Genomic DNA, 65336 nt, shown 5'->3' with positions numbered 1-65336 from the left:
CCTGCACGTCTTCAGACACCATTATGGACGTTCAATTTGCATTTCCCGAAGCCACCCTGAGAGCAACTCTAAAATAAATTAAAAAGAATGGTCAAGCCTGAATGCACACTGAGGTTTCCATGTGCTCAACTCAGCAGATTCAGGTATGACCCCTACAGAGCTTGGACTCTGAACAGCCACTAACATTCTCTACGCTCAATGACCATTTCACACAATGAATTCATCTGTGTAATTGTGCTTAGCTGTCCCAAGATTAACTCCATGTTTGCATGAAGATCAAAATGCTTACTTTAAAAAGTTTGGTTTTCTTCCATTTCTGTCTTATCTGGGGAGGTAGTCATGCTTGGAATTTCCTGGGCTTTTCTTTTTTAAATCTCTTGGAGGGATTGAGAATGTGAGAGCAAGTAGTAGGGGGTGGGGTGTCTTACTGATCTTTTGTTTTCTTTTTTTTTTTGAAACAACAGTTGGCACCCATTCTCCCCTGTGTTGATGTCTTCTTGTCAAATGCAACCCAGAAAATCGGGATCTTAAAGTGGTAATGACATCCTTGCTTGCCTCTACCCCTAAATCCTACACTAGAATTCTGCTTTTCCCAAAAGTTTTCTATTAGGTTAGAGTTTACATGCAGTAAGGAGCACACATCCGAAGTGTACATCCTGATGGACTTTATAGATGCATACACTTCTGCATTTGTCGTACTTGGTAGTGGAATATCTGTTCTGGGCTCTTCCAAGGCTGGCCGCTTCTGAGAGGGGGGCAGAGGCTGACATCTGGAGCGCTGAAAGGGTGGTGGTGTTACTAGAGTCAGAAGGCCTTATTTTCTCCAGGTTCACCTCACTTGCACTCTAGTTGAAGCTCTGGGAGAAACGTTGGCCGACACACTGCACCTTCACTCACAATGGGGATCGACCGGGAAAGGGAGACGTTTGAATGGGGTGGGGTGTTTCCACTTAATCATTACCACTGCTGACATCAATGGAGACCTGCATGGGTACCCACAATAAGTGGAAAGGAGGCCAGACTCTCGGTGAGTATTGTGATGAGGTAGGGAACGCACAGAATACAACACTGAGCGCGGCTTGGATTGCGGCGTCGGTGCACAGTTGTTCTTTTGTGGTTGAAGGGTGCAAACTGCCTTGGCTATTTCAAAACAATGTCAGGAGAGGAATGGTTGTGTTTTCCAGCACCCCAGTGGGTGCCCAGGACACAGGCAGCCTTGAGAACAAATATGTCCTTTCCAGAAATAGGAAGTCAACTATTTACCTATGCAAAGCAATGCTATAAAAGGGCTTTATAAGTTGAGTTGCAGCTCCTGAGCTTTGGACTGACCCCTGGATTTGTCTCAAAAGGCTCCTTCTGGAGGAAGGAAGGTCCTGAAGCTCTGGCTCAAACAACAATTGAAATCAGGTAGAACCTCCCCCCATCTAACAAGCTGACGAGCCCAAGCAAAACACCCTCAAGACAGCTTTGGGACAAAGACAATAGGGCCATTTCAACCTGAGTCAGCATCGCAGCCAGGCTTCAGAATTCATTTTGTGAAGTTTTAAAAAAAAAGTTTTTAAAAGAAGATTCACTTTTAAATCCTATGATTATTGCCTAACCCCTTCCTTGTGCACCCCCAACTCCCCGAACCCTTCTACCTCATCACACCCCTTTGGCAAAGCTACAGCCTTGGTTAGATCTGACTCAGCTCACTTCACGCCTGACCCCGTGTAGCCAAGCCAGGTTCCAGAAAAGCATGCAATCATGCTGGTGGCTCACACTTTAAATTCACAACCTCAGACCTCAAGAGGATCCTCCTTAATGCTGCCAGGCAGTTATGCTATGTATCCCTGGTCAATGTATATTGGCATATCTCCTTCAATCAGTATTTGTTGAATGAATGGATTGAATAAACGAATGTTATTTAGGGTCCTATCGGCACTATAGTTCTGCTTGCCCAAGTTTACAAGTGAATTTTATTTTTAAAACTTTTTTTTTTTTTTAAATGAGCACTGGCCTTGGACCCAGAAGGCTCACATCCCAGTCTTAGCACTGCTGCTTTCTAGCTGGGTGATCTCAAACGAGTTATGTTTCCTCCCTGGCACTCAGCCTTTTCTATAAAATGAGGTGGTTGGACCAGGAACACTAGCAAATGGAGAGTCTCTTTAGATGTAGGTCAGATGAGTGATCTAAGGTCCCTACCTTCTGCTGAAGCTCACGGATCCGTGATTCTTCCTTGAGCCAAGCAAGCCCACAGCTGGGTGTCAGTCAGGAGAGGCGTGGGGTCGCTGGCATCTAAGGGACCCAAAGAGAAAGGCTTGCCAGAAGACCTCTTCTCTTCTTTATTGGTCTCTGATTATAACTTCTGATCCTGCAGCTAGAAAGAGATTCCAGAGTAGGCAAACCTCTCCTGGTTCTGAGCAAACTTAAGGTGGAGTATAGTGGAAAGGTGACACTGGACTGAGATTCGGGTGCCTGGATGCTGTCCCAATCCTGTCTCTGCTCATCAGCCCCTTCCTCCTGTTGGGCCTCTGTTTCCTGGTCTGTATAATGAGTGAATTTAAGTTCACTAAGCTTTTTTCTGTCCTCCACCACTTTCCAGCACCGATGGTATCTTTTTGCCCTTTTTAACCTGTCCGGCTGTTTCAGATTGGAACCAGCAGAGCATCAGCAAGTTTAAGATGGAAACACCAAGGTCTTTTTTTTTTTTTAAGATTTTATTTATTTATTTGAGAGAGAGAGTGAGAGAGAGAGAGAGCACATGAGGGGGGAGGGTCAGAGGGAGAAGCAGACCCCCTGCCGAGCAAGGAGCCCGACATGGGACTCGATCCTGGGACTCCAGGATCATGACCCGAGCCGAAGGCAGTCGCCCAACCAACTGAGCCACCCAGGTGCCCCAAAACACCTTGAACAAAAGCAGAACTTTGGAATGGTAGGAGGAAAGGAAAGGCATCGATGGTAGAAACACCTGCCCTTGAGTCAAAAACCAGCTAGGCGAGTGACCACAGACACAGGAGACACCCCCCTGGTTCTAGAATACTGTACAGCATGTGCCCCCAGTGCGGGGTAGAGTGGACAGTTTGGGTGCTACGTGGGCAAATCATTAAACATGAATCAAAACTTCCAGTGCGAAAATCATGTTCAATTAATTATCTTTCAATCTCTCTGATTCCTTTAAGGGGTCTGTTTGGGCTAGGACATTTTAATAACATTCAGACCTTTGCTAATCTGTCCCTTCTTCCCTGGCAACATTCTTCCCTGGCCCTCCCTTTTTATTAAACAGAGAAGAAATAGGGCTGAGGCTCAGAAAGCTTTGCCAGTCTAGAATTTGGTAATGTTGTTTTGCTTTCTTGCATTTTTTTTTTGTGGATAATTAATGGAAAGGGATACTATGTTTCCACGTAGAGTCGTGAAAAATTTACCTTAAAATACATGTATTTAAGTTAAAAAACTGAGTTGATTTCTATATAAATATTAAGTAATAATGTGTAAGGTAATGCCCTCCTTTATGACAACATGGAGCAGATACTTCCTGGGGTTTGAGAAATACTCGTGGGTGGCAGGTGGGTGGCACCCCCCAACATAAGATTGCTGGGGGAGGGGTTCTCTGGACATTACAATAGTGCTTCATTTAGTTCTAGTAGGTAACTCAGCTTCATGTCTCTCTCTCTCTCTTTTTAAGTAGGCTCCATGCCCAGCATGGAGCCCAATGTAGGGCCCGAACTCATGACCCTGAGATCAAGACCCGAGCTGAGATCAAGTGTCAGATATTTAACGGACTGAGCCACCCAGGTGCCCCTCTTTTTTTGTTTTTAAATAAATGTTTACCTTTTCCCGATCACTACTGTATAAAACTTGGAAAAACATATAAAATAGAATGAAAATGCGTTCATTCATTTATCCATTCATTCTCTGCTCAGAAATAACCACTCCTAATACACTGGTAAATTTTTCTTCCTCAGTGCTGTTATTATCATGTATGTATTTTATTTCTGTAGCCAATTTTATTTCCCTAATATTATAGTATAAATGTATCCCAATATCACTCAAAACTCTTTATATACATTATTTTAAATGGCTGTGAGGTATTTAACATGGGAAAGCCCCGCGGTGGATTTAACCATTCCCCAGCTGTTGGGCCCCCGGATTGTTTCCAGTTTTGGCCATGAAAATGTTGTGATGAGTATCTTTATGCGTTATCAGTTTGTCTGCATTTTGGATGGTTTCCTTATAGTAATTCTGGAAGTGGCATTCCTAGGTGGGAAGATTTTTAAGGCTTTTGGGGTATATTGCCAGACTTTTTTGATGGGGCCTGAAAGTACTTAGATCTGAACCCACGTTCAGTGGGACGCACTCTGGTTTGCGTATGCAAGGTGGGGTTGTTCCTGGAAAGAGCTCTGCCTCTGCCACTTTGGGCAAGTTACCCAACTTCACCACCTCCTGCTGGTACAGGTATGACCAGTCACTCCCCAGGAATCCAGGAGCGAGTGTTCTTCATATCTAGGCTTGTGAGTGCCCATATTTCAGCTGCAAAAGTACACACGTCATTAACTTATGTGTTTCTCCCTTTGTGTAAAGGGATCAACAACAGTTTTCTGGAAAATGACTTGTCGCAACAGCCTAAAATGCTCTTTTGAAGCTGAGCTGGGCAAGGTTTGAATAAACATTGCTGACTTTCAGGAGAAGAGTGTAGACGGCGGCACTCATGCTTGGTGTCCTCTGGGTGGGTGTCCCAGCTGTGCCGGCGGCCAGGTGCTTAGCATCTCACTGAAGCCTCCAGAACAGTTCTCCCCAAAGTGCATTACAGAGAACGCTGGCTCCGCAGGAGGCTAGTACACGTGCCTTGCAAAAAAGTTTCTGTTGCTTGGAAAAGCCTGTGTTGATCAAAGTTATACAGATTCTTTCACAGCTTTCTCAGAGCTTGCTTGATCTAATGTTATTCATGAATCCCCCAGATGGGGACGTGATAGTCAGCATTTGCCAGGCTCACCTGACAGCGAAACCCTTTCTCACACATCTCATCTGATGGGTGTTCCAAAGACCATGCTTTGAGAATCACTGCTAACAACAACTGTGCAAGAGAATGTGTGTCCTTGTAATGTACAAATGAGAAAACTGAGGCTCAGATAAGTTGACCAGGGTGGCCCCGCTGGTGATTCCTGGACTCGGGATTTGAACCCAAGGCCACCTGACCTTAAGCCTGTGTTCTGTTCCACTGTCCCCTGAGGAGCTAGGGTGCAGGGTGCCTCTTAGCTAACCGTTGGGTACATGAAAGTGGAAGGTGAATATGAAATCAAGCTCAGAGCTTGGAAAGAGGATCCCATGCTGTGTGCATTGGTCATGGAGCCCGAGTTCATGGAAACTGATGCAGTCTTAAGAAACTGAGGAAGTGGGAAACCCAGAAAGCTGAAATCGGGCAGTGGGAGACAGAGCGGTTGAATTCCGGGGGCCCTGCTATTAACACTTCATGGATCGCTTTCTTATGGGCTCGGCTGGTTTACGAGGGTGGAGGATTCATCTCTTGTGCCCAGTGTAAAGTGGAGAGTGAGAAAGGAGCATTATTCTGTTGTGCTGTGGTGTGGAAGAGCCCAGAAGACTCTCACCTTACTACCTAGCAGCTCTTGACTGTGTTCATTGCTCCATGCCTCCCCCTTGATTCCTGTCTCCTGCGGGGCCTCTGCTCAGACTGTTCCTGCTGGGGCTCTGCTCTCTAGCAGCGGCAGGCCTACTATGTGCGCATTTTGCTGGCTTCAGAGGTGTGGAAGAGATGAAACCTGGTAACCCAATAGCATAATAGCCAGAGCACTTCCATTCCATGCATTCAACGAAAATTCACACGCCGGCACGGTTCTAGGCTTCCGGCATGTATTAGGAAACCATCCAGACACAAACCCTCTCTCTAGAGGCATAGTCATTCTAGCGGGGGAGGGAGACAATAAACCAGATAAGAAACATGTTAGATAGTGATCAGCAATACGGAAGAAAAGGGGACATGAGCAGGGTGGGGATGGAACAGTGGGGGCTCACATTTTGGATAGGGATGGCCTGGGAGGCCTTACTGAGAAGGGGCTTTTTACCCCCACACAACCTTTTGAGCAGGGAAGGGATCCCACATCTCTAGTAGATGCCTGGCATCACACATTTTTACGTGCCATATGTATTTTTTTCCTTTTCAATGTACAGATGAGTAAAGTGAGGCTCAGAGAAGCCAAGTAATTTTTCCTAGGTCACACAGCCAGTGTATGGAAGAGCCCCCAGGACACTGGAAAGCCCACGCTTTCTCTGCAAACCCACACTTTCTCCCTGAAAGAGTTAGCCAGGCCAGGCACCACTGATTCACTTTATAGGGAAGGAAAACAGACACCCGGAGAGTCTTAGGTAGAGGTCAGGGACGCTGCTAAACATCTCACATGCAGAGAATCGTCTCCACAACAAGGAATTATCCTGCGCCCACAGTCAAAAGCGTCGAGGCTGAGAAACCAGAGGTAGAGGGAGTCTTATACAAGGGAGGTAGCTCATGGCAATGCTCTGCTCACGACCCTCCCAAGCCGCCCATCTCGCTCAGAGTGGGCCCGGAGTCCTCAGGGGCTGGGGGAGGACAAGGCCCTTCTGGCTCTGTTCCTGCTCTCCATTCCACCTCCTGTTCCTTGGAGCCTTGCCCCTACTTGCCATCAAATGTCACCCTCGCGGGGAGGCTTCCCCACCACCTCATCTAAACCTGCAGCTCCAGCGTTCTCCATCATCCTCCCGTGTTATAGGGGTCCCCACCTCACCGACGGCCTGACACACTAAGTTACTGTATTATTTTCTCTTCCCCACAGGGAAGGCATGTTTGTTTTGTTCACTGTTGCACCCCACTGCCTGGTGCTCAAAACACATTTGCCGAACGAGTGAATACATCCACATCACACCGTCCCCGACTTGCTCCTCTCCCTGTGCCTGCGACCTGATTCATGAGGCCACCATCTCATCAGGAAACCAAGGATCATGCTTGAGCCTTCCGTTTCTCCCTCTGATAGCTTTATTAGGTATAATCTGCATAGTGTACAACTCATCTACTTAAAGTGTGCAATTCAGTGGCTTTTCCTAATCAGGTGGGTATCCATCATGTGACCACCATCAATTTTAGAACATTTTCCTTACCTCTCCCCTCAAAAACCCCATAACCCTAAGTCATCAGCTCCTAGTCTCCCCCGCACCCCAGGCCTAGGCAGCCAATGATCTACTTTCTGTCCAATACATGTGCCTATTCTGGATGTGTTGTATAAGTGCAATCAGACAATATGTGGTCTTTTGTGACTTTTTTCAGTTAGCATGTTTTCAAGGCTCCTTCATGTTGCAGTAGGTATTAGTACTTCATTCCTCTTTTTACTGAATGACACTCCATTGCATGAATTTCATCTTATTTACCCATTCATCAGTCGATGGACATTTGGATCGTTTTTGTGTGCATGTATGTTTTCATTTCTCTGGGGTATAGACCTAAGTTGCTGGGACATATGGTAACTCGATGTCCAACCTTTTGAAGAACTACCAGGCTCTCCCTTTTCTCTAAGAGGCCACATCCAACCCTCCACCATGGGCTGGGGTTCTCCTTCTTGCATCTCCAGAAACTGCCCGGCCACTTCTCGCCTGGATGGCCACAGTGCCTCCTACCTGGGATGTCTCTCCAGTGGGTCTCCCTCAGCTGCACATCAGACTCACAGGGAGAAGGAGGTTCAACATCCTAGTGCCCAGGCCACCCCCCAGACCCATTACAGCATCCTCTCTGGGTGGGTGGGGGTGGGGTGGGCCCAGGTGTCAGCCTCTCCACGGCTCCCAGCTGATTACAAGCACAGCCAAGTGTGAGAGCCACAGTATCTCTGTCTAACTCATCCTCCATGCTGCCACCTTAGTGCAAATCTGATGGTGTCACCCACACTCTTCCTGAAAGCCCCTCACGGATCCCTGTGGCCCTCCACAAAATCCCAACTCCCTGGGATGCATGCAGGTTTCTGTGTCCTCCACCCTCCTGCCTCCCTGTCCTGCCACCTCCCCTCCCTGACTCATGTGGCCCCTCGCCCCACCACTCCATGCCTTCAGACACACCGGTCCCCTTCCCCTGGCTGCTCTCTGCTCCCCGCGGAGGGCTGGCTGGGACCCCTCCTCCACACTGACTGTAACCTTGTGTTTACTGGCCAGTCCGTGAGCTCCTCCAGGCCAGGGCCAGTATACAATCTGTCTCTGTATCCTCAAGCTGCAGCTGCCTGACACAGAGTAGGTGGGTTTGTTGGGTGGGTGGGGAAGGGTGATGAGTGAGGGAGAGAATGCCTACTGGTCTCCGGAGGGACGGGAGCCAGGTAGGCAAGCCCACCCGTTGCTGGACTGTCGTCTTCCAAGTCCCAGCACTAATCCTGGGGCGGCCAGCAGGCCCTGCCCCCTGTGCCTCCCGGACCAGTGAGGGTCAGGTACGCGTCCACGCTGGTGGACTGGCCATGCCCGCCCCCCCCCCCAACCATTTCCCCACCTAGCCCCAACATGCTTCATTCCCTAGCTGCGGCCCCGGAACCGGCAGGTGTTGGCAGAAAAGGGGGGACTGCAAGTGACTGTCCTTCTGCAGCTAAAGGCAAAGGGCCCCAACCTAGACGTCAATCATGTAAATCCACTTTCAAAGGGCCTGAGCGGAGTAGAATGACCCTCGTCCCTTCTTCAGCCATAAATCTTCAGGCTGGGGAAGGTAATTGTCCTCCTCTTGAAGCTAAAGAGCACGGCCCATCAACTGTTGGCAGGGCAGAGACTATAACCGGCGCTCTGGGTGGGGCCCCGACTGTGCGCCCTCCGCCCACTGAGCTCTCCTCTCCCACCCCCCTGGCGTGGGCTGTGCCATCTCGGGAGGGCCTGTTGCAAATCTCCACTGCTTGTGCTGGAGGCTTCCATGAAAGCCTTCCATTGCCCCGTAAATAACCGAGCCCCTTTCCACCGCTAAGCCATGCTGACGCCACTTCACTTCCTGGGGTAAGAGGAGCACTGTAAAGGGAGTCCAGCTCTGCTGTGTGACTGTGGGTGACTGACTTCCCTCTCAGGGTCTTGGGTTGCCTTGAGGTGAAGAGGTGAGGAGGGTGGACTGGCTGATCGAGAAGGGCCGCTGTCAGCTCTGACGTCGCAGCCCGCCCTCCTGACAGCAAGGCTGTTGGAAGGTCTTCCCATGAGGGCCTGAATTAGCAGGAAAACCATAGGTGGGGAGACCAGAGTCAAACACAGCAAAACATAGCAAGCTGGAAAATCACTCCTCTCTGTATTTTCATTTCTTCTATATCTGGCCTCAGGGTAACAGCAGGGGAGAGGGACACAGCACTGGACAAAGGAGCCTCCAAGACCTGAATTGAATTCCTGCTCTGCCCCTTACTGACAAGCGTCACTTGGGGCAAGTCATTCTTCCCTCTGTGGGACTCAGTTTGCTCATCTGTGAAACAGGGATATTTCACACTTCATTCACACAGGCACTTGCCGAACACCTGCTCTGTGCCTGGCCCAGGGCTTGGTGGGGGAGAGAAAAAGGTGGGTAAGACACGATGCTAACTCTCAAGTTGCTCACAGTCTGGTAGGAAGACGGCCAAGCAAAAGGGCAATTGTAACACAGTGTGGCAAGTGACAAAAGGGCAATTGTAATAGTGTGGCGAGTGATGATAAGGATCATAATAAACACCATGACAACAGCTAGCGTTCTTTTATGTCTTGTTAGTGCTCGGCACTCTGCTAGGGGCTTGATCATTTCATTCCCTCCTGTAACAACCCTCTGGGCTGAGCATGGCAAACATCCCATGTCACCGGTGCTCAGGGAAGGTGGCCCAGAGGAAATGGGGTGTCTGCTGGGACCTGAAGCAGGTATGGAAGCTTTGGCAGGTAGAACGTGAAGGGCTGGGAGGGAGCATGGGGACTGACCAAAGGCTTGCACACTCCTGGAGCCCGCATGGCTGGAGCCCATGCAGGGGTTGGGGTGGGGAAGGGGCTGGTAGGCAGCCAAGCCATGGGAAGGGCTCTGTGGAGCCCTGTGGAGGATGAGCCAAGCAGCCAGCGAGAAAGGCAAGAAGACCTACAGACCTGCTAGTGGTGGGAGCCCCTTCTTTGGAGGCTGTCATCATAGTCCCTAAGGGCCTGGGCTTAGGGACTCGTGGCCAGAGGGGACTGATGGCCATGTGCGTAGAGAGTGATGGAAGCTAATGAGATCCTGTATCCAGGCAGCCTGGCACAGCCCTCCAGGTTGTCCCCGTTCTAGCATCAGTCTCGTTCCCAAAGTGACCACCGCCCTGCTCGCCATCCTGGCTGTCAATAATACACTGACTAGCACCAGGAGAGAGGGGTGGAACGGGGAAGAGACTGGGAAGCCTACCACAGCCCTGAAGGAACATAAGCAGGTGAGATCTGAGCAAGGAGGCACGTCAAACCCAGGGGAAGGATGGTTTGATTATGAAAGCAGCTGTCCAGAGACGATCGGAAAGACATCAAGTTACATCTCTGCCTCATATCACACATCCAAATAAAATTAACATCTGTTAAAGAGTCCCATGTAAATCAACAATTGGAAAACAATGTCCAGCAAGAGAGAACTGGTTAAAATGCGATGTATTGTTATACTGTGGACAACTCTTGAGTCATTAAAATCGTGTTTTAGGAAAACATTTAATGCTCACGAGAGGTTATGAAGTAAAATAGCAGACTACCAAAAACGACACAGGTTATGATCACAGTTTTGTAGACTGATTTCCCACAACATATATGGAAGAGTGCTCATGTGAGTCCACGTGGATGGCACGTACTCATACTCACACGCGCACGTATCACCAAAAGTCTGACATGAAACATACCAAAATGATAACAGCAATCATCACAAGCCATTTTTACTTACACAGACTTACTGGGGTTTTTTGCAAAACTTCTACAGTGAAGACTCATTGCTTTTATAATATGGAAAAGAGATAAATGTTACTTAGAAAATTAATCTATGCTGGCTCTAATATTAAAACAATCTAAACACTTGGGTGAAAGAAAGTAAAAAATCTGGGGAGCGTACCTCACGAAGGCTGGAAATCCAGTCGCCCAAGGAGCTCAACATTTTCCTAATGCCCCGCCACGAAATAACCAGATATGACTATTAATACTCCTGGAACCTGACAGAAACTTGTGCTTCTCTGGAGAGGAGACCTCTTCCTGCGTCCCACAAGATGGTCCCAGCTGACCCAGGGGAAAAATGAAGTCCATGATTAGCGTTTTTTTCAATTAAGATTTATCTCCTATAAGATTTTCTTAAACATTTGATGCCTGAAGTTACTGATATATTAGAATCTAGTATGAGATGATATCAGATTCAGTCCTGATTATATATTTAACTCTATTAAGTTTAATATGTCACCATTTCAGTATGCACTGGTTCTCAAAAGAGTGAAGACTACAACAGCCCGAGTCTCTGGTTTTCACAAGTTCTCCAGATGATTCTGAAACTCACCAGCTGGAGACCCGCTGTTGTTGCTGGTGCTTAGGTAGGGGGTCTCAAACTTCCCTGTAATTAGAATCACTTGTGCACATTTTAAACCTGCTCGTGGCAAGACGGCACCCCAGACCGCTAAACTCAGATTCTGTAGGTTTTAAAGTTCCGCAGGGGATTGCAATTGATCCAGGTTTGCGAATCAGTGTTCTACTGAGAGCTATCTGAAATCCAGGTGCTAGGTGAGCCTGAGAAACAGCCTGGAGTCTAAATGACTTTGTGTGTTCTCTGTCTCCATCTGCTGGCCACTCTCCCGCATTGCCATAATTTACCTGTAAAGGCGTGCGGCTGGCTTCTACTTTTAAGAAGGTTTGCCCCGTGAAAGAACCAAAAAGAACTGAAAATTTTAAGTAATAAAAAGAGCCATAGAACATATTCTTGTACATAATAGGACGGCCTGAGTTAAAAATGCAGTAGGATAACCCGTCTAGAATATTTTCTGCCCTTAAAACTAAAATCAGCCAAAAATTGGTAACCATGACCCTTACAATGAGGCATGTTGGACCCCATCTTTTGAGTACAGTGAGTCGTTTCTGAATGAATGGCTTTTTTCCATTTAAAAAATATATTTAGGGCGCCTGGGTGGCTCAGTCATTGAGTGACTGCCTTCAGTTCAGGTCATGATCCCAGGGTCCTGGGATCAAGTCCCGCATCATGCTCCCTGCTCGGTGCGAAGCCTGCTTCTCCCTCTCCCACTCCCCCTGCTTGTGTTCCTGCTCTCGCTGTGTCTCTGTCAAATAAATAAATAAAATCTTATATATATATATATATATATATATATATAGTGCTACTATACCTGGCATCCTGTAGGCTATGGGTACCTAACGGTAAACAGACACAGTTTGTACACTGAGAAAAACATCGAGAGGGAGACAGACAGAGAGACAGAGATTTTTAAAAACTATTATTATAGACTTTTGAAGGAGTTCATGTTCCCTGAGTTTCCATATAGATTTATGTAACCACCACCACAATAAGGATTCCAAACAGGTCCATCCACCCCAAAACACTCCCCCATGCTTTCCTGCTGTTGAATGCTTCCTCCATCCCAATCCTTAGCAAACACTGATTTGTTTTTCCTAACTATGGTTTTGCCTTTTCCATAACGCCATGTAAATGGAATCATACAGTATGTAACAGTTTGAGAGTGGCTTCCTTCACTCAGCATAATTTTCTTTCTTCTGCTTGCTTTAGGTTTCTCTTATTTTTCTAGAGCTTAAGTTTGAAATTGAGATTATTGATTTGAGACCTTTCTTCCTCCCTAATTTCTCATGCTACAAATTTCCATCAAAGCCCAGCTTTAGCTGCACCTATGCATTTTGACATGTTGTATTTTTATTTTTGTTCAGTTTAGACTATGTTCTAATTTTCTAGTATCCCCTGAGACTTCCCCTTCGATCCAGGGATTACTCAGAAGTATGTCCGTTCCCAAGTATTTAGAATTTTTATTTCCCAGTTTTTGATTTCTGGCTTAATTCCTTTGTGGTCAGAGATCATATTGTGTATAATTTTAATTCCTCGAAATTTGTCGAGATTCATTTTATGATCCAGAATATGGTCTATTTATTCTATTATTGGTTATGAGGAAAGAGTAAGTGTTGAACCTCCAACTATAATTGTATGCCGATCCGCCATCTCTCTTTGCAATTCTACCAGTTTTTGCTTCACATAGTTTGAATATTTGTTGTAAGGTATATGGCCATTTAGGATTACTATGTCTTCTTTGTGTGTTGACCTTGTCATTCTATAGTGTCCTTTCTTGCTGGTAAATATCCTCGCTCTGGGGTCAGTTTTGTCTGATATTAATATAGCTACTCCAGCTTCCTTTGATTAATATCTGCATGGTATATTTTTCTTTTTTGTTTTTTGTCCTTTTATTTTTTACCTGCACACTTTACTTAAAATGGGTTTCTTATACACAGCCAATAGTTAGGTCTTAAGGGGTTTTTTTGTGTGTGTTTAATTTTTTTTTACATCCTGACAATCTCTTATAACTAGCATAATCTAGGTCTTTTGAATTTAATTGTTGACATGTTTAGATATAGGGCTACTGTTTTATTATTTGTTTTCTATTTGTTCCCTATGTTTTTCATTCCTGGTTTCTCTTTTCTTCTGGTTTAGCTGAATATTTTTTTATATTCCATTTTAAGTTACCTATTACCTAGTGAGTTTTTTTTACTGTACCTTTTGTGTAATTTTTAAATGTGGTTTCTCTAGGGATTGCAAAACACTTCTTTTCATAGTCTGTTTAGGATTAATATTTTATCACTTCAAGCAAAGTATAGAAATCTTACTACCAGGGGCGCCTGGGTGGCTCAGTCGTTAAGCGTCTGCCTTCGGCTCAGGTCATGATCCCAGGGTCCTGGGATCGAGCCCCACATCAGGCTCCCTGCTCAGTGGGGAGCCTGCTTCTCCCTCTCCCACTCCCCTGCTTGTGTTCCCTCTCTCGCTGTGTCTCTCCCTGTAAAATAAATAAATAAAATCTTTAAAAAAAAAAAGAAATCTAACTACCATACAGATCCCTATACCCTACCTCTTATAATTTTCATATGTACTGTATCTACATTCGCTAAAACCCCATCAGACAATGTTGTGGAAGTGAAACTTACATTATACATGTATTATGAGAAAATAATCGATTATATTTAACCAAATAATTCCCATTTCTGTTGCTCTTCTTTCATTCGTGAAGTTTCGAATTTCCCTTTGGGGTCAGCGTTCTATTAACAAAATATTATCATATTAAGAGGTTAAATAAGAAAATCAACAGGGAGAGAGAAAGCAATGGTCATCACTTGGTCATCACTCTCTTGCTGCTGGGACCACACTTCCTCTGGACGGAGAGAAGAGTTCCCTCCCTGTAGTTTTAGGCACCGGCCTGGCTGCAAGAGCCCCTGCCCCAGTGGGCTTTCCAAGGGGCTGCTCTGGGGGAGGGGAGAAGCAACAACAAACAGAAATGCCCCCACTCTCTGACCTACAGGGCTCTCTTTGCTTTTCCTAAAGCAGGAAATAGAGAGCTTTTCTCTTTCGGTCTGCATCTGGTCTGCAGGTTCAGGTCTCTGTCTGCTTGGAGTCCAGGCCAGGAGAGACCAGAGGGGGGGAAATGGCAAACTCAGTGCCAGTTTGGTGGTGCTCTGAGTTCTCCCATCCCTCGTTCACGGTCCTGTTTACTCCTTCCCTTCATGACAGCTGCATCTAGAGGAAAGAGACGGGACCAGGACAAGGTAGGACTGGAAGGAGAGATGGATTTGTATTTGACACACAGGGGTGTGGATTTACAAAGGCTGGAAAAGTGCTTCCACGGGGCACACTACTTTAGGGAGAAATTCTCTTTTCCCCCACAGTGTGGCGGCTAAAAGGCGGATTCCTTGGTTTGAATTTTTGCATTCACTTTTGTAGATGAAATGTAAAATCATTTTGTCATTTTAAATAAATCTTTTTTATTTTGATAGAAATTTAAATTTATAGATTTGAAGAGAGGTGGTCTTTTTATAATAATTGAGTCCTTCCATCTAGAACATGGTATATCTTCTCTTTTTAATGTCTTCGTGACCATTGAAAAATTTTTAATTTTTTTTTACAAAATATTTGCATTGGCTTTGTTTAAATTTATTCCTAAGTATTTTATTTTCTTGTTGTTATTGTGAATGGAATCTTTTCTGACATAAAAAAAAGTCACATTTGTTATTGCTGACATACAGAAGAGCCACTTGTTTGGGCATATTTGTAAACGGCTACCTTAAGAATGTAAGAACTTCTATGAGGTCTATTATTTTCTGAGTTGATTTTCTTGACTTTTGGCAAATAGTGATTTGTGAATTCAGTCTCTCAGACTGGTGTTCTACAAATAATGATAATTCAGAAACTCTTTGAAAAAATTTCTTGGAAAATTCTATCACTGGTTTAACCATCTCCTTGGCCATTAAATCTTGTATGGTGTTAGGTAATAATCGTGATGAATGGCTTGTTTCAATTCTGACTTTTTAAGCAAAGACACTGATAGGTATATTTTATGCTGTTAATGAAGTATCTTTATTTTTTTATTTTTAAAAAAGAATTTTGATCAGAAAAGGACATTGAACTTTATCAAATGCTCTTTCGGCCTCCATAAAAATGACCATTTGGGTTTTATTTGACATGTTACCATGGTAACATTTTGTTAATAGATCTGCTCATTCCAAAAATGCCTGCATTCCCACAGTAAATCCTAGCTGGTCACGGAACCAACTGCAGAACAGTAACTCACAAGGGAAGGCTTCTGCAAATGATCCAAGCTGCTGCAGCTCTGCATTCTATCTGCAGAGGGGTCATACCACCCCCGCCCCCCACATTTGTGCCATGAGCTGTTGTTGCTGATGGCCTTGCTGTAGTCCTTGGGTGTGCTGGACAGGAAAGGCAAATGAATGCTGAGTATCCGACACTTTGGCCCCAACCCGAATATAATGCCCTTGTCCACGAGAGCTGAGGATCCCTTTCGTTTTGACCTGAAGACTCAAGCTTTATACTAAAAGCAGACAGATGCTCCTTCCCCAAGATCCCACTCCAATCTCTCTCCAATGAGGAGACAGACATTCAAGCCCAGGAAAGACATCAAAGAAAAGCATTAACGAGGGCACCTTTTCTTATTGAGCGCCTGCTCTGTACTAGCTCCAAGCCAGATGCTTCACTCGTATCATGTGATCTACCCCTGAAACTCTGAGGTACCGCTCTCCCCAGCTTCCAGAGGAGAGGTCAAGTAACTTGCCCACGGATGTCGTTATTAAGTTGAAGCTTTGTCCTTTAATAAAACCCAGGTGTAATTCCAAAGCTTGTGGAAACTGGATCTGTACTTTCTCACTGGCCCTCAGGGATGGGTCATGAAGCAGAACTAGGGAAGGGGTTACTGCTGCCCTGTTAAGTCTGTGGCCTCCCACACATCTGGTCCTTTCCCTGGTCCATGGGGACCTGTAGGGGCAAGATGCAAGTCAGGCTACCAAGGTCCTGGGGCAGTGCCTCTCCCACACGGCTGGATTCAGCTTCCCGAGGCAGCCCAGGTAACACCTCACCTGAAGGAGCAGTCAGGACAATCCAGCTATTTGTCATCACGAAAGGTCGTGGTGTGTTGACAGTATTTCTGTCTAGCCCTCTGAAAATTCAAGGAAATTACATATCTGACGTTTATTGAGTACCAGAAGCTATTCTAAGAACTTTCCACATATTAACTCATTTAATCATTATAACATCCTTACGAGGTAGTCACTCTTATCCCCATTTAACAAGATGAGAAAACTAAGGCACAAAAGGTTCACAGATAGAAAGTGGCAGAGCCAGGATCTAAGCCCAGGCTCTTGACCACTGCACTGTATTAAGGAAGTGAAGGCCAAGTGAACCAGAATTGCTAGAACTCACAGAGCTCTTATGTGGGGTTCTGCTCAGGGTCAGCATTCATGCACAAATGTCAAAATCGAGGAAGCCCTTGCCCTGGTAGCCCGTGGGAGGTTTCTGCTGCCCTGTAATCACCACAGGACCCCTGCTTTCCCATTAACTAATACCACAGAAGAGGTTACAACGTGTGCCTTCCTCAAGTTCTAAAAGTGGGTAGAAATTAGGGAGTTTCTTTTAGTGGTCACAGAAAAGGTTCAAAAGTAAGTGAGGTATCCTAACGCAGTCAGTTTGTTAAAAACAAAGGCTCTTAGCCATCTGTACCTGGAGGACCCCTTCTCCAATTTTTTTCTTTTAAATATCAAAAGACAGTTCAGAACTTGGCATTCTGAATGAGGGTTCGGAATTGGAGCTGAAATTTCTATTGTTTCTGCATCAGACTCAGTTCTAACTCTTCATTGTCTGCACGGCTTCCCTTCAAGATGGCAGCTTTCCTGAGGCCCCGGCCCCGGGCGTCTGAGGGAGCTCTGGCCCCTGGGTTACCCCCGCAGTGCCACAGAGAGAAGTCAGCAGCCCATCCAGACAGGAACTGTACCCTGAAACCTAGACTTCCCAGCAGCCGACCCCTGGTCTTTCCCTGCATATGGACACGCTAACATCTGGAGACCTGGAAACCTTTATGGAAGGGAAAGGTTTTGTTTGTTTGTTTTTTAAATGAGATTTATTTGAGATAAAGAGCAAATCATCAAATCAAACCATTCAAAGTCTTTCCACAAATATTTTATCAAGAAACTCACCAGTGAGAGCCCCCCAAATAGTGGCTATCAATGTCACATTTTTGCTTTTATGGAAGTGACAAGTAAATGAGCTGCTACTAAGGATGTATCCCTTCAAGAGAAGGAGGTTTTGAGATTCATCCTCAGATCAGTACAGGTTCAACTTGGGCCCCAGGCCTCTGTAACAATTCGTGTCCAGAATCATCCCCAGAGAAAAGCGAATTTAAAGACTGTTATATAGGGGTGTCTTACTGTACCTGTGGTCTATTTCTTTGGAAACTGGTTGGTATTCTACCAATGGAAAAGTGGGCCTTCAGTTACCAGACTACTCTGTTCCCCAAACTGCCTGGGTAGCACTTCCTGAGCAACCAGCAACAACAGTGGAGGGAAAAGAGCAACTTAGGGGCAAAGGAGAAATGCTGAGGACACATGTATGGCCCAAAATAGGTATTTTAAGCTAAATAACAACAGTTAAAGAATGTATCGCCAAAACCCTTTCTATGTATCTTGATTCTTATTTATCCCAGATCAAATATAAGTATGGAATCATTTTAATTGGTTCTTTTATGTATCTAAATTCCTACCTGAAGTCAATTCTCACAAACTGTTGGAGGCTAAGAGATGAATGCAAAATTAAAATGTAAATAATTCTTCAGTGAGAAGTGACTTTTGTAAGTGCTTAGACATGATCAAAATGTAATTTAAAAACCTTTCTTTCTTACCATCTAAATTAAATAATTCTTTTTTAAGGCACAAATTCAAAGGTGGCGAAACCACCACATTTTCCCACAGGACATCAGGGAACGGAGACAGAAATAGGTGTTTCGGCCAGGGTGAAACAGACACGGGCCTATGCAGGCAGCCTCTCTGTGCCGGGGGTCAACGCTTCCATGAGTGGGTTGTGGAGAGGCTTCCAGGGTTGGTACTGGGGAGGTCAGTGCCGCAGCTATTTACCAACCTGTAAGGAACTTTTCAGTATTTTAGCAACTGAAGCAGTTACCCCAGTGCAAACTGGCTGAACATCAGCTCTGCGGGAAGCTTTCTGTAAGTGCAACTTGATCTGAAAACAGAGGAGGTTGTGGGCATGCTATTTTTCATTAGTTTATTATAAAAGAAAAACAATTCCCAGAGACACAATACACAACATTCTAATCCCTAAATTCCTTTGTTTTTTGCCTCTACCTTCTGAGGCTAAGCGCCCTTCACGACCACTCAGTCTGCTCGGCCTGCACTCAACCCTGTCTCCCAGCTCCGCTGCACAGCTCAGAGGCTCCAACAGTCTGGACAGAGGCCGATGCCATGGAACCACTCTCTAAAGTGGTTGAGCCCTTTGAGAAAAATTTAGATAGACGCTAAACTATTCTAAATAAAAGTGAACGCATTGTTTCTGCCCCTAAAATTAAATCCTGCATCTCTGATACTCAAGCTTGGGTCTTTCTATTACTACTCGACACTTGGAAGTATGGCGGACTATTCACCGACTTGTTAATTCTGGGAGCGCTATTTGGGATCCAGACGAGTCAAAATAAATGGTGAGGATGTCTTCTAAAAAGCCGATGATGGCCCTCCTGGTTGTGTCACCTGCCAGTGCCTGGATGCTGCTTACGTGCTCCAGGGCCCTTCTGACCAGCTGGTCTCTTTCATGCGAGCTGTGGGGTGCTCCAGGGTCCTCTCCCTCTGCTCCTGATTTTAGAAACTGTAGGATAAAGGACTGCACCATGTCCCCATTCAATTCAAGGGTTTCTCTGATGTAGGGCAGGTCTGAGGCGCTGGCCAAGCTCAAGAGGTGAATCAGTGCCTGGCAGATCTGGGTCCGTAGGCTGGCACAGTACTTGAATTCCAGAAAGTCTGTGGTGTCTTCGCTCTTCTGCAAGGCAGTGACCAATGCATTCCAGATCTGAACATACTGGTCAACAGACCCATAGTGCTCTCTCTTGCTCGGGATGGAAAGGGCAGTGGCAGATCTGATGCGCACTTTGAAGTTCTTGCATGATGTCACAACCGACGTCAGGGCGTTATAGGCCTGGGAGGTCCACGGGGCTGTTCCTAGAAAGAATCCATGGGCATTGAAACAAATGAAGGCTTAGAAATAAACAGGGACGAGGGAGAGGGGCAGAGGAAGCACACACACGAGTGCTCAAGCTAATCACTATGTTTTCATTTAATCCTTACACTAACCTTATAGGATTAGGGTGACCAGTGCTGACTATGTGATTCTGGGGAAGGCGCCGAGTAATGACTCCCAAACTTCCCGTTTCCCTAAACAACCAGGCACGCTCGGGGCCTCTGCTACTTGCTACTCTAAATGGGGACTGTGGCAACCAACTCTTCTCTGGGAAGAGGCTGTCCCGAGGGCGTTAGGCTTGGTGGAGGCGCACAGACTGAACTGTAGCCCCACTTGTTCTCTCAGTCAGATGCTTCTGAGCAGTGCCCACACTGCACAACCATATGCCCAGCCTTGTTCATGCTGACAAAGGAATATTTCTTCACCTACATTAGCATCCAGACACTGCTCTGGACACAGCAAGTCATGCATTTTATGGTAAAGAGAAAGAAAATACTATTTAGGCAGTGACTGGGGAACAGAGTACTCAGATTAACCAAAGGTGCAACTGTCTAATTTTGAGATGATGATGCCCAGATTTCTGTCTTCTCTCCCTTCCTGATGGTCTCAGGAAATCAGCCTGCTTTCTTCCTCATCAGAGCTACGACTCCCCACTCCATTTTCGGGGGGGGGATTCTTCTTCCTCAAGATGGGCAGCAAAATAGATTTCAGCTTCCCTAACTCTCCTAGCCCCTTCCAACTTCTCTGTTGCCTTTGAAGACAGGCAAGCGGACATGCACCTTAAGGAGCTCCAACTCCACAGGTCACGTTAGGCTATTTCCTCCATGGAAAAGCAGAGAAGCTACTGCTCTATTAGGTCTTGGTTGGAAGCAGAGAAGCTACTTCTCCATTAGCTCCCTTTTATCTTTTTAATTAAGTTTATTTATTTATTTAAGTAATCTCTACACCCAACGTGGAGCTTGAACTCATAATCCTGAGATCAAGAGTCACATGCTCTTCTGGCTGTACCAGCCAGGTGCCCCTGGCTGGGAGCTCTTGGCAATAAAAGGGAGCAGAGCCAGATTTCCCTAACCTGACGCATGCCCTGCTGGTCCAGAATGGATTTACCTCCCCAGGAACACAACTTGTTTCAAACCTTGTCACAGAGACAAATGTATAAGGCAAATGCTGGTAAGGAAAGTGAATGGGATTTGGAAGTTACGACCCACATGCCTAAGCAGCTATTAGCCACCGATGCTCTATCACGGTACACGGCAAGTCATTACCTAGATGCCCTCCTTCTTTGCAGCAGCCCACTTCAGTACCAAGGGCTCGCATGGGATTTCCAATTTCTACCCTTTCTTCCAAGCCACTTTTTCTCCTTCATTTTTACCCCCTGCTGTTAAAACAACATATATTCTTGTAGAAAATTTAGAAAGTGAAAGCAGAAAAATATCCTACTCATTATCCCTTCCAAAGGCAACCGCTGTTATTAATTAGGCTAATTTCCTTTCAGTCCTTTTTTCTACCCATTTATTGAGATCATGCTGTAGAAACAAATTCATATCCTGTTTTAATTTGCTTAACATCAGAAGTACTTGACCAGATTATCAAAAACTTTTTGTAAACATAATTCTAAAAGATCCCTTTGAGGGGTGGCTGGGTGGTTCAGTTGGTTAAGCATCTGTCTTTGGCTCAGGTCATGATCTCAGGGTCCTGGGATTGAGCCCCACATTGGGCTCCCTGCTCAGCGGGGAGTCTGCTTCTCCCTCTCCCTCCCTCTGCCCTTCCCCCTTGCTCGTGCTCTCTCTCTCTCAAATAAATAAAATCTTAAAAAAAAAACCCATCTCTTTGAATATATATACTATGATTTATCTCAACCATTCCCCTAAACTTGGGTGTTCAGAACGTTTCCATTTTTTTCTAACACTGTGATGAGTACCAATGTGAGGAACATCTTTAATAACAATGTAGGCTGGTGTGTGTTGTCCTAGGGCCCTCCACCAGAGAGAAGAGGGAGACTTTCTTACCTAATGGAAGAGCAGGATTTTTAAATACATTCCCCATTGCATAACAGGCATTCCATCGGACTTTCATGGCAGCCTCAATTAGAACAGCAGAAATTAGGGCCTGGATGGACTCCTCAATGATTTCAGCAAACCTGGGCTTTTCTATATGAGATGGCTGCAAAAAATGAAGCAAATTTCCAAGGGCCCGGACTGCATTGCTTTTTACCTAGAAAAAAATGTAAAAAACAAACAAAAAAAAGCATTAGAAATCTGCTTTGCCAAAATGATGTTACAGAAAGTATTCAAAAAAAAAAAACCAGGAAGTCTTAGACATCTTAAAGCAAGACAGCCAATGAGACAAGCAGCCTGTAAAGGTGTAGCTTCTTGAAACTCTGTAAAGGTCTTGTGTGGTGAACAGCCCATGCCATCAGAAAGGTGAGGTCCCCCAAAACCATAAGATACCTAGGAATAAATTTAACCAAAGAGGCAAAGGATCTGTACTCAAAAACTATAAAATACTCATGAAAGAAATTGAAGAAGACACAAAGAAATGGAAAAACGTTCCATGCTCATGGATTGGAAGAACAAACATTGTGAAGATGTCAATGCTACCTAGAGCAATCTACACATTCAATGCAATCCCCATCAAAATACCATCCACTTTTTTCAAAGAAATGGAACAAATAATCCTAAAATTTGTATGGAACCAGAAGAGACCCCGAATAGCCAGAGGAATGTTGAAAAAGAAAAGCAAAGCTGGCGGCATCACAATTCCGGACTTCCAGCTCTATTACAAAGCTGTCATCATCAAGACAGTATGGTACTGGCACAAAAACAGACACATAGATCAATGGAACAGAATTGAGAGCCCAGAAATGGACCCTCAACTCTATGGTCAACTAATCTTCGACAAAGCAGGAAAGAATGTCCAATGGCAAAAAGACAGTCTCTTCAACAAATGGTGTTGGGAAAATTGGACAGCCACATGCAGAAGAATGAAACTGGACCATTTCCTTACACCACACACAAAAATAGACTCCAAATGGTTGAAGGACCTAAACGTGAGACAGGAGTCCATCAAAATCCTAAAGGAGAACACAGGTAGCAACCTCTTCGACCTCAGCCGCAGCAACTTCTTCCTAGAAACATCGCCAAAGGCAAGGGAAGCAAGGGCAAAAATGAACTATTGGGATTTCCTCAAGATAAAAAGCTTTTGCACAGCAAAAGAAACAGTCCACAAAACCAAAAGACAACCGACAGAATGGGAGAAAATATTTTCAAATGACATATCAGATAAAGGGCTAGTCTCCAAAATCTAGAAAGAACTTATCAAACTCAACACCCAAAGAACAAATAATCCAATCAAGAAATGGGCAGAAGACATGAACAGACATTTTTCCAAAGAAGACATCCAAATGGCCAACAGACATATGAAAAAGTGCTCAACATTACTCGGCATCAGGGAAATCCAAATCAAAACCTCAATGAGATACCACCTCACACCTGTCAGAATGGCTAAAACTAACAAGTCAGGAAACGACAGATGTTGGCGGGGATGTGGAGAAAGGGGAACCCTCCCACACTGTTGGTGGGAATGCAAGCTGGTGCAACCCCTCTGGAAAGCAGTATGGAGGTTCCTCAAGCAGTTGAGAATAGAGCTACCATACGATCCAGCAATTGCACTACTGGGTATTTACCCCAAAGATACAAATGTAGGGATCCAAAGGATAACGTGCACCCCAATGTTTATAGCAGCAATGTCCACAATAGCCAGACTGTGGAAAGAGCCAAGATGTCCATCGACAGATGAATGGATAAAGAAGATGTGGTATATATACACAATGGAATATTATGCAGCCATCAAAGGGAATGAGATCTTGCCATTTGCAAGGACGTGGATGGAACTGGAGGGTGTTATGCTGAGTGAAATAAGTCAATCAGAGAAAGACATGTATCATATGACCTCACTGGGAGGGATGGGGTGGCTGGGTGATAGACATTGGGGAGGGTATGTGCTATGGTGAGCACTGTGAATTGTGCAAGACTGTTGAATCACAGATCTGTACCTCTGAAACAAATAATGCAACATATGTTAAGAAAAAAGAAAAAGAAGAAGATAGCAGGAGGGGAAGAATGAAGGGGAGTAAGTCGGAGGGGGAGACGAACCATGAGAGACGATGGACCCTGAAAAACAAACTGAGGGTTCTAGAGGGGAGGGGGGTGGGGGGATGGGTTAGCCTGGTGATGGGTATTAAAGAGGGCACGTTCTGCGTGGAGCACTGGGTGTTATGCACAAACAATGAATCGTGGAACACTACATCAAAAACTACGGTGATTAACATAACAACAAAAAAATTAAAAAACAAGAAAGGTGAGGTCCTCCACAGCTCCTCACTGATGTCTTAAGAGTAGACGTCAGAGAGCTCTGTCTTCCTCGTTTTGCAGAGATGGTATGGAAGGCCCAGGGGCAACAGGGCAAAGCTGGCTTGCAGCAAGGTGAGGAGGAGAGGTGAGGTTTCAAAATTCCAGTCCAGTACTTTTCCATTAGAGTCTCAACCTTTGTAGCATACTAGAATCATCTGGGGAGCTTTCTTTTTTCAGAAACCAATTCCCAGGCCCTAATCCCAGAAATTCTGAACAAATCAGTCCAAGGCAGGGTTTCCTAGGTTTTCAGAATCACTGTGCTAAATTAAGTATTCGGTATGGGTCAGGTGCTATGCTAGGTGCTTCAACACAAGCATCTCCAAGGCCACTGAGATTCCATGTTCAAGATGAGGAAACTGAGCTTCAGAGAAGTTAAATAATACACCAAACGTCACCCAGCTACTAAAGGGCAAGCCAGGATTTGAACCATGTCTGCCTGACCCTAAAACCCATTTCTATGCTTTCAGCTTATTAGTCTAACCGGGGATATTCAAAGCCAGGAGTTGCTCATCCTTCTGACCTGTCACTTCTACTTAAAGATTTTTTTGGAAAAAAACAAAACAAAACAAAAGCAGATTAATATTAAAACAAACATGGGCAGATCATGGAGTGGTATTACAAATAGCACTGATATTTTTCAGGACACAGGAGACAGGAGAGAAACCGTGCAAGGTGGAGTAGGCCACATCATACCCTGAGCACTCTCTCAATCTCCTCTGAACAGGGATAAATTTGGTGGGACAAAACCATAATACACTAAGTGTTGAATTGAGAAATACTAGTGCTGTGAGTCTACCTTGTCTTTATCCCTGGATGCTTCTATAGCTGATCGCAACATCTTCAGGAGCAGGAGACCAGAGAACTCTTCTTGGAAACTTGGGTCTGGTGTCTCCCTATTCCATCCAAAGCAGGCAAAACATGTTGAATGGTAAAACCCAGTTAAACATACACATATACACATACATTCACTTAGAGTAACTATAAAAAATTGGGGAAAACAGCTCAACAAATCTGTTCAGATTATACCAAGAACTTACAGTTTATACCTTTTAACCCAGTAGGTCCACCTCTAGGAATGTGACCAAAAGGTGTATCTCAAAATAAAGAATTTCGTGCACCAAAATGTTCACTGCATATCAAAGCCTAAAATAATGCAGATGTTTGATAACAGGGGAGCGGTTAAATGATCACTGCACCGTGATGACTGTGTAACAATAATTCACATTTATAGAAGTTGGGAGAATGCTTATACACATTATACGTGAGAGCTCAGCAATGAAAAGCAGGACGCTAGCGTATGAGGAACAACAGTTGCCTCTAGGGAGGAGAGCAAGGTAGGAGCAAGGCTTTAGACTGAATGCCTCTTTTGTATTGTTTGAATGTTTTTAACCTGTGAATATATTACTTTAAAAAATTACAAATTTGACATTTAAAAAGTAGTGCAACCATTACTATGGTTTTGAATTTCTACTTTTATATTTTCCACATTTTCTATAATGTGGATATATTACTTATATCAGCATACAGTATTAAATATACACACATACACACACAAACACACATATATATAAAGAACAACTTGCTAATTTTTGGGGGGAGGGGGGAGAGGGAGAGAGAGAATCCTAAGCAGGCTTCACACCCAGCTTGGAGTCCAATGTGGGGCTCAATCTCACAACCCTGAGATCATGACCTGAGCTGAAATCAAGAGTCAGACACTTCACTGACTGAGCCACCCAGGGGCCCCACAACTTACCAATCTTATTACTTGAAGTAACAGAAAACGAAACAAAGCAGGAAGACTGATACCCAATATGGGAGAATTACTGTTAGTTTTTTTTTTATAGTAGAGATCAAAGGTATCTTCCAGGGACCTCAGTCTCAGAAGTCACCCAGGGGAAATGAGTTTAGTCACCTACATGTTGACAATCAGAGTGTCTGTGAGGTTGCCCAGGGACCAGGCTGCTTTGGCTCGGACATTGAGAGATTTGTCTTGAAGTGACATCAATATTGCATTTGCTGTGTCTGCAACAAATATGACATCCTATAAGATAAAACAAAACACCATAGTTACTTGACAAGCTCACACGGCTGCCTTGGAATTCTGAAATTTATTTTCTGAGAAAGATTTAAGTCTTTACCACAAATTTCTATTTGAAAATCAACATTTATTTACTCAATTTACTTTTCAACTATATTACAATTTGGACACTCACTAAAACCCCAGAGGGGGGTTTGTATGTGCCATGCACACCCAAGGAGCCTATGGGTTTTGCTCTTGTTGAACATCTTATAGTCTGGTCCGCGGCAGTTATCTGTGAATTCTGTGCTTAGACTGATTGCCACCTTGGGAAACGATGTTGACAATGAAATCCATTTTTTTTTTTGAAGATTTTATTTATTTATTCATGAAAGACAGAGAGAGGCAGAGGCAGAGGGAGAAGCAGGCTCCCCATGGAGCAGGGAGCCCAATTCGGGACTCGATCCCAGGACCCTGGGATCATGACTGGAGCCGAAGGCAGACGCTTAACTGACTGAGCCACCCAGGCATCCCATGAAATCCATTTCTAAAATACACCCTAATTACACACTTCTCAGGGAGATAAATGTCACAGTAAGAGTGAAGGAGAAATTTATTTCCTTCTTAGTAAAAAATTTATCAGCTTTCTAAATTATTACTATCACATGGTAATGTCCCATTTTTTTTCCCCCCAATTTTTCATTAATTTAAACATCACCTGGGCACCGAGGGTCCTGGGTAGTACCGGCATTACCATATTTTATAAAGTTGCAATTAAGGAAACCAGATTAAAAGCAATGTCATGGGGGCGCCTGGGTGGCTCAGTCATTAAGCATCTGTCTTCAGCTCAGGTCATGATCCCAGGGTCCTGGGATCGAGCCCCGCATTGGGCTCCCTGCTTGGCGGGAAGCCTGCTTCTCCCTCTCCCGCTCCCCCTGCTTGTGTTCCTTCTCTCTCTGTGTCTCTCTCTGCCAAATAAATAAATAAAATCTTAAAAAAAAAAAAAAAAAGCAATGTCATGTCCTTTACCATCCAGCTCTATATGCACCCAAAGCACTCTCGCTCTGGCCCATCGCAGGCACGGGAGGGCAGGGCGGGCTCGCTCTAACCTGTCTGAGGCAGGGGAAAAGCACATAGACTCCAAGGGCCCGTGAGGTCGCCGCTTTCACTAATCGGTTCTTGCTGTCGTTCAGCCCAAGCAGCATGGTGATGCATAGGATCTGCTTGTCACTCTGCAGTGAGAAAGGTTGGCAAAGGAAAAGCGAGACTGAAAGAATTATGAGCCACTGTCCTCAACAGGCAACCGTGATGAGTCTGTGTCTGAGTTCATTTTTGAGAGCTGAACACAACTGAGACCTTGAAGCTACCCTGGCAGAGAGCAGAGGTTCACTTCGGACCCCAGCATTAGGGGAGCGTTTGCCCACACGGCATCTGTGACCTTTAACCTTGACCACGACGTGACCTGGGTCACCGTATTCTGCTCCTTCATGAAAGCTAAGAGCAGACACAAATGCCGCTGGGGACTACAGAAGGGAAGCCGCCAGAATACCCTGTGCGGTGGGCACCAGCCAAGTAGAGCCACACACTTCGTGTTATTCCTCACGTTGTGCCCATTTTATAGAGGGTAAAACTGTTTTACAGAAGTTAAGATCATCAGAGAGGCGGAGAGTGGAAGAGCTGGGACTTAGACCCACGTCTTTCTAACTTTTGGCTTCGAAAGCTTTCTGAAATGTCTCTCACCTACAAGCCTCTCCCCGCACTTCCGCCACCCGCCCTCTAAGCACAGGGAGGAAAAGCTCTCCCGAGACGTTAGGATTCTAAGTTTTATCACCACCCTCGCCCCCCACTCAAGAAGACTGAGCCTCCTTTTCTCAGAAAGCATGTTGAGTACTGGCTCAAAATGAAAAAAAATCTGAATCAGACTGAAGCTCGGCTGCTCATGGCGCCACTCAGGGCTGAGGAAACACTCCCCGGGTTACCGGCAGGCTGCTGAAGGCTTCGGGCAGGACGGAAGACAGGGCGTCACAGGCGCTCGCCTGCAGGGTCGGGTGCTCGGAATTCTGCAGGGCTCTGGGCAGAGGGCCGTTCAGCATCATAGTCCAGAACATCACCACCTGGAACAGGGGCACAGTCAAAGCCGTGGCCCAGGAGCCAACAGTGGAACCAACTTGACACGAACACTACCACGGGGGCTGTAGTAACAAAATGTCCTATAAAGCAGCAGCTTTCTCTCTCTTCTTTTTTTATTATTATGTTATGTTAATCACCATACATTACATCATTAGTTTTTGATGTAGTGTTCCATGATTCATTGTTTGTGCATAACACCCAGTGCTCCACGCAGAATGTGCCCTCCTTAATACCCATCACCAGGCCAACCCATCCCCCCACCCTCCTCCCCTCTAGAACCCTCAGTTTGCTTTTCAGAGTCCATCATCTCTCATGGTTCGTCTCCCCCACTCCGACTTCCCCCCCTTCATTCTTTCCCTCCTATCTTCATCTTTTTTTTTTTCAACATATAATGTATTATTTGTTTCAGGGGTACAGGTCTGTGATTCAAGTCTTGCACAATTCACAGCGCTCACCATAGCACATACCCTCCCCAATGTCTATCACCCAGCCACCCCATCCCTCCCACCCCCCACCACTCCAGCAACCCTGTTTGTTTCCTGAGATTAAGAATTCCTCATATCAGTGAGGTCATATGATACATGTCTTTCTCTGATTGACTTATTTCGCTCAGAATACCCTCCAGTTCCATCCATGTCCTTGCGAATGGCAAGATTTCATTCCTTTTGATGGCTGCATAACATTCCATTGTGTATATATACCACATCTTCTTTATCCTTTCATCTGTCAATGGACATCTTGGCTTTTTCCACAGTTTGGCTATTGTGGACGTTGCTGCTATAAACATTGGGGTGCATGTACCCCTTCGGATCCCTACATTTGTATCTTTGGGGTAAATACCCAGTAGTGCAATTGCTGGATCGTATGGTAGCTCTATTTTCAACTGTTTGAGGAACCTCCATACTGTTTTCCAGAGTGGCTGCACCAGCTTGCATTCCCACCAACAGCTCTATTTTCAACTGTTTGAGGAACCTCCATACTGTTTTCCAGAGTGGCTGCAACAGCTTGCATTCCCCCTTTCTCCGCATCCCCGCCAACATCTGTCATTTCCTGACTTGTTAATTTTAGCCATTCTGACTGGTGTGAGGTGATATCTCATTGAGGTTTTGATTTGGATTTCCCTGACACCAAGCGATGCTGAGCACTTCTTCATGCGTCTATTGGCCATTTGGATGTCCTCTTTGGAAAAATGTCTGTTCATGTCTTCTGCCCATTTCTTGACTGGATCATGCAGCAGCTTTTTCTAATGCTTCTGGTAGTCCTTCCACAGCAATGGAAGGGGCTTCAGAAAACGACGACTGCATCCTTCCACTTGACCGACCAAGAAATGGTCTGCTACAGTCAGGCGGCCAGAGAAGACGATCGTGAGGTGAAGGGGGAAGATGATGGTGGTCACGGCAGCAGCCGCTGCTCTCAGTGCCTCAAACAGATCTACCCGCTGCAGTCCTCAGCGCAACTAAACGAAGTATGTGTCATTATCTCTACCTTCACACAAGGAAACTGAGGCATGAAGAGATGGTGTAACTTGCTAATGGGCGTCAGGGTCCTGCAGAGTCCAGAGGCGGGTGCCAGAGTCCAAAGAGTGCGGGATCCAGAGGCAGAGCTGGATCCTTCAGCGGCTGCTTCCCGTCTCTGCAACTTCGGGCAAGTCACCGAAACCAAGTGTAGCTTCCTCTTCAGGAGAACAGGGCAAAGCTGTCTACTTGGCAGAGTCTGGGTGAGAGTAAAATGTAACGCTATGTGTGAAGTTCCTCACATAGTGCCCAGTGAATAATGGAGACTCTTAAACTGAGCAGGGGGCTGTTGTTAGCACTATGAAAAATGAGCTCACTTTAAAGCTCTCAAGGAAGGCACCCGAAGAGTACCTTGAACAGTTTCCTTCTCATGCTTTCCAAAAACCCGGGGATTTCACGTGCATTTGCAAATCTGTCCGTGGTTTGGTACCTCTACTTTCTGCCCCATGGATTTAGTCCTGAGTTTTACCATGTATCCCACAGCCCAGTTCCGTCCTCCCCTAAATCCCAGCTCCTAGAAACCCAATCTGGGCCTTTCCCGCCCCAAACCAGAAAACTTTGGACAGGTATGCTTGCCAGCCTCCAAGATGGCCCACGGTGATCCTCGCCTCCTATGTTAAGGAGGTGGCCCTCTGCCTCCACACTGGCTAGAGCTGACCTGTGTATCCAGTAGGGGGCTGTGGAAATGACAACGGGAAATTTCCAAAGCAAGGTCATAAAAACCCTGCAGCTTCTGTCTTGCTCTCTCTTGATTCTCTTGCTGTGGGGGAAGCCAGCTGCTGTATCAGGAGGACACTCCTGCAGCCCTCTGGAGAGGTCCTCATGGGGAGGAGGTAAGTGAGGCCCACTGCCAAAGGCCAGTGCTAACTTGCTAGGTATGTGAGTGAGCCATGTTGGAAGAAGATCCTTGAACCCCTGTCAGGTTCAGTGAACTGCAGCCCCTGCCAGCATCCTGACTGCAACCTCAGAGAGACCCGAGCTAAGCTACTCCCAATTCCTGGGCCACAGAAACTATGTGAGAGAATGTATGTCGTTTTAAGCTGCTAAGTGTTTTGGATAATTTACTACTAGCAACTGACAAGTAATATAGCAAGTGTATCCCTTTTATACAGATGAAATAATACCCAAATGTGAACACAAGAGTCTTTTCTAAAAGTCACTTGATGAGCAGGGGGGGTAAGTCTGGATGCAAACTCAGGTCCGTCCGAGCAAATCAACTCATCTCCCTGTGAATGGTGACATTCCAGCTTTAGTGGCAGTCTCGGGAAAGCACTAGGGCTAGGTATTCTTAATTCCTTGCAAGGATGATGGAAGTTGCAAAGGGGAAAGAAGTGGCAGGATGAGGAGGGCAGGAGGAAAACCCAACACTTTTGGCAGGGCCACGTGTTCACACCTCCAGAGGACGGGCACAGTGTGGGGACAGCAGCAACCACCCGCGATCTCAGGGCTTTAATGGGAACCACAGGGGCACGGCAGAGAGGGAGTGAAGGGAACTGACATCTATCGAGCACCTACTATGTGCCAGCATCTTTACATCTCAATCTTCCAACAGCCCCAGGAGTTAAAGATTATTATTCCTCCTTCTGAGGAAACTATGCTCGCACACCCATTAATGGTGCTTCCTAGGTTTGATCTCCTGTCTTCTGATTCCAAATGCTTGTCTCTTCCCATCTTTCCAGTCGGCCTCGTGGGCAGGATGAATAACCAAACTAGGTTGCATGTGGAAGGATAACCAAAGTAGGTTGCGTGTGGTTTTTCAAACTGCTGGCTCTATGTTACATATAATTAGACCACACACGGAACTGCAAAGAAACTGAAGCGCAAATAAATGCTATTTGTGCTAGTATCATGTCAGCACAGATTATAAACTAGTTTTTGATACTGGAAGAAGTCATGCTGTTTACTTCACTTTATCACTGAGCCTCAAAACTGACTGAAGCACTAAGAAAAGAGAAAACGGTGAACTGACATGTACTCACCAAGGTGACTGGCACTCTCTGATCAGATGCTACGGTAGAATCTGGTTTATACTGTTGTATTAAGCCCATACCCAGTTCTTCCAGAAGCTGCCAAGGTAAAAGAAATAGATTATCAAAGCACAGTATTAGAATTACGGAGGTAGAAAACCTCACTTGTTTGGAGACAACCTCAGATCAAGGGGAAAAACAATTTCCGACTGAATTTTCTTTCCTTTCTCAGCAACTCCTATGTCAGAGGCATTCTTTCAGGAACAAAATCACCAGAAATATATTGGTAATTTATCACCAAATGAATTCTTTGGGTTTTTGTATTAGAGCTGAAAATAAAGGAATGTATGACTTTCCCTACCTGAAACCTCTGTAAGGAACCTCAGAATGGACAGACATGCAGCAGAGGGAAGAACATAAAGGAAGAGAAGAAAAAAGCAGGTGGCTGTTCATGAAAGTTACTTTTGCTCCATGAAGCTGAATGGACGGATCTGCTTCCCCCATGCACTTGCAAATCACCTCTCCAAGTTCCATTAAGTACACTTGAGCCATTGAAAAGTAGCCTCTGGCCAGATGAGCCAAAACCTGCAAAGAGAACAGAGGAATAACCCCCAAGATGTGAATGCCATGCAGGGCTGCTATATCCAGAAAAGTGCTTTAATATTAACAGACATCACTCACACTTAACAAGGGGCAGGATTCTAATGTTGAACGCAATGAACAACCATAATCTTTATTTTATGACTGAAATCAACGAACTGTATCATATAATTTCATGGTGCTCTACAATTTGTGAAATGTGTTTAAGACTGGCAATATTATTTAAGCCTGGGAACAATTTTCTGAGACAGGGACGAATCGAATACTTCAGCTGAAGGAGCTAAGGCTGAAAAAGTTTAGGGTTACAGGGCATATTTAATATCAACCAGACAATCAGCAGCAGAGTGCAGAACCAAACCCATGTCTTAGATCACAGCTGAGTACAGAAGCGAGTACGTTAATCTAGGATCGTTTTCTTCCTTTGAAGGAGCAATTATTTTGTTGTCTCTAAGCAGAAAGAAGATGAAACAGAAGTTATGGAGAATTACACACTTACTTAAAGTTGCAGAAATCAAAGATGAACTGTGCGATTTCTTTTGGAATTATTATATAATCTAGCGTACCCACCCGTCATATAAAAACGGAGGTGACTAAAATGGCTTGCAACAAAAAGGAACGCATCTGACACTTACAACCAAGTTTTCTCCCAACCTCCACCAAAAACAAAACAACGGAACACTCACACCTGAAATACAACTCCCACTAACACCACTGGCCCGTGGCTCGGTTTTACATTATTTTCATGGACTCACTCCTCACAATCCATCACCCTTTGAAAAAGGCAGAATGATTACTGCCATTTCAGAAACGAGGAGCTGAAACCTCCTACCTGTAAGGCCTCCAACCGCATGGGGGATGGTTCATAGGTGCTTCCTGCCGCAGAGCCAGCATCGCTCCCTGAACAGGAATCCTCCTTGGGCAGCACAACCGTGGAAATGCAGAGTCGGATGAGCCAGCAGGGCTCCGAAGACCCCTTAGGGGAGCTAACTGATGCTTCCTCCAGAAAGGGTCCTGAGGAGGCTTTCTTGCACCAGTCAGGAGTGCCGAGGTGGGGAGTCGCTGAATTGCTACTGAGTCCGGAAGAACAGGGCTGCTGTAAGAGCAGCAGGACTTCAGGTAAAGGCGCGTGAGTGGACACGATGGCTCCCAAGAGAGTGAGGCTTGACACTCGAACATTCACATCTGTCAAAGTTAGTGGGAATCACTATCACCGTGGGGTCATAATTACCCCCGCAGGCTATGAAGAGTTAGAGCATCCTTGGTTAACCTGCATCGAAGTAAACCTCTAGCCCTAACGTCTGGTTTAGAGAACTATATGGGACAGAAACAGAAGTTCAACAACACTGTCAAGAGACTATCTGGCAAACTGAGCACGTGAAACGTGCTGGAAGACAACCGTCAAGAACACAAGCAGGGGGAGGGGGAGAGGGAGAAGCAGGCTTCCCGCCGAGCAGGGAGCCCGACGCGGGGCTCGATCCCAGGACCCTGGGATCATGACCTGAGCTGAAGGCAGACACTTAACAATTGAGCCAACCAGGCGCCCCTGTAATTGACTTTTTAAAAATTGTTTAAAGATTTTATTTATTTGAGAGACAGTAAGAACATGAGCAGGGGGAGGGGCGGAGGGAAGAGGGAGAAGCAGGCTCCCCGCTGAGCGGGGAGCCCAAAGTGGGGTTAGATCCCAGGACCTGGGATCATGACCTGAGCTGAAAGCAGACGCTTAACAGACTAAGCCACCCAGGCGCCCTGTAATTGGCTTTCAAATGGTTCAAAAATACACATATTTATACGCACATATGTATACACAAGGACACAGACACACATATGCAGAGACAAAGCCAACACGACAAATGTTAACAATTGTCAAGCCTAGGTAGAGGTATGCAGATGTTCACTGTACTAGTCTTTCAAATTTCTGTGGGTCTGACCATTTTAATAATAAAAATGCTGGAGGACAAAGCCAGACACTTGGAAGGGGCTTTTGAGACCTGATCTACTCCCCTCAGTTTGCAGATGAAGAAAAGCTGGTGCTGGGGAGTGAGCAGGGCACTGAGCCCAAAGACTCGGGTTGTTTCAATCTTACTTCTGCCTCTAACGTGATGAGAGACCTGAAGACAGGATTTATCTTTCTGGGTCCCATCTTACACATTGGCGAAACAAGTGAATTGGACTTAGTTTACACATGATTACCTCATTGAAGCCTTATAAACATCTTATGAGGTGGGTCTACTTCTTCCTGTGAGGAGGAGACGAGGCTCTGACAGAGCTGCAGTTCTGAGACGGCAGAAGTGGGACCGGGCTGCAGACCCTCAGCCTGACTCCGGGTCCACCAGCCCGCCCACAACGCCTCAGAAACACCACCACCTCCTTCCAGTGCTAGAATTCGCACTGAAAAACTTCACTTACCAGAATGTGGCCCGATCCTAAAGCTTGCAAGCAAAAGGAACAACTATTCTGCAGGCAAGTGTTACAGCACATAGATATTTTGTGTGGGAGTAAGCCAAGAAACAACAAGAAATAAGACTCTCTAGCCAGTGGGGACGTGAGGCTCTGGAATTTTATCCGAACTTCAGAGGAGATAATGTTCAAGAAGTTAGGTTTTATATTCCAGTTTTTCTTTCCAAAAAGAGAATGATGTCTCTGACTCTCCATCTATCCTTACTTCTTCTTCCTATTTTTTCTTAAAGATTTATCTATTTATTTTAGAAAGAGTGCATATAAGTGGGGGGAGGGACAGAGGGAGAGGGAGAGAGAATCTCATGCAGACTCTCCACTGAGCATGGAGCCTGATGTGGGGCTCAACCTCATGACCCCGAGATCAGGACCTGAGCCAAAAATCAAGAGTCAGATGCTTTACCCACTGAGTCACCCAGGCACCCCCATCCATCCTTACTTTTGCCTGAAGGATATGAACTGTGTATTATATACCAGAGGGGGCTCCCCGGCACTTGGCTCTCCCCTAATTCTAAAGTCACTGCACTGAAGTAGCAAAGCGCCAGTAATCTTTACAATTAATTCTCCACCTCACTTCCTTTCAGTGGTGTCTACTGGGGCTTCAGAGGTCAAAAGTGTGGTTCTAGCAACAGCTGGTTCCCCAAAAACTTGAGAATAAGCAAGGATATCTTAGACCTATAAAATGCTCTAAATACTTCTTAAACTAATAATCTGGATTTGATTGATATAAAAAAGCAATTGACTTTAAACTACCACCAACCTTTGTGGCGAATATAAGGCTTTATCTGGTTCCAGACTTTGGTCAACAGGCTGAGTTTCAGACGGTTATACGGTGAATTTGATACTAAATTTGCAAGGCACTGCAAAATACAAGAATCAATAGGTCTGATTAAGCCACAGCATAGACACAAACTTTACAGCATTTAATTAAAAAAGTCTTCATACTTATTTGAAAATCACTCTTTTTCTTTTTTGTCCTTTTTTTTTTTTTAAGGGAATAGCACTTCTATTCTCATTGGTACAACTTAATACTAAAAATGGGAGTGTTTTTAGTAAATCGTTTATTTGGATATACAGAGATTATAGGTAAGATCAAACAAGTAGGCACAATAGGATAGCTTTAAATAAAATCACCAGTTAGACTTCCAAATAGGATATCTTTAAATAAAATTAGTACTTAGTTATAGTCTTAAGTCAAATTACTTTTGGACAATGTAAAACATTATACAAAATTGAAACAGACAAAACCCCTCCAGAACCTATGGGTAACTTGGCACGTTTACCTTAATTATCTGAGTAAGGGTCTGTGAGGATGACTCAGCCACCAGGGCTAACAAAAGACATCTGTGCAATTCTCTAATGCTGGATGCAATCATCACGGAGAAGGGAGTGAAAGCCCTTCTGTGGTCACTGGTATCTTCAGCAACAGAAAGAAACTGCTTTGAGCCTTCCAAGATGGCAGATAAAACTTGCAGAGCACATGCACGTGTCTGAAATTCCAGAATGATTCCCATCAGTTAGTTAATAATCAGGAGTCAAATCCCCTTCTTCCTATTTTCGTTTTTAATTTTCAAAGTATTTTGGATCATTTTCATTAGGAAAAGAGGTATTAGGACTATCTAGCAGGTCCTAAACGTAGCCATGAACTAGGGTCCCTGCACCCCCACTTAAAAAAAAAAAACCCTTATATCACATTGCTGTTAGGTTTCCTTACAGTAAGGAATAAGTCTAAGCTACACCACAGTACAAAAACCTGAAATCATGAACATGAGAATAACTTAAAGAAAAATTAGAGGCCTTGTTTATTCAAGCATAAGGCCAAGGGAAAAGAGAAAGCGAAATAGCTCATGGGGTAGAAAAAAAAATACATGAGTCTAGAGTCTGTTTTACATCAAACATGTTGCTTTATATGCTCTCCTGAAGCATCCATGAGTGCTCAAAGTTAATTAAACAGGATATTAGGGACTTTGTGTACATTCAACTTGGCAGGCATCATTAGTGATCCAACTTTTCAGAAACATTCTTAGGTGCAGAAACGAACACTGCCTGCAGTGAGTCTCTGATAATCAAAGAAAGGAAAACCATTAACTGTAACCTTCCAGAAGGAAAGGAAAGTATGTGCCCCTTTGTCAATGATCTGCTGTCAGGAAAAGGGTCACTGGAGCAATATTGTGTTTATAATGTTAAAGGATGACTTTCAATTGGTACTTGGATGATTCTGTGGCATTAAAAATCAGGAAAGAAAAAAAAGAAATAAAAAGAAAGCCAATTTAACCAAAATGGAATGTAGGTGATAAATGTAGGACTAATAATGTAATATTGTACCCTCTTTGGCCAGTCCCCCAAAATGCCAATTAAACACTGTCAGATATTTTTAAAATGGAGACTCAACATTATAATTCTAAACTAGGGGCACCTGGGTTGCTCAGTTGGTTAAGGGTCTGCCTTCGGCTCAGGTCATGATCCCAGGGTCCTGGGACTGAGCCCCACATTGGGCTCCTTGCTCAGCGGAGAACCTGCTTCTCCCTCTGCCCCCCCACCTGCTTGTGCTCACTCTCTCACTCTAATAAATAAAATCTTTAAAAAAGATAATAATTCCAATCTAAATATTTGCTCATCATGAAGCGTATCTGTTTGGTGTGAAAAAGCTTTTCCAGAAAATCTTCAACTATATCACCTCCAAGGAACAAGGAATAAATCATTTCTGCACGCCTTTTGTAGAGTGGACTCACAAACAAAAAAACTGCAAATTTACTGCTTTGAAAATAAATTAGTACAGCAATATGAGTCTCTGGAATTAAGCATAATCACTGAAGTTAGGAAGTTGACAATGTATTAGGAAATTATGTGTGTGCGCACACGTGTGTATTTGAGAGACCGTGCATGAGAAAGAACTCGTGCACAAGTCAGAAGTCAGCTCACCCAAGAAAGACTTAGATCAGGGGCTGGTAAACTTTTTCTGCAAAGGACCAGTAGCACATACTTTATATTTTAGACTTTGTAGGCCCAAGAGTCTCTGTTGCAACCACACAGCCATAGTAGCAAAGGCACTAAATAAAAAATAGGACTATGTTCCAATAAAGTTTTACTTATGGACAATGAAATGTGAATTTCATATAATTTTTACAATCATGAAATATCATTAAAAGTTTTTTTTAAAAACCATTTAAAAGCATAGAACTATTCTTAGCTCATGGGTCATACAAAAACACACTTTGCCAACCCGATTAGTTGGCTGATCTGAACTGAAAAAGGTAGATGTTATGTTAAACCTCCATTTCTTCAGACATTAATTAAAAACCATGATTCCAACAGCTCACAAACCAATTACAATTAAAAACCAAGTTGTGGAGAGAGATGAACTTATGCTCAAAAGTCAAAAAATTTTAGCTCAATTAACTTTGATACCCTAAGAGGGAAAAAGTTTCCATGACCATCACAGATGAAAACAAAAGTAATGTCGCTGAAATATATCACTGAGGTATGAAATCTATAAAAAATGTGATATATCAAATTATACTTCTCATAGTTCTGACTTAATTAAACCCTGTTTAACATATCTTTGTTCCTAAAAAAATGCTATTTATGCCATTGAATTTCATTCAAGTTCTGCTTCACTGCCTTTTACATCAATATTTAATATACTGTTTACTGGTTCTGATCAGCACTTTCAGCAGAAATTACTGATGTGCAAGCAAACCATAAGAGGTGCAGCTCTCCAGAGGATTCATTTTGTTAAATTTTTATTATCTGAATATTTGCAATTATGGATGAAGACTTTTCAATCTGATAAACAACAGCGTGCTCCATTTCACCAGTGGGCGGTTTCACTTCCTTGCACATGTAGTCTTGTTCAAAGGTAATGAAACCGGAAAGCATTTTCCCTTTTTTGCTACCTATGGATGTAGCAGAAATTTCTGCTAAGGTAGTTCAGTCAATCCTTATGTTTTCCTTTTTTCATGTTTGTTTGGTCTCAATTTTTCTGGGAGGGTGATAAAGAAGTCACTGCTGGGAGTGGGTAGCAGTGAGGTTTCGATGCACCTGGCTGTTCCCTTCTTTGGCTTCGTCCCAGAACCGATTATTCTGCACACATGTTCAAGGTTAATTTTATTTGATTGCATTTCTAGTGGAGGCATTTGAACACTGTGTCAGGGTCTCTAGATCTGGAGATATCCAAGCCAAGGTCATCTGTTCTTGGTTGGTCTTATGAGAGAAAACCTGATTACCTACCAGTACGTGATAGTTAAAAACTTGCTTTATTCTCTTTCCTAGTTATGCTATCTATTACTCAGGATTTTGATTTGTTTCCACATTTCATAACTCTCTAAAAGAGAAATAATCATTACGGAATTTCAAAATCAGGAAAATTCTCAGGGTACCAAGAAGAAAGTATGCCCCATAGTTTGTTCCTTAGATCAAGCCTTGATAATAATCTACCTTTTTAACAACTGAGGAATTTATATAGAAGAAATTTGCAAATTAGTCACAGTATTTCTACTGATAATCTGCTGTGTGCTGCCTGGAAACATACAGGATGTGCTTTCTGAAGCACATTTCCAACCTGTAAAAATGTGACCATTTCCCAAGTACTGCTCCACCAACAAATCTTAAAGGAAGTTTGTAAGTTTTCTCCTTTGCAATTAACTGTTGTAGCATCTCCTACTGCAATTTCCTGAAAGTAATCCATTGTCTGAATGAAAAGGCCAGCCCCCTGTCCTTCTGTCCATTTCTCTTTGGAAAGTTTCTCAGTGTATCAGTGGAAACTGTGCTTCCAGGTGAATCTACCCTTGGTCATATCATTACAGCACTTTTTTCTCATCACATTTCTTGCGTTCACCAAAGTTAAAGAGCAAGAACCCAAAAAGATACCAAATCAAGGAGTACTTTGCAGTATGTAAAATTTCTCATGACACTCTGTCAAATGTAAACATTATAAAGATACGAACTCCATCACTTTCATGAGATCTGATTCCATAACCTCTCTGTCCTCATACCACAGACTCACGTGCCCCCCCACCCCTTAGGGGTGCGGCTGCAGTGCGGGCACTGTACTTGGCCTACTTGCTCCCCAGCACCGTCTTCTCAGCTACTGCCGGGCTCCCCTCAGCTGGAGGCTCTTCAAATATTACGTATTTTTATCCTTTATAGTCGTTTTCCTTTCAATTACCAGAATGGCTTCATTACTGACTTTCTTGCCACCATTCATTCCCATTCTCCTCCCAGGGTCTCCTTTGCTATTGAGTCAGTCAATCTGAAAAATTTCTGCCGCTTTTAACTGCTCAGGATATTGGGCATTTGCAATTTTTTTGTGTACAACTGAGGCCCATTTATTTTTCTTGACCCTATAAGAGCTTTGGAAGGGTCACCTAGAAGTTTTCTTGTGTTTTCTCGTCATAAACATTTTTCTGAGCTTTACACATCCTTCATAACCACTATGGACCAAGATATTCCACTGAGTGTTTAAGCCACTTTTAATTTTTCCCTATTACAAATACCCTGCAATCAACATTTTCATCAGAGGGAAGGAAGCGCAGCTGCTTCAGTGCAGCTCAAAAGGGACACTGAAGTTACAACATTCAGTGTGCTCAGGCTTGAAGTGAGCCCTGGGCAGGGGGTGACCTCACTGTGACCTTTCTCAACCTGTTATTCACATAAGCCCACTTCCTAGCCTCCTGCCTGTCCAGTGGTTCTCAAGTCAGAACTTGGGCTGGTATTAATGAGCACTGTATTCAGATGGGATCAGATAAGGCAGAAAAACAACAAGGATGTGTAAAGTTCTTCCTCCTACTATCATGCTGAGAATTTAAATGCTTTTACCTTCGGAGAAGGATCTTTTAATGTAAGAGTCATCAAGGACACGGACTGAGGGCTGCCAAGCTCAGGTGTATCAGGAACAAAGGCTGACCAGTAGCCATAAAGAACTTTTTTTTCTATTGATTTTATAGTAGAAAGAAAACAAGCTAATGCTCCTTGGCGAACTTTGGCTTGGTAAGACCTACCCAAGAGAAGGAAGAAAAAAGTCTTAATAGTTTTAAAAAATATAGACATGAAAGGCTATTTATTCCAGCCAACTCAAATGATACACTGAAAACTCAACATTCTGTATAAACCCTAAGGAAGAGATGCCAACATGATATTAAAAAAAATATTTTTCAATGAAAACATCTTAAAGCAATTTGTTTATATAACAAGTTAATAAAGTCGACAATATAAAACACAACTAGACAGAAAATAAAAGGGCAACAGTTTGAGGTCAGGAAACTAGCGTTAGATATGAAACACTGCAGAGTATCCATTCATCCAACAAAAGATACTAAACGCTGCAGAGTATCCATTCATCCAACAAACAAGTCCGGAGTGCTTAAGTATGTGCCAAGGGTTGGGCTGAGGCCGACAGACATAAAGCCTGCCCATGTCCCTGACAAGCTCATGAATGGCAGAGACAGTTAAAGAGATAACTGCAACACAGCATGATCAACACTGAGGCGGGGATAAGTCAAAGGGTCATAGAGTAAGGACCTAAGCCAGAACTGGGGTGGGAACTGTCAGAAAAGGCTTCTCAGAGGATGTGACTGCTGAGCTCGTACTGAAGACGAGTAGTGGTTAACAAAGCAAGAAGGCAGAGAGAAAGAAAGGAAATTCCAGGCAGAGGAACCACACGTACAAAGGCAGATGAAGGGAACGAGGCAAAATGCAGAGTAACGCAAAGCCCGCATGAATGAATCTTCAAGTTAAATCCCGTGCACCAGTGAGGTTTCTAAGCAAAGTTATAAACTTACAAGCAACAGAGATTATAAGGCATAACAACATGACAAAATACTACTACCTCATTTTACTCTGCATGCCTCCTTCAGCATCGGAATAGTCGGACTCACTACTGCTGACCCTCTTCCAGCCGGAAGAACGGATGGGCAGGGGGACTCGGTCTTTTCCCACAGTGCCGCTTCCCTCCACCGGCAAACTCTGGCCTCCCCGGGAGGAGGGACAGGGAGTGTCCCCCTCATGCAGGTGCTCTCTGCCCAGGCCAGCGACAGGTGCTACTTCTCTTTCACCACTGGATTCTTCCTCTTCCTCTTCTCCTTGCTGGATTTTCTTCGATTTTACTTTCGATTTTTTCTTTTTATTCTGATTTTAGGAGCAAATGAAAACGTATATATGACAGCTATTGGTGCCTTTCTCATTTAATAACTACTAAATATGTCCCCAACATGTAGTATGAGTAAAGAAGAAAAGAGAAAAAAGTGGCACTTACTTCCTACTCTGTGTGTCTGGTGCTATACTAAGTGCTTACACACACCCCACTGGACCACGGGAAACAAGGCGTGAAGCGCGTGCGACAGAGCCACGCTTGTAGCCTGGCTTTTTATATTCTACCCCTGTGACTCTGAGCACATCACTTAGCCTTTCATTAGCTTGACCTTCCTCATCTGTAAGCATGAGGCTAATGCTGCTTTCCCCACACAGCTGTGAAAGCATTCAGCAGCACGAGAATTAGAGTATAGAAAGGGACTTGAGTGACAATTTTCTCAGTTCTTCCAGATAAGACACGTAGCTAGTGCCTCTCCAGATGTAGAAGAGAGATGCTAATCCACCATATATAGTGCATGTTTTAGGGCACTGGGGCTTCGTAGATATGAAGTAAAAGCCAATTTTTTCCCTTTCTCCTATTCCTTTCCAAATATCTTTGGAATCTGTGCCGCCCTCTGCAAGGTCCCTGACATTGAGGAGGAAGGTCCTCATCCCTTCTATTTTGGATTATTAATGTGGCTCCAGACTCACATCCTTTTACTTGCTACCTCAGTGATTTTTCTAAGATGTGTATCTGATCACCTCACTCCCCTAGATGAGAGTCTTCATCTCTACCACCTGTAGGATAAAAACTAACTTAGCCTACTGTATAAGACTCTGAGGATGTGGCCTCGGCTACGTACGTGTCCCAGCCTTCCCCTGCACACACCTGACACTCTAGCCTACTGGTTAACAAATGGGCTACGCCCATGCTCATTCTCTATGCTTATGCACCTTCTGTTCCCTCTGAATAAAACGCTTTGCTTCCTTTCTGTACTCTACTCATTCTTATGTCTCAGTTTGGCCACCTCATCTTTTAAAAAGCCCCCTGTTACTCCTCTATTTGGATTGGGTACCCTGAATGTGATCCCAGAGTACCCTGTGAATATTCTGATGAAAGAAATCACAATACTGCATTTTAGGTGCTTATTTATCCACCTTCCCCTTCTCTCCCAAACTCCAAAAAGCAGAGTCTATATCCTTAATGCTTAACAGAATGTCTGGGATGTGGCAGATGTTCAGTTAATGTTGCGTAAGTCAGAGTGAAAGAATATCTAATTATAAGCATTTTGAAAGTAATACCGGATACATTTCTAGATGTAATACCGTGGCCCCTATATCTCTATGCTCTAGGTTCTCCAATGGAAACATAAGGGAGATGGCAGCTATATGAACAGGCTGGGAAATTTGGCAGTTGTAACTGAGACCTACAATATTTTACCCATTAGGCTTTTATAGAGAAAGTTGGTTGGCCTGTGGTCTTGAGCATCTGGGGAACAGGGATGTGCGGCTTTGAGTATAAAATGAATGGCCACTGTTACATCTGTTCTATTGTCTAGAATGCTTAGAAATATAAGAGATTTTAACTGGTGTTTCCAGCAATCTGATGAATTTAAATTTACTATGCTAAAAACTCTAAACTGAAATCAAATTCAAGGTGAGCCTTTGGCACAAGTAGTGATGCAAATCACAGAAAACACATATAACAAGCAATTAAAGGCAATCCACAACTTAAACCTAAGCAGACACAGGCGTACGTACCGTAGTTGGTCGGGAAGCGCTAGGTTCGGATTGCTGTGGTTTGACAGGTGGTCGCCCATCGTACTGAGGAAGTGGAGTGGGGTATAACACTGTTGGCAGCTCTATGTTTAGTCCCGGGAGTCCATGAAACATAGATTTCTAATAATGATGATTAAGGAAACACACACACAAAACTAATCATAAAACAGAATGATTCACCATGTTCTGGATCACATCAATGAACAAATTAATGTCTAGAAGCTTATTAAGGAAATTAAAATGGACAGAAAATTGATACCTTGGAGGTTTAGGGCTTATAGAAGCATTTAATCTCATCTGTATGGATCTGGTCTGGCCAGATTAGGTTACGCTTGATTTTAGTTTATTTACTTATGTTTTTTATTTATTAATTTTTAAAATTTATCCAATCTGTTTTATCCGATCATTTGATTTATCTATAATTTTTTAACCAATCATTCTTATTTCGCTTATCCATGTCCACACCTAGCTGTTTGTCTTTTTGGGAGATGGGACAGGGAAAGATTTGAAGTTTTAGTCATGATCAATCTAAGTTACCATATGTGGCTTTGACCGGAGGCCACCTCCTGGCTGAACTAAAAGGTGGTTCCCCAGAGAGGCTGATCTGACCTTCCCACTGACCTGCAGGCTCAGAAGCCAAAGGATGCAGCCTACTGATGCCATCTTGACTGGCCCACCTACTGCATGGGCCAAGAGCCAAAGGGAAGCCCTGGTTCTTCTTTCAAGTATAAACAGGTTTGAGGCAATCTAAAATTGAACTATCTACAGATCATAACCTATTCCTTTCCTCAGTTAAGATTTAGAAGTAAAATTTTAGAATTTTGATACATTTACTTAAAACAAGGTTTACTGTTTTCAGTTCTTAAGTATGCTTGTGTATGAACATTTGAATGATCTCTAAAATATAATACCCTAAAGCTAGCCTTGGAGTGATGATGTAAAGTGGTCCTTATGCCTGGGTTTAAGTAGGAAAGACACTCGCCATGAGGACTTGGGTTTAAACGGGCAATGCCTTACCTTTAGCACAGCCAGAAGAGCTCCAAGTTCCTCAGTCTGCGTCAGTTTCATCTTACCCCCATTTAGAAGAGACTGTATACCTTTTAATGCATTTTGTAACAACTAGGGGAAAGAAGACAAGCTTAAAGGTAAAGGAGATATGGTTATCCAGCAATCAACTTTCTAGCACCACTGAGGCTGGAGGAGAAAAAGTCTCTACGTGATGGAAAAAACCATTCAAAAGGAGGGGAAAAAAACAAAACAAAAGAAGACCCAGAGGAGAGAGATCTGATGAACTACTGCTAATTATTTTTTAGAAGAATAGAGTGCCCTCATGGAAGAATGGTCTTATCGTACATGTTTATAAGCTAGCATGTACAAACGGTGAGCAAGAAAAAAAAAAAAAAGAAGAGGTGTGTAGTGGGAAGAAGGTGGAAGGGATGGAAAAGTGGCAGCGGAGACCGGAAGTGGGGAAGCTTTCTGATGCAGCAACCTCACTAGTTCTCAAAGGCAAAGGCATGTGTGTGGGAGCAGGTTTCTAGAGGGCAAGTCTGATCCAGATTGATCTTCTGACCCAGCATTCTCATTAAGAAATACCATCCTAAAGAAATACGCCCCCCCCCCCCAAGGAGAAGATGTGGACCACAGCCTTTTTCTGAAATAGCGGAAACACTGAAAAAAACTTCCATTTCCACCTGCTATGACAATGATTGTATAAGAAGCTGACCCTCTGCTACATGGGAAACTCAACCATAATAACAGCAAGCATCTGCCAAACACTTTAAATGCTGTATTTCACATACTACTCGCAGGACCCCTACAAGGTAATTGCATCATTTGTCCCATTTCAGAGAGAAGGAACAGGGAGGCTCAAGAAGTTCAGTAACTTGCCCAAGGTCTCCCAGTGACAGCAGTCAGAAAGCATGAGGTACATCAATAGGTACTGAAAAGATGCCCAAGAAATATTCACTTTAAAAAGCAGATAAAATTATAAAACAGCATATTTAATATGACCCCACTTGAAAATTATAAACTTAATGCTCATTTACATACAGAAAAAATATTTGGGGGCTTGTAAAACAAACTGTTCCAGGTGGTTATATCTGAGCAAGAACTATGAGGAACCTTCACCATCACAGATCTATAATTTCTGATATGTGTCATTCTGAATTTAAAATATGTTAACAAACTGTCATATTTCTATCAGATTTTTAAAAAATAATATTGCAGATACTGTTGAAATCTATTCCTTTCCCTTCCATCTAAAAGATAGTTACTAGGGGCTCCTGGGTGGCTCAGTCAGTTGACTCTTAATTTTGACTCAGGTCATGATCTTGGGGTTGTGAGATCGAGCCCCATGTCGGGCTCCATGCTGGGTGTGTGAAGCCTGCTTGGGATTCTCTCTCCCTCTGCCCCCCTGCCCCTGCTTGCACTCTCCCTCTCTAAAAAAATAAAATAAAATAAAATAAAATGACAGGGGGCGCCTGGGTGGCTCAGTTGGTTAAGCGTCTGCCTTCGGCTAAGGTCATGATCCCAGGGTCCTGGGATCGAGCCCCGCATTAGGCTCCCTGCTCGGCGGGAAGCCTGCTTCTCCCTCTCCCACTCCCCCTGCTTGTGTTCCCTCTTTCGCTGTGTCTCTCTGTCCAATAAATAAATAAAATCTTTAAAAAAAAAACAAACAAAATAAAATGACAGTTACTAGTCCGAAATTGTATTGCTTTTATAGTCAGGAGGGAAAAAAATACTTTTCTTTAAAAAGCTTTAAAATTGCAAAACAAAATACACAGAAACTGTCTTGTAATTTAAACCTGAAAGATGTGATGTCCATCTTTGTAAGTTATAAACATTCCACGTATGCCTATTATCTCTAGACAAAACAAATTCCACAACCACATTATACTCTTCAGTAACAGCCTCTGTTCTACTGCTGCTTCTAGACACACCTGTAACAGGCGTAAGATCAGTGGTAGCCCCACCTACCATGCAAAACGTGATATCATCCATATCAGATGATTTCGGAGACTGTAAAGCGGTCAGGAAAGCCCGGAAGCAGATAGCTGGGTAGGGCTCCTCCAAGTATGGCTGTCCCGGCACACTAAAACACACACAGAGAAAGCAACGCAAACTCAGTCCTCTTTGAAATGGGGCTCGCAAAAGAGTAAGAATTAAAAATAGCAATAATACAGACCAATGGAGTGGGAATACACCCTTGGATGAAACTGTATCAAGGAAGACTGTGCACTCTGGGTCATTAACTACGGCTGCGGGACAGCACAAGCATGGAATGAGGAAAGAGGTAAGACTGGTTTCCATAGGGAAAAGTTACAGAAGTTTGTAGTGGAAGAAGTATAGGGGAAGAAACCCTTTTGAGTACTGCTTTTCAGTGTTTAGAGGGGAAGTAATGCAGACAGGGCCTGTCAAGCTAGAGCCACACAGCTGAACCGCCCCTCCTACCACCTGGACAACACTGCAATAAACACAGACGAGATACCACACAGCCGTTCAAGTCTGTGCTCCTCGTTTCTCATTGCAGGCATCTACAACTGGGTGGCTGGGATTGGTTCCAATTTCTTAGGAGAAATTGGCCTTGAAAGAGGCCTCAACAAAGCTTAAATTCATCTGACTGTATTCTAAAAGACTTAATATGGTTAAAATTTCTATCAACAGAAAACAAAACCTTGACATATTGCACACGGACTCCTTTTACCCTATTTTAGGGATAAGGTCCGAGTCTAGCTTTCCCTTTAACTTTTCTATAAGCAAATCAAAATTAAACAATATAAGATGATCTTATTAGCGAGGCACATGGGAACCACACGGTAGGTTCTTTTTCTAAGTTGCCTCTGGCTTCAGACAGATTGAACCACCTATAAAGGGCCCCCGAGAGGCCCTGTCTTACCGTGGCTGGGAGATGTTACTGGCTCCACGTACCTGAGACATAAATTTGCCATACAGTGTACTGCAGCTCTCCTAACTTCAGGGTCGGGCTGAGCCAAGTCACTCAACTTCATCAAAATCCCGCTCTTGCCTAGCAAGCCTGGGAGGTACTAAAACAAAATAACAGCTAATGTTGGTCAAAGAAAGCTTCTAGGAAAGTATTACTCTTTTAGACAGATGTCAGTTTTTAAACGGAAGGGCAGTTAAGTACCAGAAGACTAGCTGCTAGGTAAATCTTACAGATGGGCATGCAAAGATGTGCCCCCAAATACCAGTGGAGATCACTGCTCCCAGCCCAGGTAGTTGCTGAAGCTCTTTAGTTGTGGGTACATAGCTGAAGAGTAATGACAATAATAAAAATGGTAATAATATTTACTGAGTGCTAAGCACTTTAGAAGGACTGTCTCACTTCATCCCCAGACGAACTACCGTATACATGAAGAAACGAGGCTCAGAGTGGTTGAGTAAGGGCTGCTCAAGGTCACACATACCATGAATGCCAGGATAGAAACCTCAGCACGGGCCTGTTGGTTCAGAGCCTGTGTTCCTAACCTTTTGAAGGAAAGACAGAACACAGTTTAAACTACCTTTTGACATTTTGAGCCATTGCAGTAAACCAGAGCTGCCAGGGCTTGAAGAATTTCCATGTGTGTCCAGGAACTACACTGCTGAATAGCAGAAATAGCATACGCCAACAGGAAATCCAGGTTTTGTTCATCCACAATCACCTATCAAGAGAGGAAAAAATATGCATGATCTAACTTCTAAAAAAATATTTGTATCCTTTCGGACATGTATGCTCACCTGAATCAGGCTATGAAAAAGAGAGCACATGTGCCCATCTTTTTGGGGTCAAAAAGATCAGCTCTAAAGGCCTTGAAAGTTTGGTCAAGACAAGGCCTTCTCCTTGCCCCAGGGCCTTGCTCATTTTCTCCCCCTTACTCCCTCCACACAAAGTAGAACCTGGCAAAGTCCTTGTAAATTTTCCTTGAGCTACCCAGACACTGGCAGCTATAAATCCATATATATGTGTAAGACTCAATCCACTGCAATTGCCTTCTACATAGTAAATGCTCAACAAATACACTGTGAACATATATGTTTGCTAAATAGCTATTATGTCTCACCCTGATGTAGGGAATAAGACAGGAAGAGAGGGCATATTCTTGTCCCTCAAGGAGTTTATAGTCTTATTGAGACGAAGTAGGCTAATTGAAGTATCAATTCATGAATTATTGAGATAACCTGTCATCAAAAGCTAGAAAGTTGGCTAAGGGCTGTAGGTACCATATATGATCAGGAATTTTTCCAACTGCCTGTGTCACAAAGGTAATATACCTGAGAACCAGTAAACATTTAGAAGCCACCATATCAGTGTGAAAAATTCTAAACTTGAAAATAGTGTCATTTCATTTAGGAAGACACACGTAGCAGACACTGCTTACCCATCAGCATTCATCTCCTATCTCCTGTTGGCAGAGTACTGATTTTATTTGGGTGCTCAACTCTTGTACATGAGACCTAAGGGTAAATCCCAATTAGCTAAGACAGTGGTTCTCCAATCTTTTTTCCCAGGGAAATAAGATTTTTTTTGCCCATTTGGCAGTATCTGTAGAATTCACAATTGGGGGGATGCTACTGGCTTCTAAGGGAGAAGCCAGGGATGCTGTTAAAATCCTACAATGCACAGGACAGTGCCCCTCAACTAAGAATCATCCAATCCAAAATATCAATGGTGCTGAGATTAAGAAACTTTGATATAAGAGTTGAGCTGCACATTGTAATCATCTAGGGAGCTTAAGCCCTCCACATGATTCTAATGTGCAGTCAAGGCTGACCCCTGGTTTAAGCCACTCATGGTAGTACCATTCCCCTGATCAATGGGTATAGAGGGGTTTCTCATATGACCTAGGTCTCCCCAGCCAGCTATCAGGGGAGATCTGATGGAGAGTGTGGGGGACAAGCTGCCTCATTCTTAAATCAAAGGGACACAAAATAAATCATTCTTTTGCTTCTGCAGGATGTTATTTATTTCACACAGGATGCCAAGATGCCCTCTTGACTATGAGAGATGCCCAAAACCCATACACTGGTGGCAAATGAAAAAAATGCCAGTGAGTTTCTTATTATTAAGTGCCCCTTAGAGTGCCTCCCTTGGGGGTTGTGACATGAGATAATGTGACATGAGATAAAAAAAAAAATTTTTTTTTAGCTATTCTAGGTTGGCTTTTCTGTTTCTTGCAGCCAAAAGAATCTTAGATTGCATAATGCTAATTGTAAGTTTTGTGCTAACTACATTCACGTACTCATGCGGTATCTTATGGTAGGTAACAGCCACAACTTCTGAACTGTTCCTAAAAAGATAAGAGATTTATTTAGGAAGTTATAAAGGTTCTGGAGAGAGGGCAGCTATAGTACAGACCTTGATATAAATAACAGGGGTCTTTTCATCTAATGTCCTCTTGCTCCCAAGCTACTTCTTACATTTTATGATGAACAAAGTATAGACCACAAAAATGGTAGCTTTGGGAAAGGGGAAAAAATATTGGTAGGAAAGGAGGGGAAAGGGATTGTTTCAACTTATTTTTAGACATATCTTGGTCAAATACAGCTTCCATGAAAAATCCTAAGACCTGGGGGCCTCAACGATATTGGTTTCTTGAACCAAACAGAAAGGGACACCTCGAATGGACAACTTTCTAGAATTGTGCAGCATAATTTTTTTTGTCAGAATTACATTTAATATCATTCTTAGTAAGGAATTGCTTTTTGCAGTTTCTCAAAAGATCAGCCTATCACACCTAACACAGACATAGCATTTCAAAGGTTTAGTTTATGATGAATTCTAAGGTTATACACATGATTACCTGTAATCTGTTAAGTAAATGGTGGATAAGTTGAGACACTTTGCTGACAAGATGATTCTGATTAAGAGGCACCAGTCGGCAAGCTTGGACAAGAAGAGTACAAACATCCTACGGAAAAAAAAAAAAAAGACAACGAAAAGGCAATATGCCTATTAGTCAAGTGAAGAACCCCCGCCACCCCACCAAATACGGCCAAACAGAAAAATGAAAGTGAATGTTCACACTCAAAATGAGGAAAGATGAAATCTGAGGCAGAAACTAGGGGAAAAAGATTAAATGATACCACAGAAATGGGATGTACTAAAAAGTAAAAGACTCAACATGGTTTTTGTCAGGCTAAAGACTCCAGAGTCTCTACATATGTAGACAGTGCAATTAAATAACCAAAGGAAGGCTTCCAGAATGTAAAAACACACACTGTAGTTAAAGATAACAAAAAGTAAGCAAACAGACACATGAAAAGATGCTGAACATCACTCGTCATCAGGGAAATGCAAATCAAAACTACAATGAGATATCACTGCACACCTGTCAGAATGGCTAAAATCAAAAACACAAGAAACAACAGGTGTTGGCAAGGATGTGGAGAAAAAGGAACCCTCGTACACTGTTAGTGGGAATGCAAACTGTGCAGACACTGTGGAAAACAATACAGAGGTTCCTCAAAAAGTTAAAAATAGAACTACCCTATGACCCAGGAATTGCACTACTGGGTATTTACCCAAAGGATACAAAAACACTAATTAAAAAGGAAACACACACCCCTATATTTATAGCAGCATTATTTACAATAGCCAAGATATGGAAGCAGCCCAAGTGTCCATCCATGGATAAATGGATAAACATGTGGTTTATATATACAATGGATTATTACCCAGCCATAAAGAAGAATGAAATCTTGCCATTTGCAACAACATGGATGGAGCTAGAGAGTATTATGCTAAGTGAAATATGTCAGTCAGAGAAAGGCAAACACCATATGATTTCACTCATCTGTGGAACTGAAGAAACAAAACAAACAAGCAAAGGGAAAAAAAAGAGAGAGAGAGAGAGAGAGACAAATCAAGAACCAGACTCTTAACTACAGAGAACAAACTGATGGTTACCAGAGGGGAGGCAGGTGGGGAGATGGGTGAAATAGGTGATGGGGATTTTTTTTTTATTATTATTATGTTATGTTAGTCACCATACATTACATCATTAGTTTTTGATGTAGTGTTCCATGATTCATTGTTTGCGTATAACACCCAGTGCTCCACACAGAACGTGCCCTCCTTAATACCCATCACCAGGCTAACACATCCCCCTACCCTCCTCCCCTCTAGAACCCTCAGTTTGTTTCTCAGAGTCCACAGTCTCTCATGGTTCGTCTCCCCCTCCGATTTCCCCCTCTTCATTCTTCCCCTCCTGCTATCTTCTTCCTTTTTTTTTTTTTTTTTTTTTTAACATATGATGGGGATTAAGGAGGGCACTTGTGAAGAGCACCGGGTGATGTATGGAATTGTTGAATCATTATATTGTATACCTGAAATTAATATAACACTATATGTTAACTATATGGGAAATAAAATTAAAAAAATAGAACTCATTTATTCCTATTTTAAAAAAGAAAAAGTAAGCAAACCATATTTTCAATGCCACTGGGAAAATCAGAAATGACACCTGTATAAATTTATTGTAAAATTAGGTAATTCTTCAAAAATAAGAGGGCAACCTATTTGCAAATCACATTATTCATTCATCCACTGATGTTTACTGAATTAAAAGGTTTGGAGCACTTACTATGTGCTAGACAGTGTGCTAGATCTTTGGGGTCCAAAGGTGAACAAACATATTCCTGAACTTTAAAAAGAGCTCATAGTGAGGAAGACAGAAATACTCACAAATAATTAATGTGAATTAAATGTTGAAAGAATTAACTGCAGGGGTGCCTGGGTGGCTCAGATGGTTAAGTGTCTGCCTTCGGCTCAGGTCATGATCCCGGGGTTCTGGGATCGAGCCCCACATCGGGCTCCTGGCTCAGCGGGGAGTCTGCTCTCCCTCTCCCTCTGCCTCTCCCATGCTCATGCTCCCTCTCTCTCTGAATCTCCGTGTCTCAAATGAATAAATAAAATCTTAAAAAAAAAAGAATTAACTGCAAACTCCGTGGGGAAATGGTAATTAGGGAGGTCTTATGGAGGTGATTTTTTTTTTAAGATTTATTTATTTTAGAGACAGAGAAAGCACAAGCGGGGGGAGGGGGTGCAGAGAGAGAGGGAGCGAGAATCCCAAGCAGACTCTGTGCTGAGTGTGGAGCCTGATGTGGGGCTCAATCCCAGGACTCTGAGATCATGACCTACACTGAAACCAAGAGTCGGACATTTAGCCCACTGTGCCACTCAGGAGCCCCACAAAGAAGATTTTTTTTTTTTAGATTTTATCTATTTATTTGAGAGAGAGAGAATGAGAGAGAGAGAGAGAGAGAGCATGAGAGGCGAGAGGGTCAGAGGGAGAAGCAGGCTTCCTGCTGAGCAGGGAGAAGGATGCGGGACTCGATCCTGGAACTCCAGGATCCATGACCTGAGCCAAAGGAAGTCACTCAACCAATTGAGCCACCCAGGTGCCCCTCACAAAGGTGATTTTTAAGCATAATTTGGAATGAAATGAAGGATGACTAAAAATCTGCCAGACAAAGCAATGAAAGACACAGCAAGCAATGGATGGGAATAGAGTGTGCAAAGACCTGGAATACCAGTAGGAGTGAAACACTAGTAGATGCTTGAGGGACAGCAGGTTTTAAATGACTGCACACAGAGCACAAAAGGAGAAGTGACAGGAGACTCGAAAGGCACATATTTTTGATGGAAAAATATCAAATTGTACCAATAAAGCAAAAGTTCCCAAGTAAACCCTTAATTCCACTCCAATCCCTAGTGACACACATTATTATTTTGTTGTAAACTTTTCCATTCGTTGTTGTGAACTCTTTACATCTATAAGTGTACATATTCTGTTAAACGCACTCCTCACCCTTATATTGGTGTCGTACTGCAATGAACCATTCTGTAACTTGCTCTGATCATCTACCAATATGTATTAAAGATCTTCCCAAATCAGAGTTTTGCCTTTCTAATCAGGTTTTATTCTCACAAAAGAAAAGATCACTCTAGTAGCAGGACAAAGAATGGTTTGGAGAAGAGCTAGACAGGAGGCAGAAGAGAAGTTTGAGGAGACCAGTGGAAGAGTTCAGGAACGTCATCTTGCCTGAGGGCTTAAGGCATTGGCAGTGGGAACACAGAAAAGGGAATGAGAAATATTTATGAGATGGAATCTGAAGAATCCGAAGTGGATAGATCTGGGAGAAAAAGGGAAAACACCAGTGTTTGTGCCAGTGTGACTTGGCAGACTGGGCATGTTTCTGTGAGTTGGGGGATGGGATGGGTTGTGGATATAGTGTGTCTACAGAGATAATGTAACTTCATTTTTAGGAACTGTCCAGTTTGAGGTGCCTGTGAGCACCAGAGGCAGGGGTATGACTGGGTCAAGAGTTCTGGGAGTTCAGTAAGTAGTATCCAAGGCCTGATGTGTGTGAATATTATTATTACTCAGTGTCCGAGTACTTCTAAACAGGAGGTAGAGAGGGAAGTGCTAGCACGAAAGAACAGAAAATGGCAGGGAGCATGTGGCAGCCTTAGGCTCCAATTCTACCCATGCCTTTTGCCAGCAATAGGACATTGGATCTTTATGTGCCACAGTATTTTTATCAGTACAGTAGATCTAATAATACCCACGTTGTAAGATTCCTAGAACCGTACACCGTAAATTACAGTACATGGTCTGGGTGCTCTGTATTCAATAAATGGTAGAAGTGAATTTTATATATAAAGTGTTTTGTATGCAGGGAGTGGAGCTGGGGGACGGGAAGGTGGGACAAGAGATGACACCTGCGGTGTTATCAGAGCAGAAGTCATCAATGGGGTTTTAAAGATGCGAGTTTGCCAAGCACTGCAGGATCTTCCAGATAGAGGAGGGCAGAGACTGTCACGGTCGGAGGGAGCCAGCGAGCCTAGAACTAAGTAACGCGAAGCGGGGCTGGGAAAAGCCGGGCGGGGCAGGCGGGAGCTACCCGCTAGGGTCCCTGAGGGCGGGGCCGGGGCCAGGAGGCGCGGCCCGAGTCCTCCCCACCCGGCACGCCGCCTACCTCCGGAGCCACGCCGCCGCCCTCACTGTAGTTCTCAGAGATGAGCTGGTCGAAGAGCAGGTGGATCTCGGTCCGGGCGGAGCTGCTGTCATCCGGGCGCAGGGCGCAGAGCCTGGCGGACAAGCAGCGAAATCCACTGCTCTGGTTCGGTCGCCCCTCCCGCGCCGGCTCGCTTTTGGGCGAGCCGCCGATTTGTACCGCCGCCATCTTCCCTACGTAGGACGACAGGGAAATACTTCCGGGGTATCCCGGCTCCGCGCGCCAGTTCCGGAAATACTTCTTTAGACCCGAAGCCGAGTGAGATCCTGGACCCTCCTCTGCCTGCTTTGCGAATATTTGTCAGAAACTAGCTTGGAGGGTTTTTTACCTTACATTTGTGTTTGAGTACTGACTGAAAAGTGGGACTCTTTATGTCCTCCTAGAAAGTGTGTTCCTGGACAAGGCTGACATGGCTCTTTAGTACTAGCGTTTCACGCGGGCTGGATTTGGAGAGGAGCTGTTGGTGGTGGCAGTGGCAGAAACCGCTAGTTCTAGGATATCTTTGGACTCTTCTTACATCGTGTGAGAGCCCTTGATTCTTACCCAGGCGCAAAACCACCCTGTAAATGGAGGGTGTAATTCGCAGTATTCCTTGCTGCTGGCTGTGCATCTTCCTGTGAATCTTGCGCTTCATTACACGAGAAAAGTAATTTGGAAGTTCAAACTGAGCCATGTAAAATATAACCTGCCTAAGGGTGACCTGGTTGAGATTGGACACCCCAAGATTTCCTGTAGCCTTAAAAGCAAGAAGCTGGAAAAGAAAATAGCCATTTTAAAGGCCGTAAACCGTTTTTAGTCACCTAAGAGGTGAAGGCATGAAATTTACATTTGGTCATCTCTTGGGCTTTTGGATTATGCAAATATAAAGCAGATTCTTATCAGTGATTCTTAGGGAAAACCTTGAAGTCACCTGAAGGTACATGTTTTATCCTGAGACTAAAACACTTGTGTTTAGCAATAACAACTGGGGGTATGCTTTAGAAAAGCTTGTTTTCTGAAGACTTTGGGCGTTGGGGAGAAATACTAATTTTTTGTTTGAATTTAGATGTCATATTATTGCTTATTTTTGGGATGTATGTGCATGTTATGTATGTGTATGTATTTGTGATATTCAAGCATTTGCTCAGGGAAGATCAGGAGCTGAGACCTAGTCATGGAAGTGTTAATCTGATTTCTCCCAAAGCAGAGCGTTAGGTGAGGTTGATATATTAGTGATTTATTCAAGAATGAACAGGGAAGAAAGGAGAGTCAGTACACATATGTACTATTGAATTGGCCATTGCAAAGGGTGAGTGATTGCTCAATCCTTAAGATTTTCTGAGATGCCTTCTGGAATGTCCTCAGCACCTGCTCCTGAGGAATGGGAGATGGAAGCATGTAACTGTCAGCCTTTGAATTCTGTTGTCAAGCATTACCCCACCAAGCATCAATTCTCCATTGTTTCTCATATGAGCATGCATCAGTGGGTGGTGGTTCCTGCAGGAGTTTCTTGTACAAAGAAGCCCTGAGGCAAAAGTGAGAGGTGTAGGGTACTAGGGTACAAGTCCAAGGCAAGTCTCTGACAAGTTACCTTGAGCTAAACTAGTAGATGCCTGACAGAAACTGGTTGCCATAGCGATGATTAAAATAAGAGTGTAAGGCCAAGAGTGTTTGAAGCAGTGCACAAGAGATATCCAACACACGGGGCTAGAAGGATGTGAGGCCTGGTCTTCACCACAGTGGAGGTGGTGTGATATAGACTGTGGAAAGGATCTGGGTTCAGTGTGGCTCATCTTAGGTTGTAACATGGATGGCCCACACATACTGTTATTCAGAACTGAATGACCCAGATATTGTAAAGTGTACTGATACCGGTCTGTTGAGTTCTGATGGAATGTACCCTTGCAGATGGCAGTGTGGTTTCTACAAGGAAATGAACATTCCTATCCTTTGGTTATCACCAACTGAAGAAAACATACATCAAGCTCTCAGGGAGGCCTTGAGGGCCCCCTTCATTGGCTTGTGTTTAGACGATAACCCCCAAACTGTGGAACTTATACCTTGGCAAAAGTTCTCCCAAGAAAATCTCCTCACACATCCTTACTCCTCCTCACTCTCAGTATTTTTTAATCCTACATTGACCGTGGGGCCTTAAAGATGCTAAGCATGTTCACAGCCATTTCCCTTCATGAATTCTGCATAAGGTGATCTGGAGCCTTACTCTGGAATATCACCTTTTTCATATTTTGGAACTCAGTCAAGACTTTACTTTAATCACCTAATTAGAGTCTGGATCATTCTAATTGAAGTAGGCTTTACCGCCCTTCCTCTTCTACTTCGCATCCTTGTTTATTTCCTTCAGAACATTTACCATAATGTGTAGTTACCTTCTTTATTGTATATCATCTGTTTCTTCCTCTAGTATGTGAGCTTTGTGAAGGCACACATCCTGTCTGTCTGGTTCACTATTGTATCCCTAACGCTAGCACAGCACCTGAGTCATGGTAGACACCTCCCAATACTTGCTGGCAGGATAAATAAATTCACTGTTTATTCAGAGCCTCCTATTTCCCATCTGTTGGTTGATGTGAAAATCAAATGGGATCTCTGTGAAAATACTTCATAAAGTTCTATAAATCTTGGCATCCAAATGAGGTAGATACTGTTATTTCCCCCTTTTTACAGATAAAAAAAGCTTAATGGCTTAAAGAAAGACAACTTAAAGGGTTTAAATGGTTTGTCAAGGGCCACACAGGCAGTAAATTGGCCGAAATCAGACCACAACCCAGGCCAGTTGCGATTATGAAGAACATAGGAAAGAAATGTAAGTCTATTTTTACCTCCCATGTTTTGTAATGGGGAAAACCAGAAGAGAGGGGCTGGCTTTCAGGATCCAGATGAACTACAATAGGCTAGGAAGGAGGATTGTCTTAGGCTTCCATTCTAGAGCCCTACAAAATCATCACTAAGCGCCATCGGCCCATCTATTTGATAATCATAACAACTGTAGTTAACATAATGAACTGCTTTTGTCCTTGTAGCTCTATGAAGCATACGTTGTTATACAAATCTGAAACCTGAAGCACAGGAAGGTTAGGACACATGCTAAAGGTCACACAGTAATGTGGCGGGCCTGGGTCTAAAATTCAGAATCAGAGTTCCTAACTACTATGCTATAATGCATAGGCCCTGGATTTGGACATGGGATTAGAGGTAAGGCCCTGACACTTACCTGCCATATGATTTTGAGCAAATTACTTAATCTCTCCAAACCTCAGCATCCTTATATATAAAATGGTATTGATAATAAGCATAGTCACAAGGTGATTGTAAGGATAAATTAGATGATGCTTGTGGAGAATATAACAGAGTTGCATACCAAGTGCTCAACAAATGTCATCTGTCTTCCACCCCGTCCTCCACCTCATCATCACCCTTAACCAAAGAACTCAAACAGTGTGGGTATGTCTAACAATGAAGATTTATTAAAAGAAAGGACTCTTTTTCCTTCCCCACCACATCTCTTGTAATCTCCACCCACAGGCCCCCATTTTCATCTGTCTTCCTGGTCAAGGAGTTCCAGTCATATCTTTGAAGATAGGAAGTGATGAAAAATTATTAGAGAAGGATGATCCTCAAGATAAGTCTTCATCTGAAAAATGGACCAAAAAATTATACATGAGACCTGCTGTTTTGGGGACCTGGAATCACAGAATGCAATTGAGAGGTGACAGTTCTCAGTTCTGGGAATCAACAAGCACCTACAAAGAGTCAGCAAGGCCAGAGGCATCCCAAGGACTGTGGGTGGATTGGACAGATAGTACCTTCTGAACACAAATGGGTTACTTTTAAAGTTTATGTTGATTCTATTGTGTTAGTTATTATATTAATTAATAAATACAGCTTAGTTTGTAATTAAGGCTGAATCATGGTAGCTTTTCATTATGCATTTTTTTTCATTTGATGGCTACTGAAAATAAAGAAACTATTATGTGAGGACCCTGAAATATTTCTCCAGAAAAAGGGTTCTCATAGGTCAATCTGGCAGTGTGAATCAGAGCCTGAAAATGGTCATAAATTATAATTCTTAGAATTTATCCCAAGGAAATTAATAAGGGTGTATGCACAAATTTAGTATTCATTATAACTATATTAATACAATAAACCATCAACAAATGTGTATTAATGGGGGTTTCTAAGTATATGAGCATATATGATGGACTTCTGTAAGACTGTTAAAGGTGATGGTATAGAAGATTGGTGTTGCTGGGTGTTATGCACAAACAATGAATCATGGAACACTACATCAAAAACTAATGATGTATGGTGATTAACATAACAATAAAAAATTTAAAGAAAAAAATAAAAAGATTGGTGTTAAAAGTTGTTCACTAGCTATTTCTAAGTGAAATAATTAAGAAATCAAAATAGACACAATATTATCTCATTTCAATATGTATATTATGTATTTGCATGTGTGTTTAAAATATGCACCAAAGTATTAAGCAAGTATCATTTGGGGATGGGGGGGTAATGTGACTGATTTTTATGTTCTTTTTGTTCAAATAAATAGTCTAATTTCTCTCCTGGATATACTGGGTAATGAGATTATTTTAAAGGTTTGGAAGCCAGCATCCTGTGATAGATGCTTCCTTTTCTTGGAAAGGGTGTGAAGAGGGAAAGGCCACAGAGAGACAGGTTTCTACCGCACCCGCTTCTGGAAAGTCCCATCAGAGCCAGCCCGCCAGCCAGCTCAGACAAGTTTTGAGGAAGCAGGGAAGGACCTGATGTTTTTACCTGTCCCTAGGCTGCAGCACAGATGTGGCCACACCCATTGCTGACGCAGTGCTCTCCTGGATCACAATCCCAGTCATCATGGCAGAGCTCAACGCAGGTGCCTATGTTAGAACAGACCAGCTGAAAAACCACCCTGCTTTAAGCACAGGTATCAGAGAGGATAGCCCTTGACTGATTAAAAGAACCCATTCCACTTCTGTCTTTCAGTTCAGTGAATAAGGGAATTTGTAAATGATTACTCACAGAACAATACTCATTAACATCTTATATATTTCAGTTAAAAACAATGAATTCACATAATCACAATAAAGTAAGGCCTACTTTAAAGAAGAGCATAACTGTGTATGCAGAAGCAAAGTGCAAAGAAGCCCACTCAAATGTCCTCACTTCCCTACTTTGCAGGGAAAGGGGCAGAAAAGGGGAGACTCATATCTACCAAATGCCATCAAGAGTGCCTTGCACTCACCCTGCGAGGTGAGTCTGACTGGTCTCATCTTATAGGCATGGCAGCTGGGGTGCACAGAGGTGAACTGCCCACTAGTAGGTACAGAAGTGGAATTCAACCGAGACCTGCCTGGCCCCTAGGCCAAGCTCCCTCTGCCGTCCCACATGATGAAACAGACCCTGACATGAAGAACACATCTCCAAATTTCAAGGAGTCACTCCTGGTCTGGGTGGAGGCCCCCCAGGTTCCCAGAGGCTCAAAGTTAGTCTTTGAGAACCAAGGAAGTAGGTCCAAGAAGCTGGTTAAGACCCCACAGGAGCTTCTATTTAAATGTAGGCAGAGCTCTGGACCAATGTGTGCTATGCTTCTGTTGTGCTGTGCTTTTGCTTCTACTCAGCTGTTACCATGAGTTTCTCTACCTGATTCCATGTCTGGACTTTCTGGGCCTTTGTTTTCCTCATACGTAAAATGGAGCTCTTGGATCTAGCAGGGAAAATGAAGTTCATTCTCCAGTGTCAATTCTGATCCATAGAGATGACTATCTGGTGCTGTGTTGAAGGGGCTGGGACACCTTGTCCAGGCTCAGAAGGAAAAAATGCTGTGATGACTAGCAATGTGAGACTCTAAGAATGGGCCTGGGGGGATGTCTACAATATACTTGCAGACCTCAGAGAAAGTCAACACGATTTGCTGTTGTTGACTAATGGTGAGAAGGTTGAAGACTTTGTCTCCACTCATAGCAGTTTGGTCATTCAGTAAATCTGTTGATTTCTTACTAGGTACAAAGCATAGGGCTAAGTTACTGAGAAAATATAAAGATACAAGGGTCATTACCTTAAAGCAGCATAGAGTCTAACAGTGGAGATAAGACGTGTTTAAAGTACGAAAAATAAGGCAGTATGTGACAAGTGTCCTGAGAAGAGGTATATCCAAAGGAAAAGGGGCTCAGAAGAGAGAGAACATTACTTCCAATTAGATTAACCAAAAAAAGGAGGGTCTTGAAGTACAGGAATCTTTTTAAGGCAGAATTGAGGGGTGGTGGTGGTAGAGTTTTGCAGAAGAGAAAAAAATTACTAACAAAAGTTCACAAGGGGAAATGTAACCGGGCCTCGAGTAGGAAGAGGCATGCAAGGCACCTGCAGCACAAAGTTTAAGGAGGCACTTGCACACCCCTAAGAGTGAGCACCCCCTTAAATATGGCACCCTGGGTGCCTCATCTCCTCACTCCTTAGCCTGGAATACAAGGAATACAGGAGGACTGTCAAATAAACGCAAGGCTGGATAAGTATAAGGGGCAGTTGGGAGTCAGGCAGGAAAAGTAGGTGGGGGGTAAAGTTACAGGGGCCAGACCTTGAGGACCTGAGGAGTTTGGGTTTCACTTGGTAGGCCAAGGGAGGGATATGACTGCAGTTCACTTAAGAAGATTATTCTGGCATGAGGGCATAGAGTGGACCAGGATTCAGTGAGCAAGCAAACCTCAGAAGCAATCGAGGGTCAGGAAGTGCCGTCAGGAAACCACACCACACTGGCCCAAGTACGGGGTAATCAGGGCCAGACGGGCCAATGTGGCAATGGGGAGTGGAAAGGAAGGAGCACACGCAAGAGACAATTTCAAAGAATGGACGGTATTTGGCAACAGGTTTAAATGCGGGCGGAGGACAGCAAAGAAGAGAGAGGAGGAAGAGTTGAATCCAAGAATCTTTAGGGAGAAGTAGGAGCTCCAGTGATGATCATCCAGGAGAGGAGACAGTTTGAGGATTGATAGAGTGGCTAACCATGTCAGGTGTTGCAGAGGTTACAGACTTGCTGCTGAGGAGAGTCAAGATATTTATCAGCTGATCCTGGGAGCAAAGTTTCTGGAGACTGACGAGGACAGTTATGGCAATAATCTTCAGGAGGCAAAGGAATGAGTTGTGAGGAAGTTAGGGCAGAGAGTTAAGATTGCTACTTTGAGAACGTTGGTGGTAAAAGGAAAAGCGGAGATTAAGATGACTCCCATATAACACGATTAAGAAAATATGTTCTCTTATGATCTTATCTATTTGTAACAAGAGACCAAGAAACCCATGGGGGAGAGAGATGCTGGGGAAGATGGCGGGTGGCTCATGGGGAAGCCAAAGGGAAGAGTGGAGAGTCCAGTTGAAGGGAAGACCCAAAGAAAGGAAGAGGGGAAGAGTGGATGCAGAAGGAGAGAGGTGCGGCAGTCAAGGTGGCTCCTGGACTAGAGGATCTTTCCTTCTCACCCCCCCTCCCCCCCCCCCCCGCCCCTCAGAGCACAGCAGTCCCTGCTGGCCCACTTTTCAGCTCCCTCATGCAGAGAACGGGCTGCCTTCTGCCCGGACTTACCCAGAAGTTGCAATGGTCTCACTGCAGCCTGGAGCTCCTGAACCTCCGAGCTGAGGGTGATGAGCATTACCAGAAGGAGAAAGCCCCCCAACTTCATGTTGCTGTTGGAAGTCTTCGGTAAAAATGCAGCAAGGCTGGGAACAGCTGCAATTTATGCTCTTCCGCCCACTGACCTAGAATGCAAGGCCAGGGGTGGGACTAGGCACGTGAGAGCCTAAGCCCTGCCCAGAAACTCCTTCTTGAAGAACTCATACCGATAGGTCTCCTGAGGAAGGCCTTGCTGTTGCCCAAGCCAGTCTGAGCTGAAGGAACACCCTCCAAGGGCAGATGAGTAAAGAGTCTCCTAAAGCAGGAAAGCCGTGACTAAAGCAGGAAAGCCGTGAGTGACAGAGAAAGGGGTGGAGTGGGGTCGGGGTAAGCACTAACTTTTATTACATACTTTATCCACGCATTCCTTTTTCAACCCAAGTAAATGCCTCCTCTGGGCCAGGCGCATGCTCGGCACGAATACATCCTTATAGAAATTACAATCTAGGAACTGGGTGTTAGCCGGGGTGCAGCCCCCTGTCTCACTTCTCCCTGCCCTGCTCTGGTCCCTAGGGTCTCTGGTATGAGGACAGGGAGAGTCAGGAGAGCTGACAGGGCTGCTCCTAGGTCACCTGCTGCTGGGAATGAGGCCCCCTTAGTCTCCTGGCTTGGTCTGATTTAAGCGGTTGTGGCGGTCTTTGCCTATATGATATATGTCCTTTTGTGGCATAGAGTTTCACTTCATCTTGTTCACCTTCTTTTCTGAGAACCCTAACTCTCAACATACATGTTAGGCTCTTCTAGGATGTCCCTCATCAGGCAGCACTGGGATGGGAGGGCGGGGGCAGGGTGGCGGCAGTAACCAACAAGCTGGGGAGTGAGATTTCATTTCCGCCTTCTTGTAAGCACTCCTAAGCTAGACGAGTGATTTTCTGAAATACCCGCCTTGGTTTTTTGGAGGAAGACGCCCTCCCTCCCTCCCCAGTGGCAGTGGGGGCAGAGGAAGGCACGTGTAACTTCTGGCCAAGAGCATCGTGTCCCATAAGATGTCTTATTGCACATGAGATAAGGATGGCTGGGCTGCTTGGGAATGACAGGACCAGTTTGTAGATTCTTATAGCTCTGGGGAGAGGGTTGACTTGACTTCTCTTTGGAAAGTAGAGTCCTTGACATTTCACCAGGGGCCCTGATTCCTAATTCTAGAACTATGGAAAGAGACCCTATCATGCTTTCTTTGTCACAGTTCCTGAAATGCCACCAGTGAGAGGTCCTTTGGACAAACACCTAACATCATAAACTACTAGTACCCCTGAGTAGGTTAAGGGGTGCTGTTATAGGTTATTCACAAAGCAATTTTGCAAACTGCCTCAACTCAATCCTGCCTATCCCAAAGCTGAGGTCGGCTGGTGTCCAATTTCTGTAACAGAGTCAGAGCCAGAGAGAGACATTTAAGAGACCCTAAACACTGAAAAAATGATAGTGATGTTCTCCACATGTAATTCCAAATTTTAAAAAATGCTTCAACTTGAAATAAAGATATATTTTGAAATAATTTTGAAATTTCAACAAAACTCAAAGGTATGTTGAAATTAAAACTTGTTTCTTTTTAGATGTCCTCTTTTGCTGGTGCCCTAAGCACATGCTTTGTCTGTCCTTTTCTGAGAACTGGGCTGAGCAGGGCCTTCAGAGCCTCGGCAATAGGGCCTTTGCCTGCTTCCCTGCCTCCTCCCTCTCTCTTCACCCTGGCACTCTGGGCTGCTCTGATTGCTGCCCCTTGCCAGGTACATTACACTCAGTTCAAGCTGTTCCTTGAACTTGGAACACCCTTTTCTTTTCTTTTCTTTCCCTGCCACGTCTCACCAGGCTCAGCACGAACCTCACCGCCCAAACCCTCCTCAGCCCCCACCCCCAGGAGATGTAACTTTATACTTGTTTGGTCACAGCACTTTTTATTATTTTTACATTTCTCTCCTGTGAATATCCTGATGGCAAGGATGGGGGAGTGGTCTCAGGTATCTTTTGTCTTCCATCATCAGTGATTAGCGTTTACTGTGCTCAATAATTATTAGATGAACACATAGTAGAGACAGTGATAAATGAATGAGAGTTTTGACTAAAGGGGGGGGACAGAGAGAAGAGGGGGAGAGCAGAAGGGGTTTTGGAGCATGCGGTTGAGAATGGGTGTGAACAGGACCCATAGTGTGTCCTTTAGTTGTCAGAATGGAAGCCCCATAAAGGCACCAACAGCAGGAAGGACACGGTGTTGGAACTGGATAAACTGCCATTTGAATCCTTCCATGTGGCTACTTCCTAGGTGTGTGCGTGGGCAAATATTAATATTAGTGAATGAAAAAATTTGCATTCAGTTTTTGGAAAAAGCCTCATTGATCTCTTACTCTGTACCACGCCCTGTACTAAATGCTGGGGATGGGGTGTGAACGAGGTGGACTTCCTCTTACAGAGGAGGAGGTAAACATTCTATAGCACCCAGGCTGGTATGAAACAAAGAAAATACTCTGTTCATACAAGCAAATTTTAAGCTAATGTCATCTGGCTCCCCCAGGTCTACCAAGGGGAGTGCCATTTGCATTTAAACTTGATTGTGTTTCCAATCTGCCACCCCCCTCCAAAAAAATCAGCAACCTTCAAAGTGTTCCCCAGTCATGGTTCTTCCTGTTTCTCAAACCATACGATGGAGGAAATGTGACCATTCTGGAACCTTAAGTTTAAAATCAATCCAAAAGGGGCGCCTGGGTGGCTCAGCTGGTTAAGCACTGCCTTCGGCTCGGGTCATGATCCCAGCATCCTAAGATAGAGCCCTGTGTTGGGCTCCCTGCTCGAGGGGAACCTGCTTCTCCCTCTCCTCCCAGCTCAGTGCTCTCTCTCTCTCTCTCTCTCTCTAATAAATAAATAAAATCTAAAAAAAAAAAAAACGCATAACGTCACTGTGGTTTTAAGAGAGTTGAGGAACAGCAATATGGCCCTTATTTCTGGCTGTTCACTAAGACCAATGCAAGCACAGCCCAGCGCTTAAGACTGAGGACTCGGGTGCGACAGATCCGGTATGCCTCTGGCTC

General features: G+C 43.9%; 1 protein-coding gene across 1 annotated transcript; it reads right to left on the bottom strand.

Annotated features, from left to right (window-relative positions):
• Positions 1 to 18725: 18725 nt before the first annotated feature.
• Positions 18726 to 54859, bottom strand: HEATR6 (HEAT repeat containing 6). Its single transcript, XM_027626150.1, has 20 exons — positions 54627 to 54859; positions 50447 to 50554; positions 48167 to 48307; positions 47574 to 47689; positions 46623 to 46737; positions 44664 to 44765; positions 43629 to 43766; positions 41626 to 41924; positions 40617 to 40794; positions 36083 to 36289; positions 35560 to 35659; positions 33175 to 33527; positions 32208 to 32330; positions 31758 to 31844; positions 28114 to 28248; positions 27244 to 27366; positions 26034 to 26158; positions 24914 to 25010; positions 21715 to 21919; positions 18726 to 19686 (listed from the first exon to the last, which is right to left on the bottom strand). Exons 1-20 carry the CDS (start codon positions 54831 to 54833, stop codon positions 19115 to 19117), a joined length of 3531 nt encoding a protein of 1176 aa, XP_027481951.1. The 5' UTR covers positions 54834 to 54859; the 3' UTR covers positions 18726 to 19114.
• Between the last annotated feature and the right edge of the window lie 10477 nt (positions 54860 to 65336).

This window comes from Zalophus californianus, chromosome 16 (genome assembly GCF_009762305.2).
Source record: "Zalophus californianus isolate mZalCal1 chromosome 16, mZalCal1.pri.v2, whole genome shotgun sequence".
NCBI classification, from domain to species: Eukaryota; Metazoa; Chordata; class Mammalia; order Carnivora; family Otariidae; genus Zalophus; species Zalophus californianus.
The sequence above is the reverse complement of the archived record's forward strand: the minus strand, read 5'-3'. Positions and strand labels throughout refer to the sequence as shown.

Bases quoted from the DNA above. Each gene is read 5' to 3' on its own strand.
- HEATR6 (XM_027626150.1), bottom strand. From the start codon at position 54,833: ATGGCGGCGGTACAAATCGGCGGCTCGCCCAAAAGCGAGCCGGCGCGG. The intron at 46,738-47,573 runs GTACGTGGAGCC...TGTGTGTTTTAG, and splicing joins ATGGCAAATTTATGTCTCAG to TGTGCCGGGACAGCCATACT. The intron at 43,767-44,663 runs GTAAGGCATTGC...CATCATTATTAG, and splicing joins CTCTTCTGGCTGTGCTAAAG to AAATCTATGTTTCATGGACT.